Source organism: Lissotriton vulgaris, chromosome 11 (assembly GCF_964263255.1).
Source record: "Lissotriton vulgaris chromosome 11, aLisVul1.2, whole genome shotgun sequence".
Lineage (NCBI taxonomy): Eukaryota > Metazoa > Chordata > Amphibia > Caudata > Salamandridae > Lissotriton > Lissotriton vulgaris.
Window position 1 is genome coordinate 554061405 of NC_141699.1, and position 72089 is coordinate 554133493.

At 48.6% G+C, this 72089-nt stretch overlaps 1 protein-coding gene across 1 annotated transcript; it reads right to left on the reverse strand.

Annotated features, from left to right (window-relative positions):
* Nucleotides 1–29691: 29691 nt before the first annotated feature.
* Nucleotides 29692–46175, reverse strand: C11H8orf58 (chromosome 11 C8orf58 homolog). The gene is made up of 7 exons (XM_086943623.1): nucleotides 45984–46175; nucleotides 38029–38756; nucleotides 33029–33193; nucleotides 32242–32407; nucleotides 31509–31621; nucleotides 30668–30783; nucleotides 29692–30498 (listed from the first exon to the last, which is right to left on the reverse strand). Exons 1-7 carry the CDS (start codon nucleotides 46030–46032, stop codon nucleotides 30396–30398), a joined length of 1440 nt encoding a protein of 479 aa, XP_086799749.1. The 5' UTR covers nucleotides 46033–46175; the 3' UTR covers nucleotides 29692–30395.
* Between the last annotated feature and the right edge of the window lie 25914 nt (nucleotides 46176–72089).

The window sequence follows — 72089 nt, forward strand, 5'->3', positions numbered from 1 at the left end:
AAGCTCCCCATTCTAAGAAGGGGTGAAAAACAAGAAAGCCTCAACAAGTAAAATGGTCTTGTACAGACCCGTGAAGTACTCGGGTGCGGCTGCAGTTAAACAGACGCCAAAACACATTAGCTCCTCTCCCCCCCACGTGAGTCCGGCAGGGGGCCTGGTGTTTCTCTGGCCCTTTGGCCTTTCACACCTCGGCTCCCCATTCTCTTGTCTGCCTTCGCCCCCTGCACTCTGGCGCTCATGTAAAGCGCTCTGATATCTCTGCGTTTTGTGTCCCCGCATGTCAGCAATCATACCCCTTAATGCGAGTGCAAATGCACTAAGAAAGTGCGAACATCAGCAAAATATGAAATACAAGGCAAACAATACAGAATAGATTGGTCAGAGCGCACTGCACACAATCACCACCACTGCTTCAACGAAGGTACACAACTCTCATGAGTTGGGGGAGATCCGTTTTAAAAATGTAAAACTCAATGGAATTGGACATTTGCTACAATGTGTTTAACCTAGCGCTTGAGACCGTACTTTGCTATCGCAGCGCTGTGTCTGGCAGATGCTCTTTCTGTATGTGTTCCAGTCCTTAAACAGAAGGGGGAACGGAGACCATGCAGGGGATCGATCATGTGCATTTGTGCACGCTTCCCCCCCGAAGGTTTCCCCTGGCTGAAACACAAAAGTCTATTGATGGCCAACTTAATGGTGGTCCTCATTTATCGACCTCAGAAGGATGTTAGAATGGGTGGACCTGCCGGGATTTACCTGAGCCATAGGGTCAAATACAGTGGATGCAATAGTCTGCTAGTAACTACACCCGTATCTTCATTCTACAAGGGGAGTTTGCTTTTCCCCCTCTTTTTTTATTAACAAGGAATGCCACGCATGCAGCGCTCCCTCACTACCGAATAATAATGACCTGCACTGGCAAGATGAGGGGAACGCAGGTGTATATCGCCTGCAACATTCCAGCTTTCGTATCTGAAAATAATAACCCTGAGTCCCAGAGGCTAATTAATACCACCAAGACGATGAACGAGTGGGGACACTTTGGGGCTTCAGTAAGGACATGCGTGCAGTCGCTGCATCTGTTGGCCTCGCGACATTCATTTACACCAAAGCACATTTTAACTGTGCAAACTTGATGGCGCTAAGCTCCCCATTCTAAGAAGGGGTGAAAAACAAGAAAGCCTCAACAAGTAAAATGGTCTTGTACAGACCCGTGAAGTACTCGGGTGCGGCTGCAGTTAAACAGACGCCAAAACACATTAGCGCCTCTTCCCCCTTTGGCCTTTCACACCTCGGCTCCCCATTCTCTTGTCTGCCTTCGCCCCCTGCACTCTGGCGCTCATGTAAAGCGCTCTGATACCTCTGCGTTTTGTGTCCCCGCATGCCAGCAATCATACCCCTTAATGCGAGTGCAAATGCACAAAGAAATAAAAATAACAATGACGCCTCTAGCCCTCTACACATGCCAAGTCCCTGCAACAAACACTCGCTGGTGTGGCACTGGTGACTGCTGCATCGGCGCGTGGGTTGTTATGCTCAGCACGGGGTGAGAGGGGCGGCAGGGCCCTGCTGAACCCATCAAATAACACAGACATTTAAAATGAGGAGGTGAGCCTGCAGAGGCGGCTGAGGCGCTGTAATTTACACCGAGGCACGTTTTAACAAAAGGCCAACCCTGTCCTCCCTCCACTATTCTGCCCCTGCTTGTAAGGTACAGGGGGCATCAAAGCTGACGATTCTGTAGCAATTTTAAAGTGCGACAAAACACACACTTTCACTTACCAGCTGGGCCTTAGAGCACTTGCAGTACTGGCGGTCGTCTTCTTGTCGTCGTGCGGGACTGGAATGTGCTGCGGTGTGCTTCGGTGTGTGGGGCCAGACAAAGTGCGGACAGCATTTTCAATGGAACCTGGCCCCACCCACCAACCTTGCCAACCAATGTGTTTCCCCGAATTTAATGGGGGTGACACACATGCCAAACTGCTTTGTACTCGGCCTAAATTGGAGCGTTTCTTCGAATGCTTTGGCTCCATCAAGTGGCCAAGTGGTGCCATAACAATGAAAATCGGTGACACTCGGGTTAAACCTTATCAGCTGATTTTCACACCGGTTGTGTATTTTCGGGCAGATTCGGTTTTAACCGAATTCCGGACTGGCTAATTATAATCCTCGCGGTTAATGCTAACTTTGGTTTGGCTTTATCAAAACATGTCGTGTAAGGTGTCAAACACTTTGGAATACTACCCCCCCCCCCCGCCAATTCTGGCGGCGGGGTAGCATTCCACCCTTCTAGTGGGAAAAGACATGTAAGTTACTCCTTTACCCGGTTAAAGTTAAACAGAGCCTCAGCATCACAAAATGGATGCTGCTGAAACAGACACGAGTCTGACCTCCTGTTGCAGGACGAAACTCTGACAGGGGAGGCCGGGACAATAGGTTTTCTGTCCAGGGAGGTGCCAGCACCTTCCCAGACAGGGGTTTTGTGTATTGGGGCAGGGAGAACTGCATTTAGTGAATGCATCTAGTCACTGCCTGGGGCACACGAGGTGCTCTATGTATAGCCCGGTTCAAACCAGTTGCTGGGGCACTCCAGCCCCAGCTCTGGTGTGAAACTGGACCAAGGGAAAGGGGTGTAACCACCCCCTTCTCAGGTCCACCCATAGGAGGGACCTAGTCAGGTAATCCAGCCCCCATCCTTAGTATAAGTATAGGAGCTGTGTCCCCAGGACTTTAGATGAACCTGGACGAATCTTTGAAAGACATATCTTGGACCTTCAACATTCCATTCTGACTGGAAGACATCTCCCTTGTGGTCAAGGAGTGACCACCCTGTGCAAACAGGCACCAACAGCATCTTTGACGGACTGCAGTTTCAAGGCTCCCGTCGGAACCCGAAGACTCTGCGACTCAAGAACTGGACTTCCGCACTTCTCTGCCCCCAACCCACATCCACAGCAAAGCTGAGACCCGTGGCAGACATGAGAGGCGTGGGACCGGACATCTTGGACATCCTGCATCTTGCAACCTGCACTCCTTTCCTGAAGCCTCAGTAAGTTGTGCATTGTGGTACGAGAAGCCCCAGCCCCGAGCACAATTTGCACCGAAGCTCAGGCCCCCACACTCCGCGAGTGTCCGGTGGGCCCCGTCTTTGCATTTGAGCTTGACGCGTCTTTCCGGTTCCTTGCCCGTTGGCTAGTGAGCCCCCTGATGACGCCATCTTGAATTTACTTTGCTTTCCTGGTTGCTCCAGCTTCCCTGAAAAGGAGAAGTGCCACAGACCTTGCTGGTCTGCAACAGAGCCAATCTCTACATCCTGCGTGGGTTGCGGTTGCCAAGGCTTGTTGGGTCCAATCCGGATACCAACACCGCAGTCATCTAGAGCTATTGTGAGACAGCTCAAATCCAGTGCCAGGTCATCGTAGATGCCTCCTGGACCTCGTGGCTGAAGAGACAAACTCACCTTCTTCACCTTCAAGCACCCGACATCGCCTGGTTCCTTCCTGGTACCTTCCTGGTCACTGGCTAGTGACCCAGACTCTGTCCTCTCTGCTTTCAGGTTCCTCACATCACCGATCCACCCGGACACTTTTCCTCTGGTCGCCTGCAGCACTTCTTTGCAGCTCTCCATAGAAAATGACGACAAAACCTGACATGAAAAGACACCTATGCACCCGGCTTCCCTGGGTGAGGTAGCACGAGTACTCCGGTGCTCCCGTGGGTCTTGACTCTCGAAGTGTCCTAGTTTAAAAGGGTTCCATCCTAGTCCATCCGGAAGTGTCTTTAAATTGTACCTTGGTATCTTTTACGATCTCCATAGAAAGTTAATGGGAACCCGCGCCTGTGTTTAGACACTGCACGCGGCTCCCGTGGGTCTCCTACTTCCCAACCCTTGGTTGTTTAGTGTAGCCCCAGAGATTCTACAGGCCCTAGGCCTGCTTTCTAACTCTCACGTGGTACTTATACCACTTTCTTAGTATATGGTTTGTGAGGCCCCTAGGGCATAACGTATACTGTGCAACTTATCGTATATTAACTGTGTGACTTGTATTGTATTTTTACCTCTGACCTCATAAAGAGTGCAGAGGGGTTGTGTTTAGATCAAATACATATATATTTGATATATACCTTGTGAGGTGTCCTTTCATTTGGTATTTAAGGGATTATACATGGTAAAACAACTTGCTTAACTCGCCTACTGAAGTCTTAGCCTGAAGACTGCTGGTTCATGCTACCACTAGGATAGCTTTCTACAAGGTTGACTTTACAATCACCATCAATAAGGGTCGATTAGACTGGTGCAAGGAGCCCACTAGAACTAGTGGACATCATATGCCAGGCTAACTTCTCACATTTACCTCTTCTATGCAGGAAGCGCGGAAGAAATTCACCACCGCAAAACAGAAACGGAGGGAACTGAATATTCCATACACTATGCTATACCCGGCCAGACTCAAAATCACCGTCGATGGCAAGACGCGGATATTTGCTGAACCATTGGAAGTACAGAAGTTTCTACAGCAAAAAGGCCAGCCGGGCACAATGAGGAGATCGCCGAGAGGAGAACATGGGGAACAGACCACAATCTCTGATGTTGAATGACCTGTATTTAATGGAAACATATTGGACACTGTTGAGAACTGACTAAATGCACTGGAGTGCTCTCCTCTGGAAGGCGGTAGAAAATTGGGACTTGAATATAGGAAGACCCTCGATATGAACCTCCAGATAAGTTGATGGTTAATTTGAATACCTTATAGAATTGTTGTGATTTCATGTATAGAGGGTGCATTGTACACTACAATTTGGGCCTGAGTTCGCCGCTGTCTAAACGGCTCTCCTAGACACTGACTAGTAATGATATTAAGTGTTGTAGTGTCGGGCTGCAAGTAATGGAGAGCAGCTCTGACCCCTGCGCATGTACCGCACCAACTGTTGTATTTCTTCTTTCTTCCTCTTGTGGGATATGTTGGTTGTAGTTAATTGGTGTGTCTCCACTAGATTGGGGGCAGTGGAGTGGGAGGGGTAAGCAGAAAACTCTGGCTAGCAGCGAAATAGCGAACGGACTCACGGCAGACACTATTAGATATCATAGACACACATATAGGACAGATGACGGCGACACAACAAATGGCTGACACCCCAAAACAACGTAGACCACTGGCGCTCCTCTCCTGGAACGTTAGAGTCCTGCATAACCCACAGAAAATACGTAAGGTACTGGCATACCTCGATAGACACAAAATAGACGTGGGTTGCCTACAAGAAACACACTTCACTGAAACTATAGAAAAACAAATCGGAGCGAAGTGGGCCTCCTTCAGACTGATATCGTCCTATTCCTCATACGCTCGGGGCGTCCTGATATGGGTGAAGCGTACAGTACCATTCACGCTTATAAAGTCTGTGTGCGACGATCAGGGGCACTATGCGATATTGCAGGGTAATTGTGGGGGCACGGTATTAACCATAGTAAATGTTTACAGGCCCAAACACCGACAACTCCTCCTTTTATGCTAAAATTTGGACACACTTGAGCAATTTACAACCTGGCACTATCCTTTGGGTAGGCGATTTTAATACTTGTCTAGACCCCACACTGAACATATCGACAGGACTAGACAGATATGGGAAAAACTTGGCTACAGTCATACGAGAAGGGATGGCAGGCTGGGACTTAGTGGACATATGGCGACAGAGACACCCAGACAGGAGGGAAGGGACGTGCTTCTCATCAACACACCTTACTTGGTCCAGACTCGACTACTGGTTGGTAACGCAAGATGTATGCACATGGGCCACTGAGCTAGTACACTCATAGTACACTTACCCAAGACATTTTCTGACTATGCACCGGTTCAAATCCAATTAGAAATTTTGACTTACACTCCGAGACAGTTCACATGGACACTAAGACAGACGGCATTACAAGACCAGGTATTCCAGGAAGAACTCCGCCAGGCAATACTAGTCTTCTTTGAACAAAACACTGGATCCGTTCAGAGTACAAGGACCCTCTGGGAGGCATTTAAAGTCACATTACGGGGACATTGTATAAGTACACATGCAGGCATACTGAGAGATATATATACAGAGACAGCTAGAGAAAATTGAGGCTGACATTATTAGATTGGAGACCAAAGCAACACGATACAGGCTGAAATTAGGAAACATTGATAAATATAACGAATTTGCAGATTATGAGATTAAATACATTTCACGCAAATACACTTCTTGAAATTATAGGGAGGGGGGCAGACCTGGTAGAGCATTATCATATAAAATCAGACCCACTCATAACACGGCGTATATCATGCTGATTCAGGATGAACAGCACAATCCAGTATACGACACCCCAACCATACTGGAATGCTTCGCCAAATATTACACTCAGTTGTATACGGCCCAGGTATCGGCCTCCACTTCAGACATAAGAGAATATTTAGATGACATAGATCTGGCATGGTTGTCAGGCACCCACCGGAAGTACTTCTGTCTCCCTGTCTCCAAAGATGAAATAATAGATGCATTTAACTCTCTCCCCAATAAAAAGGCTCCTGGACTTGATGGGCTCCCGGGAGAGTTCTATAAAGAATATGGAGATATACTAGTCCCACACTTCGCAGAAATGCTTGAAGAAGCATACGAAGAAGGCGCATTAACAACCACACTAAGCGAGGCTCTCCTGATAGTACTCCCGAAGCCGGGTAAAGACCCACTAGAGTGTGAATCATACAGGCCCTTGTCCCTGATAAATATTGACGCTAAGATTTTAGCAAAAATAATTGTGAATAGAATACAACCACTTCTTTGCAATCTAGTGCTACCAAATCAAGCGGGCTTCATGCCAATACGGTCTGCTACCCACAACCTTCGTACCATCTTCTCGCTCTACCACCACTTAGACCCGGATGTGCCAGCAGCCGGAGCTCTATTGGACGCCGCTAAGGCGTTCGATTCCGTGGAGTGGGACTTTATGTTTGTCACTTTATGCAAGATGGGATTCCCTGAGCTCTTTCTAAAGTGGATTTCCTTGCTGTATACAGCACCTAAAGCACGAGTCAGGATAAATGGCTCCAAATCTAACCCCATAGTGATCACAAGGGGTACTAGACAGGGCTGCCCACTGTCACCAATGCTTTTTGCTATAATCCTCGAGCCGTTGGCCTGCAAAATCCATCAGAAACACTCCGCAACGTCTTTACAATTTGACCTCAGGCCAATTTATATATGTGAATATGAGAATTACGCTGGCCTCCGTATAAACTGGGATAAATCTGTTGTGATATCACTCACTGCAGACACAATGGCGCCCGATCTTGAATTCCCCTCGAAATGTTGTACAGACCCGGTTTAGAGCCTGGATTCACAGACATCTGGATTCACAGAGATCCGGAGATAGTCATCAGGGAGAACTATGGGAAGGCAATACAAGACTAGAGGACCAGGTAGACAGGTGAATAAAAATGCCCTTCTCAATGGCAGACAGGATAGCCCTTCAGAAAATGATAATACTACCTAGGTTCCTGTATTTGTTCTGGAACATACCAATATGGCAAAATAAGACCTTCTTAGATAAACTATGCTCTCTCCTTCACAGACTGACATGGGCTGGCAAACAGGCTAGAACCAGTTGGAAAGTACTTGCACAACATAACATTTGGGAGGTTTTGGGGCACCGGACTTTCAGTTATATTTTCTTTGTGCACAGGCACAACATGCACACTACTGGACGAAACCACACGCATACATACCTCACATTGCAGTGGAAAAAGATAACATTTTCCCCACGCCACTGTCTGCATTGTTAGCTGACCCAATTCGTTATACGTCAGGAGACAAGATATACATGGCTAAATGTACCTCAAGAGCATGGCACGAGCTGGCACACAAATTACCAATATAAGCGCGAGCGCTGCCAACAGCAAAGCACCCCAACCTTACGGTAACTCAAGAAAAGAATATGCAAGCATTGCTCACGGAGATGGGACTGACATTATGGGTCAACTGTTTCCTCAAAATGCATTCATTAAATGGACGCACCCCTCCCTATGTGCACATCAACTCCCCTTGAAGAACTTTGCGTATTTAGGGTTATGCACGGCAGTAAGGGCACTGTACAGCACATACTCTGCTGAACCCGAGCAACTGAATACATTACAAATATTATGAACGGCTACCAACCGAAAGAATTTTGTAACACGACTATACACGTCGGCTCAGGACGAGCAGGCTGTGAAGCCTGAAGCAGCGCTAGGTAGATGGGAAAGGACACTGGGTGTATCAATTGGGGAAGATGACTGGCAATACAGCTGTACACAACTCACACTTCTTACGTCCAACTGAAACTTGCGCATTATACATTTCAAGTTTATCCACCAACTATATTATACAGCAGCTAAACTACACAGATTGGGCCTTAGGGAGACAGATGCCTGCCAGAGTTGCAAAGCGCCAGGTGCGGACTTCTTACATAGCTCATGGTCATGTCCACAACTGCAGGCATACTGGGGCGAAGTCACTGCCACACTAACTGATATGTTATCGGAACAAATCCCTAACACCCCCTTGGTATGCATATTAGGAGCCAATAAGCTCAAATACGCTAGGTGCAGGAAATTCTTAGCGGTAGCTTTACTACATTCAAAAAGGCGCGTAGCGATAATGTGGGGAAGCAAACGACCGCTCAGGTTCAAAGACTGGATCAAAGACATGACATATTGCAAAGAAACGCTTGAGACTTACGCAGAAGACATCCCACAAGCCTTGAGACCCAGAGATTTGTGGGAGCCACTTGTACAATACTTGCAAGGAACTACAGAACCAGAGACATGAGCTGACAAATACCTATGACAGTGACAATGCAGCACTCGGATGAGTAACTCATACAGAGACTAGACGAAAGGTGCAGAGTGTAGTGATACCACAGGAGGGGGTTGAGCAGCCACTTAGATCTACTTCGCTGTCCACTGAAACTGACAAGGACAAAGTGTTAACTATTATGTGTGTAACTTATATTGTAATCACAAGATGTCAAATGTACCAATGAATCTGATATCCGTAATGTCTTGTTTGCTGTGTACCTGCTGGTCGGAAGGAAAACAAGCATTGGAAATGCAATAGGTCTCACATTAGAAAAGTTGGAGCTATTGGTTTTGTAAATGACAATTTTTTTTAATGTGTTGGTCTTGAAAATATCAAAATTAATAGCTTTGTCATTTACAATGCCAATAGTTTTAACTTTTTGCAAACGTGACACCTATAGCATTTGTAATGTAATATGTGTTGTATTTACATGACTATAAAAAGAAACAGGCTTGTAAATACAAACGTTTAGTTTTGTGAAAATGCACTGCCATGCGACATGTGAACACATTTCATGCTGGCTAATTATTCTAATTTGTTTAAATATTTACAACGCTTAATTCACCCTAGTAGCCTAACAAAGTCAGTACATGACGTGCCATTCTAGATGATTTCATAGGAGGACAGGGAAGAACTGTAAGACTGCATGTGTGCCGCTCTGCGCAAGAGACACCCAGCCCGATCACAAGGCCGAAGGAACTGCTGCAGAAAGAAGCGCCGCCCTGGCAGAAAACGTACCCGCACTCTGCAGTCGCAAACACATAGAAGTGACGGGAAAGTCACAAGTCTGTGACTGCAGACCAGGGAGGGTGGCACGCAGTGGCGTAGCCCGTGGGTCACGGGCCCTATTGCAAGAAAAGAAAAGACTTTGTCGCCTCTGTTTGAACTTTGAAATACAGCAATCACATGAGTGCAGTGTGCCCCGGTGCCACTGCACCGGCCGCACAAATGGAAGCTACGCGACTGGTGGCACGGGCAGATCAGGAAACAGAACTGCATCAAATCTGTCAGTAACGTGACCTTGGTATTAATGAAAACTAAATTACTTCCTCGTATGCTGCCCCAGATCAGAGGAAAGACGGGAACGCTACTCTGAAGATTTCATGTGCACAATGGCTGACGTCGGAAATATTAATAAAAATGACCGCGCGGCTTAAAGCTTCTTCACAGCAAGGAATCACCACATTCATCCTTATTAGCATCGCTACAGATAAACAGGCTTCTTAAGCTGCGGAGTGCATGACACCTTCTGCGCTACAGCCTCGCCCTCTTAAACACACAGCACAGCAGGTGATAAAGGTCCAATATATTTAACAGCGAAAGTTGTTTTCATTATCCAAAGAAAGCAATGATGAGTGCTGAATTAAGGTATTATTTGAAGGGAAGGCCATTTGTGTTTAATGTACAATTATATACAACAAGAAAAGTCAAATAAAGGGAGACACGGCCTGGCAGACGTGAAACTGCAGGGAGAGAGAGGGGGAGGTGCTGGCGGCTGGGGAGGGGGGAGGAGAAATGAGAGCCTGGCGGCCGTGAAACTGCAGCGAGTTAGAGGGGAGGCGCTGGCGGCTGGGTAGAGGGAGGAGAAATGCAAGCCTGGCTGTGTGCGGGGAGAGAGAGGGGAGGTGCTGGCGGCACCAAGCTGGGAAACAGATGGCGAAAACTGGCGATGTGCATGACACCTTCTGCGCTACAGCCTCGCCCTCTTAAACACACAGCACGTGATAGAGGTCCAATATATTTAACAGCGAAAGTTGTTTTCATTATCCAAAGAAAGCAATGATGAGTGCCGAATTAAGGTATTATTTGAAGGGAAGGCCATTTGTGTTTAATGTACAATCAAATGACCTGGCTTACCACAAGATATACGAACTTTGGACCGCAATCACTTCAAGGAAAGCAGTGAAAGTATGCTTCAAACGCCTCTAATGGATACGCGAGATTTGAATAAACCAAGTGTGGTCCCACATTATCTAAAGTCTTCAGAGCTTTGAAGATGCCTTCTGCGTCAAGATGTTGTTTTACGTAAAAATGCATGCAAGCACGTTTGCAGGGGCTGCTCGATTATACAGAGCAAATATAGACACAGGCGCTGGAGTGCTGCAGTTTATGAAGAAGTGCACTAATATTTGAAACAAAGCAGAATTCGTGAGGTACTGCACAACACAAAGAAGCATGCAGAAACAAGTTGTGAAGTGCTGCTGAAAGAAACAAAGTAGGGTGCAAGCAGAGGTTTGTGGATGGTCTCTATGATATTCCGTAGTAGCCAATAACATGCGGTGCTGCGATATGATACAAAGTGTATAGGTAAAGGCGTTGGGTGCTAATCTATAAAGAGCAACGGGCAAGCACAAAGTGCTTGTACCGTTTCAGGGAGCTAGGCTCTTATTCTCCGTGGAGTCAAACTATACCTCTGTGAAACTGGGCGCAGAAATATGCAGCCTCTGAGATGCTACCACTACAGTAAGCCGGCTGAAACGTTTCCATGGAGCAGGGAACCTACTCGGATAATTAAGCATGTGGATTCTGTATGATCCACAGCAGGAAGCTGCTGCTCTGTAACATTAAAAATGCCCGCTGCTACCAGTCAACTAGCGCAGACCTGCGGTAACATGCAGAGCATGATGTCGTCATACACATGGAGAATAAATATGTTGTATGATGCACAGCAGGAGTGAATGCTTCTCACTGAGCGTAGTTCTACTGTACGGTACAGAGCAGAATGGTTGTTGTCACGAACAGAGCATGGATCTGTTGCCAAATAAACGGGGCATGCTGCTCCGATGTGATATAGCAGTACACTGCTCCGTGAGTTGAAGCAGGGCAACTGCTGCAGATAAAGAGAAAACGGTGGTGCTGTAAAATACAACAAGACAATTAAAATAAAGGGAGACACGGCCTGTCGGCCGTGAAACTGCAGGGAGAGAGAGGGGAGGTGCTGTCGGCTGGGGAGGGGGAGGAGAAATGCGAGCCTGGCGGCCATGAAACTGCAGGGAGAGAGAGGGGAGGTGCTGGAGGCTGGGGAGGGGGAGGAGAAATGTGAGCCTGGCTGTGTGCGGGGAGAGAGAGGGGAGGTGCTGGCGGCACCAAGCTGGGGAACAGATGGCGAAGACTGGCGATTTGATGCTGTGCACGCGCATTTTAACTCATTGCGCTTGCGCATTGAGCTAAAAGCGCACATGCACTGCATCAAATCGCCAGTAAATCGCCAGCAAGTTGAACCTTGTTTAAGCATCCATAGTCTCGCTCCGCTCAATGCGCATGCGCATTGACAGGCGAGACCTAAAAAACTATAACGTCCCGGTTACCTTTGGTTTTCTTTACTGAAGATAGATAGATGGCTTTAAGTGGGTTGAAATAATTGGGGGGGGGGGCTCTCAAAGGGGCGTGGCCAATGTAATTAAGGTGTAGCTAAAAACACATAAGCTAAAAATCTGTACTTAGCATAGTTCACCACCCGACTGACATTTTGCTGCCTCTGTCATTGCATCTGCATATACAATACAACAAGAAACATTAGACCTGCAACAAGTCAAGAGTATTGGCTTTGCCAATGGCTGTGAGCTGCATAAGCAACAACTATGACTTTGTTGTATTTAATATGAAAATCCTTCAGTTCTGAAATGAGACTCTGAAAGAATTTTAACGAGTCCCTCCGAAGTTACAGAGAAGGGTGGTACTGCTTTAGAAGTAAGATTATTTTTTCACCCTGAGGGTGAGGGCAAAAATGGAGAGCCGGATAGGGACCCGTCTCAGCATCTACTTTTCAGAAATGCAGGTGCTGAGCAACAGCCCACTCAAAGTGATGGATGGATCAATGGATCGATGAATGAATGGATGGATGGATGGATGGACCTGTAAACGCCTATCTAGATAGACACACAAGGCTATGGTTAAAAAATATTACATATAACTAGATCTCCACCCTAAGTCCCCCGTCCTCCTCCCCACTCCCCCCTGCTGGAAACTTGCACCCGACCTCCTCCTGGCGGCCTGAAAGAAGCAGATAACTTACTTCAATTAGTTTAAAGGAGCAGATGGAAAGAAAGGAAAGCATGTTTCACTGCTGCATTCCAGCATGAATTGACCCTCGTCTCTTAAACTAGGACATGTATTTAAAATTTTAAAAGCGCTGGAACAGTCCAATGGTGGGGGGGATGGGGGATTCCGGGTCCTCTGGTCACCCTATGTGGGATGGTCAGTCCTGGAGGAGGGAGGGGGATAAATCACACCTGGAGCGGCTAATTAAAAGCATTTACATTTCTTTTGAAGACTGATCTTCCCCCCAAACCCTGAGCTCTCTCCATAGACTCAGATGGCACCTGGGAGCAGTGGGCGGTTTCTGGCGAAACTCCCAGCGGCTTCCTGGAGCTCTGCCAATTGACATTGGGAGCACAAATCCATAAAGTATAAGGCGGTGAATGGGCAACCAGGCCCGCCTATTATCACCCTAATCGTCTACCGGCTGCAGACTCGGGCAACTCCCGTACCTGTGCGGTTTTTTTCTCCAATCTTTTGTTGCCGCATTTTTCCTTGATCGCCCTTCCTGCGGGAAAGCAGACCCGCCACATGTTCCTAAAACGTGTCCCTGCTCTCACGAAGGCCCCCGCCAGCCAATAGAAGCTCGCTTCCGGCGACTTTTTGCTTGCTTTTTTCAAATATTAATGCAATTTGCACCACCGAAATGTAAAGGAGCATTGAAAAAACAGCCCAGACTGGTTGAAAGCGAGACACTCACAACCTGGAGCCATTTGGACTTGGAAATCTCACTGGGGATTTTATTAATAGCTCACCTATATTGATTTCTCTGAATTTACAGACAGACTTAAAGCATGCAGAAGTATCAGAACGGAGAGGAATGGCTGAGGCCAAGGGTTACGCAGGACTGCAGCGGAACTAATCACCACAAACCAGCAAAACTGCACGAACTGATAGTAACACAATCTTTAAGTGACAACTCAGCATCTTGCAGGGTGGCCGAAGAACTGGTCCTATCGATAATCTTTTTAGTGAAACCAGGCAAGCAGGGTCTGTGTAAAGACCCTTTCAAGTTCAAGTTCAGGAATTTGTATAGCGCACTACTCACCCAGAGGGTCTCAAGGCGCTTGAGGGAGGGTGGGTGCATTACTTATCGAATAGCCAGGTTTTTAGTTGCTTTCTGAAGGAGAGGTGGTTCTGTGTAAGTCGGAGGTGAGTGGGGAGAGAATTCCAGGTTTTGGCCGCTAAGTAGGAGAAGGATCTTGCACCCATGGTGGATCTGTGGATGTGCGGAATTGCGGCGAGGGCTTGATTGGATGATCGTATTTGGCGGGTGGGTGTGTAGAAGGACAGTCGTGTGTTGAGGCATTCGGGTACTAGGTCTTAGAGGGCCTTGTGTGCGTGGGTGAGGAGACGGAACGTTATTCTCTTGTTGACGGGGAGCCTTCAGGTGACCGGAAATGTGAGCATGACGGGGAATGTCCAGTATGAGTCTGGCTGAGGCGTTTTGGATGCGTTGGAGTTTTTTCTGTAGTTTGGCTGTGGTCCCGGCGTAAAGGGTATTTCCATAATCCAGACGGCTGGTGACCAGTGCGTGACTGACTTTCTTGTTTCGGTAGGGATCCAGCAGAAGATTTTTTTGAGCATGCGTAGGATGTTGAAGCATGAAGATGAGACGGCGTTGACTTGTCTGGTCATCGAGAGGGAGGAGTCTAGGATGAAGCCCAGGTTACGTGCGTGATCTGTGGGTATGAGTGCTGTACCCAGGGCCGGTGGCCACCATGAGTCGTCCCAGGCAGAGGGGGATGATCCCAAGATGAGGACTTCCGTTTTGTCTGAGTTAAGTTTTAAACGGCTGTTCTTCATCCATTCGGCTACTTCTTTCATTCCTTCGTGTAGATTGGTTTTGGTGGTGTTTGGGTCTTTGGTGAGGGAGAGGATCAGCTGGGTGTCGTCTGCGTAGGAGATGATGTTGAGGTTGTGTTGGCGCGCAATGGATGCGAGGGGACTCATGTATACGTTGAAGAGGGTGGGGCTGAGTGAAGATCCCTGTGGTACACCACAGATGACTTCGGTGGCCTCGGATTTGAATGGGGGGAGGCGGACTCTCTGGGTTCTTCCGGCGAGGAACGAGATGATCCAATCCAAAGCTTTTCCTTGTATTCCGACGTTGTTGAGGCTTTGTATGAGTGTGCTCTGACATACCGTGTCGAAGGCGGCAGAGAGGTGTTTCTCCGTTGTCCAGTAGCGTTCGGATGTCGTCTGTAGCTGCGATGAGGGCGGTTTCGGTGCTGTGTTTGGCTCGGAAGCCGGACTGTGAAGGGTCGAGGGAATTGTTGGATTCGAGGAAGGCGGCGAGCTGACTATTGACGGCTTTCTCAATGACTTTGGCAAGGAATGGGAGGAGTGAGATGGGGCGGTAGTTCTTAAGTTCAGAGGGGTCTGCTGTGGGTTTCTTCATAAGGGCGCTGAGTTCGGCATGTTTCCAGCTTTCCGGAAAGGTAGCGGAGTTGAAGGAACAGTTGATGACATCGCGGAGATGGGGTGCGATGATGGAGTCTGCTTTGTTGAAGATGTGGTGGGGACATGGGTCGGTTGGTGATCCTGAGTGAATGGAGTTCATCAGGCGGATGGTGTCTTCAGTGGTGATTGGGTTCCAGGCGAAAAGGTTGTGAGAGTGTTGTTTTGGTTTGGGGGTGGGTGGAGTGGGTTGTTCATCGGACTGGTTTTCAAAGCTGTTATGAATGTCGGCCATTTTGTTGTGGAAGAAAGAGGATAAAGAGTCGCAGAGGTCTTGGGAGGGAGTGATGTCGTTGGTGCCGGCGGTGGGGTTGGTAAATTCTTTGACGATGTTGAATAGTTCCTTGCTGTTGTGGACGTTGTTGTCGAGTGGATCCTTGAATGCTGATTTTTTGGTGGATCGGATCAATTGGTGGTGTTTGCGGGTGGCGTCCTTGAAAGTGGTCAAGTTGTCAGAGGTAGGGTTTTTTCTCCAGGTTTTCTGGAGGGTACGACATAGCTTCTTGGATTTTTTAAGGTCATCGTTGAACCAGGGGGCCTTTTTGCTACCTTGTTTGATCTGATGGTTTTTCAAGGGTGCTAATACGTCGGCGCTGTGGGTGATCCATTGTGTGAGTTTGGTGGCAGCTTATTTATTTATTTATTTTATAACACTTGTAAGGCGCACAGCTACCCACAAAGGGTTTCCTGGCGCCGGACTAGCAAAACACAGGACACAACTGAAACTAGAGAACAATCAAGGCACTTATTTGTCGAACAACCAGGTTTTTACGCTTTTTCTGAATTTCATATAGTTTTCTTCCTTGCGTATGTGAATGGGCAATGCGTTCCAAAGAGTTGGACCCAAATAGGCAAAGGATCTCCCGCCCATTCTAGCCCGTTTGAACCTCGGCACCGCGAAATTCGCTGCTGTACATGAACGAAGGCTGCGATTGGGGAGGTAGGGCTTAGCAAGGTCTTGTAGATACTTGGGGGCAGTGCCAGCTTTGATTTTAAACAAGTAGTTCAAGGTTTTGAAACGAATCCGGTTTTCAACCTTGAGCCAATGCAGGTCCCCAAGATGTTTGGTGATCCTGGCGGATCTAGGGATTCTGCAGAACAGTCTGGCAGCAGCGTTTTGCACCAGTTGCAGACGTCTTATTACTGCTTTGTTTGAGCCCAGGTACAAGATGTTACCGTAATCAAGCCGAGATGTCACTAAGGCATTGACTACGGTCTTCTGGGTAGTAGATGGTAACATCCAGACAATTTTGCGTAGCCATCTAAGAATGGTAAAGCATATGCCTGCCACTTTATTGGCTTGCTGTGTCATAGATAGACTGTCATCTATGATGACCCCAAGGTTTCTGACCTGAGAAGCTGGTGGAGGAAGTTTACCTAGTGACGACGGCCAATGGGGATCACTCCAGAGATCTTTATTATTCCCTAAGAGGAGGATCTCTGTTTTCTCCCCATTTAATTTAAGTTGGTTAGCCGACATCCAACTAAATATTTCATGAAGGCCTATTTTTAGTGCAGATGGAGCAGACGAGTCAGATTTAGAAAGTGAAAACAGGATTTGAGAATCATCTGCATAGGTCATTAATGTGAGACCAAGATTTTCTGCAAGGTTGGCCAGTGGTCGTAAGTACAAATTAAAGCATAAAGGACTCAGGATCGATCCTTGTGGTACACCATGAGGAGAGTAGAATACCTCAGAGCGTGCCTCAGAAGAGGTGATCTGGAAGGTGCGGAGGGATAAGTATGATCTAATCCACTCCAGTGCCCTGCCTTCGACACCATTCTCCCCCAGCCTGCCAAGCAGTCTGGAGTGAGAAATAGTGTCGAAGGCCGCACTTAGATCCAACAAAACCAATGCTACCGTTTGGCCATCATCCATGAGCTCCCTAATCTTTTCTGTGACCCCGAGCAGGGCCGTCTCGGTGGAGTAACCACTCCTAAACCCAGACTGGGACGGATGAAGGAGGTAATTACTTTCCACATAAGTTGAAAGAGCCTTGTGAATGTGCCTCTCAAAAATTTTAGAAAAAGCTGGCAGTAATGAAATTGGACGATAGTTGGCCAATATCGCAGGGTCTGCGGCCGGCTTTTTGAGCAGAGGACTGACCATAGCATGTTTCCATAAGGCAGGAACTGTGGCCTGTTCTATGGAGGCGTTCAGTAGCTCTGCTATGGAAGTCATGGCGGAGTCCTCTAATTGACCAATAATGCTGATAGGAATAGGGTCACGTGGGGAACCTGATTTGATAGATTTTAATAGTTCCTTCAGTTTATCCAAATTAATGGGAGGCCAGGCTTCAAGGTGACAATTTCCTCTGGGGACTTGGGGGGTGTTGTCTTGCTTGTGTGTGATCGTGCTGTCTCTGTTGATATTAGAGACAATGTTCTCAATCTTTTCAGTGAAAAAAGATGCCAAGTCCTGGCACTGCTGGGTATTGAGAGGGATAGCCTCCGCTCTTGAATTCTCACCAGCCAACTCTTTTACAGTGTTAAAGAGAGTCTGGGATTTATTTACGGCCGTATTGATAGGAGTGGTAACATAGCATGCTTTAGCTTTCATGCATGCCGAATGATAGCTATTTCTGGCCTTACGATAAACTTCTTTTTGATGTAATTCATAGTTTTTACGCCACTGCCTCTCCAGGGTCTTACATGTATATTTTTCTTTCTTAAGAGCTTCAGTGTACCAGGGGGCGATGTACTTTTCCTTTGCAACGTGATAGGGGCAGGCAGGCATTCGCTGCATCATTTAGCCATATTTGTGTAGCCTCGGCTATACTTTCCATATCTCCATCTAAACATGGGTGATCTTTCCTCAATGCATTGTTGAGATCCTCCATGTTTAGAGTTTTCCAATTTCTCCTAAAGGTTTCTGAAGGAGTCGTGACAGGGCGTTTGGTAGGTTTAAGTGAGATAGTGAAAAGTGTGAGGAAATGGTCTGACCAGAAAATAGGGGTGGTGTTCAGCCATAAAAGTTCTCTCATGTTTGATATGGTCTAACAAATGTCCAGCTTTGTGGGTCGGACCCTTATTACGTAAAGTCATATCTAAGACCATAAAGTCATTGATTAAGTTTTTACAGATCTTGTTGTTGTCGTCTTCTAAATGAAGATTCAAATCTCCAAGTACAGTAACATTTTGGGCATTCAGATGTTGAGGTAGAATAAAGTTTACCAAATTGTCTGACCAAGAGGGGTTATTTACTGGCGGTCGATAAATCAGTAAGCCAGAAAAGGTAAATTTAGGACTGAGGGTAATTTTAAATGATGCCGCTTCGCAGTTAGGAATGTCTGCAGGTTCAAAATTGCACACAAGATCTCTACTGTAAATAATGGCAATACCCCCTCCAGTTTGGCCTACACGGTCCCTCCTTACAATAGCATGGCTCGGGGGGAGGGCAGTTGCAACATCTGGACCTGATCCGTCATGAAGCCAAGTCTCAGTTAAGAATATCGCACTGGGCTTTTTTTCCATTAAAAGATGGAAAATATCTAATTTCTGTTGTGGTAGTGAACGACAATTTACCAGGTAAAAAGAAAAGTTATTAGGACTCTCTCCCTGCCGGTGAGGTTTGAGAAAAGTACCATGGGGAGTGTCAGAATAGGGCTGATAGTTAGTCAGAGAAAGGGTACATTCAGGGCATGTTTGTACTCCCGCTAATAGCGGGTTCAGTGTTATGCAATTATCATGGCAATTGGGGCGTAACGCCCTAAGTTGCGCACATGTTATCATACCTGATAATGAAGGGGCAGAGATATGTGCCCTATGTCCCGGCCTGGCCCGGACAGGCACAGACGGGCTGACTCTGGCTGGACTCCGGCGTAGACGAGGCGCGTCCGCTAACGCGGAGAGGGAGTGTTTCCATTTATCACGGAGACTAGCGCGCTCTCACCGCTCTGTCCCGCCCTAAGATGGCCGCCACTAAATCCCTGCTGCTCGGTGCCTTGCCCTAAATCGGCAGGTATCGAGCGCGTGTGTGCTGGAGTAATTGCGGGTAAGCGACGAGTGTGCTGACTGCAATTTAGTGAATTTTAAAAACACAAGTACAAGAAATTAACACACATGCAATTTTAAAAATTTCAGTTTGAGTAAAATCGGTTTTGATATGTCCTCTAGCAAAATGTTAAGCAGTAAGGTAACACACTGCCTGAGTGCTCGCTAACTCGCAAGACACTGTCTGGTTTGGGTCCGATGGTATGGCAGGAGGGTTTTGATTTAGCGATGTGAGGAGTTGGTCGGTGGTGATTTTGTTCCAGTTTCTTCGAGGAATAGGTTGTGGGTCGTGGTCTTTTTGAAGCTAAAGTGAACGCAGTTGTGGTCTGTCCAATGGAGAGCTGTGGTGTGATCAAAGGAAATGTGTTTGCTGGAGGTGAAGATAGGGTCGAGCGTGTGTCCGGCGAGGTGGGTGGGGGTGTCAACAAGTTGTTTGAGTCCGAGATTGGCCAGGTTGTCCAGAAGGGTGGTGGTGTTGCTGTCGTTATTCTTTTCCAGGTGGAAGTTGAGGTCTCCCAGTATAATGTAGTTCTCGGAGGAGAGGGCATGTGGGCTGATTAAGTCGGTGATGTCTTCGTTGAATTGTGTGCGGGTTCCTGGTGGTCTGTAGATGAGGGTGCCTCTAAGTGTGGTCCTGGGGTCGGTGTGGATCTGGAAATGAAGGTGTTCGGCGGTCGCGAGGTTATCGTCGGAGCTGGTCGTGATTCGGATGGTGTTCTTATGGACGATAGCGATGCCCCCTCCTGTTTGGTTGGTGCGGTCTTTTCGGATGATTTTGTAAGCGCCCGGGATGGCTATGGCGATGTCGGGCGCTGAAGAAGCGTTCATCCAGGTTTCTGTAAGGAAGGCGATGTCCGGCAATGTAGAGTCGAGTAGATCCCAGAGTTCAGTGGCGTGTCTGTGGACCGAGCGGGTGTTCAACAGGATGCACTTCAGGTGGTTAGAGTCGGAGCTGAGTTTGGGGGAAGTGGATTTGGTGTGGGTCCTGATGCAGGTGAACTTGCAGGAGTGGCAAGCGAATGGACCATGGGTGTGTCCTTAAGTGCACGATGTCCATGCTGGAGTATCTCAGCCAGTCCAAGGGTTCCCGTTGCATTCTGGGACATGTAGTCCTGAATACATAATAGGATAGAAATGACCACAAATCTCAGAATGCCTAGAATGCACAAGCATGAACCTGGGGAACTTCTATGGTCTGCTTTCTCCTGACCTATCTCTGAATGTGGCCAGGCTCGAGGTGAGAGAATATGCAGACTGGAAGGCTGACCATACAGGCGTGGGACACAACTCTTGACTCGTAAAAATAAACTTCGTGTTAAATGTACAGAGACTGCTTATTTCAATCGGATTACTTGCTGAAGATTCAGGCGGTTGAAAGTAAATAAATACAGTGAATGTAGTTTATTTGTTGTTACTTTGTAATCAGACTGAGAACTATATATTTTCAATTCAGTTTACACAAAACGTTTAGTTTTTCTCCGAAGTTTTGATTTTTCCACGCACACATAGTAATAGATTTTCTCGGATTTTTATATAAATGTATTAAGATTTTATGACCTCAAACGGTATTCTCCTTTTCCACGCTGGTTATTGCTCCCAGAATTACACATCAGACCCCAAAACTTGCGCACAATATTCCAAATGTGGTCTATAGAAATATACACAACAATCTGGGCTGGACTTCTGGACCTCCTGAATACTGAAATCCTATTAAAATTGTTCAGGTTAATCCACATTGAAAAGCTATGAGGCAAATTTACATACAATTAGTTTCAGTAGAGATTTTTCTTTGTAGATTTCAGTCAGCTTATTGAACTGATCTGTCAACATCTGGCGTATAGGGTAGGAGGAACTACCATTGGATGGGTTAGCCTTCCTAGAAACGAGGAGAGAAGGGGTCGAGAGAACTAATCCCTCAATACTTCTCTAGGGCTCCTTTGAGAACCAATGTACCTACAATGCTGGTATTCCTAGGTTGCTTTTTTTCATTGATCAGCGTATTCCTTCAGGATTCAATCATTGCAAAATTATTGAATTTAATCCTTTCAAAAAATAATTCTTGGGCAATTTTAAACTTTTCCCAAATATTCCAGGACTGGATACAGAATAGCAGTACACTACAATGCACACCTGGCACCCACGAAGGCCAGTCACACAACGTTGGCCTATAACCTGGATTGACAAAAGACTAACTAAACATACATATAGAACAGCAATAAACGTATATTTCAATCAATTGCGGCACATTAGTATATAATTAGTTCCAATGGACATTCGTATGTTTGACTCTGACTGCACTTGTCTGGGAACAGTTGCCAGCCAGACTGAGATGAACTAGTACTAGGGCTTCTTCGAACAGAAGAGGGGAATACGTTTAGGAAGGGATTTTTGCGAGTACAAACCCATATCTGCATCTCATTGACACTAGTGAAGAGCGATTTACCCTACACCGTGCAACTTTATCATCCCAACCTGGCACCCAAGGTAGCTGCCACCCAACTTAGCCCTTTGCCTGGAGTGGCATTTAGACACAGTTCTCCCACTGGGGTTTAGTCTACCCGGAACCCTCCTAGTGCCTTTAACCATGGACAATAGGTTAAAGCACAGATTGTCTCAGTGGATGCTACATTACCCCTGGCCGGGGGGGGGGGGTTGGAAGGGACTTCCATCTTCAGGCTGCCACGCCCCCAGGGCTGGTCCAAGCACATAAGCGAAAAGTGATTTGTTGGGGTGAAAGGAAAGACCTGCCCCACAAACCCATGTTGCATTCCCCGTGAAGAAATCTTTGAGCATTGTTCCAGTGTAGTTCGAACTAAAGACGGTAACCTACAAGGCAGCTGGGCCTCCACTCATCTGTTAGAATGGTTCTAATGAAAATAAGTGTCCAAGCTGCTCATTTAAATCACTTGTGGGTCACAACGTACTAGAGGGACAAACCGTGGACAAAGTGAGATTTAGGTTTCTTGAGAAGGCCCGCAAAGATACCAGAATAACTTAAGACACATTAACTGTGCACAGTGTTCGTTAGTCTCTGAGTGTTGGACTAAGGGCTGAAGGCTAACCCGGAACCCCACTGGGCCCGGCGAATGGCACACTATTGGATGAGATCATTGATGATGCCATGAAACATGTCATGAGTGAGGTCATATGTGAGATCATAAGGAGTGCATGACCGGAGTACGAGTGCTTAGCTATAGATGGTGAAATTCAGTGTTTTTTAGGTTTTGTAACCATACCTATGTTTTTTCATAACCTCATTACCCCGTGGGTCCTCCCCGTCCCAGTCCTTACTACGCGAGGCAGTCCTGCCTCCACCCAGCCAATCACAATGCCAGTATGTTTAAACTACATAAGCCCCGTCCACCGACCGTCATGCCTGTTTTTTTTCTGCTCCGACGGCAGTCGGAACGCTGGTGCTCCCGGTTCCTGGTCTGGATTTTCTTCAGGACGGTGCCGTGAGGGTTTGTATTTGCAGTTTTAGGTTTCTGCGTTGTTTTTCTTGTTATTTTATCGGCGCGGCTGCTCCGGTATTCCGGTCAACCGCGCTCCTGTTCTGGGGTCAGGGACGCTCCCTCTTCATGTGCTAGGCTGGGGCAGGGAGTTTTTTGCTTTCCTGGCCCCAGGTCGTTTCGGCGCTGGGGCTCTCGTGCAGGATCCGGCCCGCGACCTTGGTCTTTTGATCTGTGGCTGTGGGTGGAGACTACAGGGCTGACCTTTTTTTTTTATTTCATTCACCTGTCTCACCTTTGCGTGATTGGATGATTGGGGGCAGTATTTATTGGAGGTTGCTGGGCACTTCCTTTAATTGTGTGGTGAGTTCCTGTTTGACACTGGATTTCTCACCATGAGTGAAGGGGTTTCTTCACCTGTGCCTGCTAAGGCGATTTCAAAGCAGAATAAGGTTCAGGATCTGCAGGAGGTTGACATCTTGCAGATTTCTAGGGTGGATTTCAGAACCGATTAATTCTGCGGTCCAGTGTGCACTGCTGGAGCCTGCAGCTAAGCAGGCTAAGGATGATGAGGAGGACATGGACAATTCCCCTACGGGAAAGTACGTCCAGGGCAAGGTTTTTTCTGACATGCTGGTTCATATTCGAGAGGTGCTTGGGTTTGACCCTAAATCCCTGGCCGAGGAGGGATTTTACTCTCACTATAGTTCCTGTGGTGGATGACCTCCCCTTCCATGATGTCCTGAAAGATATCCTCACAAAGGAGTGGCTCGAGGTGGATAAGCAGGGTATTGCACGATTCCTGGGGAAGCAGTATCGCCTGGCGGACTTTGATTTTCAGTTTCCTGTGATTCCAAAGGTTAATTCTCTTTTGTCCTCTATGGCTTCCGCCTCTTCTTCCTCTTTGTCCTCGGAGGAGGCTTCCCTGTCTGATCTGGAGGAGTGTAAGGTGGAGTCTGCTCTCAAGCGTTCTTACTCCGCTTCTCACTTTGGGGTGCGTGCTAGCACTTATACGGCCTATGCTTCGCAGGCCCTGCTTAAGGATTTCGAGAAACTGTGACTGTCTTCAGGATCAGGGGGACCCAAAGCCTTTTCAGCCTGCTCCTAAGAAAAGGTCTTTCTTACAGAAGCAGGGGTTTCAAGTTTTTTTTTTTTTATTCTCAGCCCTCCCGTGGTCGGGGGGCTGCGTTCCATTATAAATCCCAGCCTCAGCAACAACATCAGCAACAGCCTTCCTCTGGTGCAGGACAGAAGTGACTAAGCCTCTGTGGGGACTCGTCTCTGTTTCTGGACCTTTGGTCAGCTCTGGTTTCCGACCAGTGGATCTAGTCTGTCCTCAGGTGGGGTTACCAAATTCCCTTCCGGGGGCCTCCCCCTCTGGATTGTTTTCTGGCTACCCCATTTATAGAGGCGCCATGCGGCGATCTGCAATGTTGTCCGGCATCGCCATGTTGTTTTTCTGGTTCCAAAACCCGATGGTTCCTTCCGCCCCATATTGAATCTCCGTTCCTGAACAAATTGGTGCGGTTGGATTATTTTCGGATGGTCACTTTACAGTCAGTCATTCCCCTCATCCAGGAGGGCGATTTTTTGGCTTCCCTGGACTTCGAGGACGCTTATTTTCACGTTCCGGTCCATCCTGCAAGTCAGCAGTTCCTGAGGTTTGCTGTCCAGGGGAGGCATTTCCAGTTTCAGGTTCTGCCGTTCAGCCTCTCCAGTGCTCCCAGGACTTTTACCAAGGTATTTGCTCCCGCTGTGGGGTTTTGCAAAATCAGGGTTTCTCCGGGTTTCCCTATATTGATGATGGTTTGGTCTCTGCTTCCTCTTTTCCTCAGGCTCTTCTGGCGGTGGAGGTTACTTTGTCCCTGTTCGACACCTCTCTGGGGCGGTGTTTCTCCCTCCTGCTCGGATCCTTTCCCTGCAGACTGTTGCGGGATTTGTTGAGTCGTCCCTCTGCACCGGCTCGTGTTTGGTTGAGAGTCCAAGGTTTGATGGCTGCGACCACTGCTGTGGTTCCTTGGGCTCGCCCCCATCTCAAGCCCTTGGTGACTCATCTGTTGGCTCGGTGGGACCCTTCCCGGATGGATTACGAGGCTCCGGTTCCTCTCTCTCTCATGTTCTGGTTCGGGACTTGGACTGGTGGCAGCCACTTGGCAGTCTCATCACACATTTGTGCGACAATATAGGCTTGATGTTTTACATACCTCTGCTGACAGCTTTTCTGCTGGCGTCTTGAACGCTGTTGTTCATTTATCTTTTATTGATTAAAGTGTTGTACTCTGCATGGATCCCTAGTGTCCTGCGTTTTTTTATTGATTCTCTGCTTGTGAGTTCCTTACGTAGTAAGGTCGGGGAGGACCCATGAGGGGGTAATGTCTTGTTACTTACCGTTAATCTTCATTACCCCGATTGGGGTTCTCCCCGTCCCAGTCCTCAACCCTCCATCCCTTCATCCCTTCCGCTGTGTTTGTGCCGGAGTCTTGTTGATGACAGGCATGGCGGTAGGTGGGCGGGGCTTATGTAGTTTAAACATACTGAAGTTGTGATTGGCTGGGTGGAGGCAGGACTGCCTCACATAGTCAGGATTGGGACAGGGAGGACCCCAATCAGGGTAATGAAGATTACCGGTAAGTAACAAAATAATCTCCTTGGCATAAAACCTCCATGCCTCCTAAAAGTACAGTGGACATATCATCTTACATTAACGAAAGGTGGTTGCTTACACGATAATTAGATGAACCGCCATCATCGTTAGGATAATGCTCATCGTTTGAGTCCTGAACGGGTCCTACCGGTATCATTGCAAAAGAAGTCATTCGATAGAATGCACCCTGTTCACACTGTCACAAACTGCCACATTGTAAGATACTTACATCAATTCTTTACTTGTTACCTGGGTTTACTTTGCCAAGATTTACCATGTCATTTAAGATAGAAGGTTGGGAATTGGACTGCTTTTAAGAGTTTGGCTTGGCATTAAATAGCAGGGGATGTAAAGGCACGGACAATGCGATGGTAAAATACATGCAAAGAGTCTTGTGACAGTATAAAAGTTCATGATGCAGTTGTTGCAGATAGGGTGTCACGTTAATTGACAGGAATGTAGGCAGCAATTAATCTTGTGTATGCCCTGGCTAGGTTTGTCAGTGTGAAGCATCAGACCACAGCATGCAAGATTGCACCCAAACTGTCTAAGCCAGATGTAACGCCCTATGGAGAACCATGTGTTTTTAGGCTATCCCACCGTGGTAGATGTTGGAACTGATGCTCTCTTGAACAAAGGGGACAGCACAGTGGTAGATTGACTCCAAAGCTATATTATGAGAAGGTCCATCAGGACACTGGCATTTCTCAACTAGAAATGAGTATTGGTCTCCCTCACTCAAATGGAGGACAAGCTGTGACCGGTCTGGTTACAAGCCATAGGACATTTGTCAAATTCGGTGCTTCCTTTGAAAGCAGTGGGTTTACCACGAGGAATGTTATGCGGGCCTATGGGGGGGGTGAGACACCTCTGTGGTAACCAAGCAGGACATAATTCCTCATATTTCAGAAATGCACAACATTGCAGTCTGGCAGTGCTGAAGAGCTCCCAACTACTGATGCAGTCCTGGACCCCCTGAAAGAACAGCTATTTCAGGGCTCCTTTTGAATCACCCGGGCTGCAGAACTGCATGAAAGAACACCAGCCTGCTACACTGGATTTCCTTCCGGGTAGCTCCTGGTTAGGATTTCCTTACCCTCATACTTGTCCAGGGCCCCATAGTGTGTGCAAAAGTTGTCTCCCACTGAAATCGCTCCAAGTTTTAATTCCACATTTTTCCTGGGCAGTCTCAGTTTACCCTCTTCTCTTCTGAGGTCTGTCACCACCAGTGTATGAGGGTGCCAACCCTTCTGAAAACTTATGAGGGCATGCGCAGGATAGTCATGTTACTGCCCAGTCTGAGAAACCGCCAGGCCAAAACCTTTTACTACCAATTCTGTGAAAGCACAATGTTGGCCATCCTTCGACCTTGAAAGACGTTTTATACCCCTCATCCATAATTCCGTTCCAGTTTTTCATTCATTTCTGGTTTCCAGAATTGCTCCATCTCAGTTCTTCTTCAGCTGGAGATGTATTAAACTAGAGCTAGTTTAGGGAACCTGTGCACAAAATAAGGACACATGAAACACGTCAACTTGTTGCTACTTTCAGAGTATGCGCAGGTTCAAACGTAATAACTGGCAAACTGTTGTACTGGGATGAAAGTAGTACCCATCACTATTTTGTGGGGCTGTGAATACACTCGGCTTACATGAATTGAGATGGAAAATCCTATAATCTCACACAAATTCAAGGAGATCCACTGAGCTACAAAGGACCAGACAGGCTTTGGTATAGTGAATACACCAGCACAAGAGTTAGGCAAATCTCAGAGGCTTTAATTGTGCAACAGAGTTCTCTGTGACAGAGTGCAGGAGATAATATATGAGTTTAATGCAGCTGTGGCAGGGGGTTGGGGTCATAATGGGGTGGCAAGTTGCAGTGATTTGGGAACTCATGTTGCATAATTTGAATTCTCTCCCACACTTTTATGGTTTTGGTTAAACAGGTTGGCTAATATGATTGTGAATTTCAATGTGGACACCTTGGCCGCAATTACTGACGAACAGGTAGGCAGCGAAGGAGGAGCAGGTGCTGAAGCGGTTGTGGCCAGGTGTTCTACGGTGTATGAAGCTGAATTTTACTTTCGGTGCTAAGCATTTGCCAGGAAGAGAGATTAGTACTGCCAGTGCATTGCCTCCTTCACACAGTGGCAGAGGGTCCATGGGCTGGCACCAGAGGTGGATGAAGAAGAGGCCAGTAAGAGGCGGAGTTTGTGCAGCTGATACATGGGTCGCTAGCTAGCTGTTTAGGTCGGCATGGGAGAAGTCTACCAAAAAATGGGTCACTGTAGGTGAGCATAGCCTGCATACGAGGGAACACAAAGGACACCAGAAGATACCCTTCTTGTGAACAGAGGCGTAGCTACAGGGCGGGGGGTGGGGGGGGGGGGTACACCCAGCCCGTCCATGCAGGTAACAGTGGTGGGCTCTTGGGCCGCATGGGGTGGGGGAAGGGTAATTGCGAGAGACGATGCAGAGGGGAAATATTTATTTAATTTTCCCGCTGCATAGTCCCTTGAAATACCACCTGCAAAGTGGCCCCACGGCTGTTAACTGCACAGACTGCAGCTGGTTACACCCCCCCCCCCCCCTTTAAAAAAGTGTCCTTTCTGATAAATCGTTTGGCGCAGGGGTTTTCACTTGGATAGAGTCAGGTGTCTTTCGGATTTCACTAGGATATTTAACATAGACAAAAACGTGCACACACTTGCATCTCTCGGTTTAGAGTCCCCAAAAAATGTTCGCTCACTCAGTACTCCTACCAATCCACACTCTTTTCCCACTGCTTTTTTTTAAGCCACCCTCATGCACTCTGCTTGTCGCATATTGTATTTTAACATTTTTTTGCCAGCCTGATTGTAGGAAAATCTGAATCTCCCCCCACCCCTCATCCTACGGACCAAGCTACACCCCTGCTTGCAAATCCAGATGAATTGATTAGTTGTAACTGTTTGTCCAACAAAGCATTTGCAAAAAAAACCCCAAACAAATAAAACGTCTTTGAACAGTTGTTGGAACTTGGAAGTGAGTGACAGGGTGCAGGTGCCCGGAAGGAGAACTCTCCACTAGAGGACAAGGAGCTAGTGTCAGCCCCACAGCCGTTTGAACCTGCGCCTGGGCAGGTGGCGCCACCCTCTATTGGCTTTGGCACACTCGGAGGAACGGAGAGAGACCATGAATGCTGTGGGGACACACCAGAGCCACTCCCAAACGAACAGTTGAGTTCAGCAGCTCTGAACTGGGCCCGCCTGCAGAAGGTGACTGACTCGTCCAGCTTCTTTGCCTGACTGAAGGAGCTTCTTTGCCTGACTGAAGGTAAGAGGCCGTGGGGAGTCCTGCTGAACTCCTGGAGTGGGAATGAGGCCTCCACTGACTGCCTCTTGTGAGTACTACACACAATCTTTCACTGACTGTTCATGCACAAGTGTGAAAAACGTGGAGTGGCAAAGTTACTTTGAAACTTAATATTAGTGCAGTGACTGAAACAATTGTTGGTCTTTCTAATTTTACTGAATTGGTTTGTGACATGTACTGACTATTTTCATATTCATGCCATTTGCTTACTCAAAATTTCATATATGGAGAGCCTACACTCTTATGCCAAGTATCTGGGTTTACATGGTGGTTTCAGATAAGCGGTCATGAAGCACTGTGTTTCTTTGCCCCACAGGGGCTGCTGTAGTGAAAAATATATGCAGATTTTGGGATATGTCATGTTTAGATGTAGATTAACATTAGTATTCTGGTTAGGTGTGGTCTGGTCTGTAAGGCATAGGAGCAGGGATTACAATTTTGATGTAAGCGCAACTCATAAATTACACTGTCATAATGTCGCGAGAATAGACTTCTAGTATATTCGGAATGCTTCTCCGCCCTAAAGCCAATATACCACCCCCATCTCATATTCTTCTTTGGTAGGCTCCTCTCTGGGAGGGGTGAAAGCCCTTTGTCTGCCATTCTGTGGCCACTGACCAGAAATAAGTGCCACTTACAAGCGCCGGTCTGTACGCCCACTGCTCAAAGCATGTAGGAATAAAGGACATGTGTCTCCAGGGAATGGCTGGAGTCGCAGCAAGGACCCACAGCTCCGTCACTGGCACAGTAAAGAGTTCTGAAGTGCCAGTATGGTTGGACAGACTCCTAACCCAACACAAGCCCGCTCACTGCCTGGGCACGCTAGATCTTACCAACCACCAGTATATTTCAGTAAACATAAGAAACAGAATAGATCAGCCCAATCACATGTCATATAGAATATTTATAAACCGTTAAACATTTTAACAAAAGTATAATTTACAAAACAGTTAGTTCACATATAATCTGGAGGTAAGAGGTGCTTCGGTCATAAAATAAACTTAATTTCACAGTAGAATTCACTCTGAGAGTGAGGACGTCTGGACGGCTAGTGCCTTTTCAAAAAAATCCATAAGTGGTTCAGTCCTGGTTTGCCCAGAGCCTCTGGGCACTTGGCACCCCCAATCATACAAGGCGGGGGCACCTTGCATGGTCAGCCTCCAAGGCTGGGGTCCTACAACATCCGGCTCTGGGAACATGGCTGTGGCACGGTCAGAAACCTATTCAGGCGGGCTGCTTTTCACGGGTGTCCATCCAAGACACAGAGGCAACGACACAACAGGTCCTTCAAACCCTCTGACCCTCCCCACCCCCCCTCTTCCCACCACCACCAGGAGAGGAGGGTGCTCCTATCGAACAAGGACGCACTGCCGATCTTCACCCCAGACTTATACAATCCTTGCGTATTTGCCTCTCTGGCTGCTCCCTTCTGGAAGTGGTGCTTAAGTGTCGGAGGGCCCCTTGGTGGGCAGACACCGATAAGTGCCGCACAGATCGCAACGGGCTCTACACAGATCTGTCGTCACAAGGCAGGAAGCAGAATCACTGCGTCACAGGTCGGTTCCATCTCTGCTAGAGTCTGGGGGAGCCTTACTGCACAGGGTGTCTTTGCCTCTTCTGCTTTTTCACAACGATGTTGGGCAAGAAGACTTTCCGAGATACAGGACGGGGGTTCTCCAACACTGCGTCCTCTCTGCAGGAAAAGTCAAACGTAAATACAGCTAAATACGCAGCCTTAAGTGGCCCCCTATGAGCCCCACCGGGACAGGTACATACACCCCCTCCCATGCGTGTACCTTCTTAGATCTATTAAAAGGCAGGACGCTTATTCTCCCTCTGGCCAGCTGCCCCTTCTTACATACCTGGGGTGCGGACGTCTGTTGAAAGAGGCCTTTCTCATCGTGTTTGGGGGTTCCACCGCCCTTCTCGCGATCTTTGAGATGAGCTCCTTTACCCGCTCCCACTGTGAGGGCTCACTCTGCAGAGAAACATCCAGAAAAGAAGAAGGTCAAACAAAGGAAACAAAGAAAGGACTATTTAGCGTTGAGCGTTGTGATGTCCCACTCCCCTCATTCGCCCTCCAAACTGAAATTGATACTGGTGTTTAAGAGGTTTGAAGTGTCCTTCCGGCTCTGTGCACTACTTGTCTCCAGTTATCTTTGCTCTCACACACAGATCACTCACTTGCACCAGGCTTTTTAAATTAAGTTAAAAGTCTTTCCTCTGCCACTCATGCTCCATGGGAGTTCGATGCATTTACCACCCATCAAGTCTCCTCTGTCCCAGACCACATCAAGGTCCGGGGTGTCTCCTGAGACAATCTCCCCCATTGCCTCCAGTCTCCAAATGAGACTACGGGAGCCCGGCAGGATGCAGGGGTCTCGATGGAACAAAAGGGTAGGAGTGGTCTTAACTTGACACACTGGACGCCAAGAAGCCTGGCTTACAGCCAATCACGGGACAACTAACCAGATAACTCTAGAACAGGTCCTAATCTTCTACATAAGGTCTCAAGAATTGGCAGCAGAAGACATCACAAAAGGGCTTCTAGTACAAGACTGTCCTCTACATGGAGCCTCCGATTCTGATCACATTATCACTGTCAGACTTTGGCAGTCACCCAATGCAGGGATCAGGCTCAAAGAGCAAGACTGTCTTCTTCCCCCCTTAATAGGCCATCTTCGTGCTCCGTAAGCAGCTCACCTTTTGCCTCAGGTATGGCACATTTGAAGGGATCCATCCGTCAGGGGTGTCCTTCAGGTCAGGAGTGCTCACGAAGGTCCCCAAGATGGCTGCTGAAGGGCGCGCTCGAGTACCTGAAAGAAAATGCGCATTGTAGTACTTTTTTGGAACCAAGGAAAACATTCCCCGAATTTGCCTTCCATTGCCTAGGACCCTGAACCTACCCGCTCTTAATCAAAGCTGCTCCACAAGCCGACCAAGCGATCATCATTCAGTCCAATCACAATTGATTCCTGTGTTCTAGTCACTCATTATGGCTAGCTTAAACCCCCTTGGTATACTCGGTCAGTCCATGGTGAGGTAAATGTATCTGTATTGCATATTTCTATTCTGCCATTTGTATGGCCTTGTAGCTTTTTTTGATCTGGGCACCTTTCTCACTGGCCGGTCATGTCACCTCTGGGACTACCACCTTTCTAGACATTTTGAGTATGTGCAACTACTTTCACAGATGTAGCTCATATGCCATTTTAGATAGAACGCAAAATATTAATAGCATGTGTGGAAATGCAATGCCAAACTTTTCCTAAACAGTTGAGTGAGGTGGAGTGGACAGTGAATTGGGAAAATTGGCATCCATACCAGTCCCTCACTCAGTGGATTGGAGTACCCAGTCACACAATGCATGAGAGCCCCACCCCATTGATATTGGAAGACTGCTGTGGCACCTTCTCCTGTTAGCCCCCACATTTACCTTGTATTGGAGCGAAGTCCCACAAGTTGCCCACGTCAGAGGTTGACATTGAACGCTCTCTGAAGGACACTCTTGGTCCACCCGAGGTGGTGGTGGCATCCGTCTGACGGGCTAGGTGCAGGTCTGGCTGAGAGGCTTCCAGAGGAGACGCTGCCCCACATATCTCCTGCAGGAGGAAGAAGAAAGCCATTGAGTACTTCAAGAAACATCTGGGGTGGCTGACAGTTCACTTTGAGCGAATGTGTGCCCATTTGGGAGCCCTGGCACCAATGCCAGACAAGGGTGGATGTCTACTAGGGTGACCGGCGTTGGTATATGGCAAGTATGAATCTAGATTATTCATTTCAAAATAAAAATAAACTACCACAGCACAATTACAAAGAAAACATTAGGCACATATTTCCAACAGGGGTGTTTATGGGGGAATCTAGGTGCAGAGTAATGTGTGCGGTGGGAGCAGAAGAGACGTTTCACAGAGGGAGCCCAATTGGAACAAAAGATAAGATGAAAGACAATTGTGCTATTGGTTTCTTGGTAAAGGGCTTGTAGAGAGGGGAAGGTGACAGAATGTGTAAGAGTTGCTGGTCTCTCCTGAGAGAGGTGTTCTAGGTCCGGGACAGGACAGCCTTCTTTCGTGGGGCGGCAACAGATCAAGCAGTTAGCATTATTTTCTACACGGACCACTTGTGAGGGAAAGAAATGGGGTATAGATGATTGGGGACATTTGGGAGGAGTCCCATCCCTTTAGTTAGCGGATGTCTACTAATGGTGGTGAAAGGTCTCTCACCTGTTCACTTGCAGCGCCCCGGAGTCGTGCCTCAAACGCCCGCTTCTGCCGACGTAGGCTCCTGTTGTTCCGCTGCAGTTCCGCCATTTTCTCCAGGACCTGGCACACGTGCTCCAAGTAACGCAGCCCTTGCCCGGGCACGAGCATGGGGTCATAGTTCTCCATCTGTAGTATTAAGAAGCTTATGAGAAAGATGTGGTCCCAACATGTGAAGCAGCATACAGATCAGGAGGGTTTCATACTGTCCTTATGCCCTGCCATCTTCTTAGCAGCACCCACCACATGTGTTAACTGCCCCCCCCCCCCACCACACCACCGCTTCCTTGTAACTCGACACATGACACCCCTGCTACCCAGAGCTTGCATCCTCCATACCCTGTGGCCACTCATCCCTGCCTATTAACTTAAACTGGAATTGCCACAGGACAAGATCACCCTGCGAGAAACCACTAGCAGCAACCAAACCCCACACTAGCTAAAAAGACTGGCACCCTGTGCCTTAAGAGAGCGGTCACATAAAACTGGTGTGCTCAATAGTTCATTTCTATAGGCCCGACCTCATCACAAAAAATAATCATAACCAGACATCCAATTATGTTAAACATATAGGGGGCGACTGCAACGCAGACCACACAGGCAGATGTGTCCTCTCCCTGCCCACGAGCCCACACTCTCCTTCGCAGACCCCACAGGACTTCAAGCGGATGGCCTTATTGCTACGCCCAGAACGCAAGATAAATCGGAAAAAAAAAAAAAACTTGAATAGCACACACTTACAACCCCGCACTCCCCAAGGAGTAGAGGGCTACCCACACACAAAGCACAGCAGCACCTCATCACAGGTAGAAAGCACTATACAAAATGTTACTACAATAAAATGCAATATCACGTGCCCTGTGCACCACTCGGACAACCAGACCACCACCTCCTGCCCCGTTGGCACCCACGTTCTCTCGCATTCTAATGTCTGCCCCTAAAGCACCCCAACAACCCACCACACAACCACTACCTGACACCAGCACCCTCACATGGAGCACCCTGGTTGTTTAACCAGTAAGAGCAGGCACCATAGCCACAAGCCTGGGGCCAATATGGGCATACAGGTGTCATAGGTATCCATGCCCAGGTTGTGATGGACTCTGCACAGGATCCCCCACTTCACACCCACACAGTGGGGCACCAAAATCTTGGATGTTAAGCATACCTGAAGCCAGAGCTGCTCTCAGATTGGTTTGCACCCTCAATGCCGATGTATAATGACCCCACCATTGATAGAGGTTTACATGATGGCACCGCCCTACAAATCATTGAAGTCCGCTAAAATATGAGCTAAGAATGGGACCCCAGGGCACTGTGTAAAAACATTGGGCTGTGGTGGACCATAGGGTGCTTGATACTAGACTCATAACCACCACGAGCAGGCTATAGGTTGGAGTCCATGGGCAATGGATGCAACGTGTGGTCTTCGCACACTAGGCGCGGCCTCGGCACTGTGGTGCCAATGGATGCCAAATCTGAGCCCGGGCATAGGTATGGGCTTTGAAATAGACCGCTCCCGGGTAAGGTTGGGACTAGGGCCTGAGGCCACTGATCCCCAAGGGCCTCCACTACCTTGAATCCATAAATATTATGTCCAAGTTGTGGAGAGGGCCGCACCCCCCCCCCTAAGGACCATGTGTGGCTCAGACTGGGGAGAAGATTGACAAACGTCCTAGACTGCACTGATGAGACAGTGGACACTAAACAGACTGGCTTACGGCCACGTGGCACAAGGTGCTGTCTCTGGGCTCGGAAGCACCATGGGAGCTTCTGGGCACCAGAGGTAGAGTCACAGGAGGCCCCTGGGTTTAGGAGCCACTGCGCAGTAGAACGATTCTGGCTGAAGGTCACCGAACACTAGACGTGTACTCTGGACTGGGAAGCCTTGACATTAGGGGTGGACTCTGGACTGGGAAGCCTGGACGGTTGGTGTGAGCTGCGGCCAGTAGGTGTTGGTTCTCATACCAACAGTAAACCAATCACCGGACAGGGTTGGAGTTCTGCAGCAGGTCTGGAATTCTGCCCTTCCAGTTCCACCCATCTCCGTGGCCCATCCCTGAGAAACTGGAGGATTTCCAGGTATGAGGTGAGAGGGCACCAAGCATGCATGGAATAGCGAGTAGGCAGTGAGTCACTGCATTCCAGGGCTGGTCATCACCTGTAAGAATGTGGCGACAGCCGGCGGTACACCGCGAGCTATGCTCCAGCACCGTGAGCCTCCCCAGCCCCTGCGAGCTAGAGAGCTTCGCTTATTCGGTACAGTACAACTAAAGCAGTGTACGCTTCTTCCTGCAGGAAGCTCAGGTCCAGGTATCTTACCCATGCCTTCAATGTAAACTTCCTTCCAGCAGTATGCTCCGTGGCTCCCTCCCAAAGTCCCCTCCATACTAGTTTCTCCTAACCTGCCCCCTTGATGTGAACTTTCTACCGGCATTAACATCAGAGCAAGCATCCCCCAGATATTCCTCCCCAGAGCTAGCTTACTCTCTAAAACTCGTTATCATTTCCCGGGGGCCAAAAGTTTGGCCAGTGAAGTGACCGGAAGCCGCATTGATACTAGCAGGGTGGTGGGGGAGGAGGTAGGGGGGAGAGAAATAAGGTGGTTGTAGGGGTAAGCACACCGTATTCATCTAGTGGCTGAACTGCACAAGGTGCTGGATTTAATTTGGTAATTGTTTAATTTCACGTTCCCCCCTTTTCACCATGATCGCATAGAGGACATTGAAATACATGACTTCCAAGATGTGTGCTGTACAAAACCTTCTCGTTTGAGGTTATAAACTATAATGTTGTACGTGTCCAATAGGAACCCTTGTCACTTAGTTCACTATTGATCTTCTTGTGTGGGGTGGGGAGGGGAAATTAATGTTTCAACATTTATATATGTATACTAACTACAAAATGAAAAAAAAATACTTCGCAATGCACGGATATAATATGGTGCACTAAGGTGAATCGGTTCTGCATGTTCATGAAATTAAGACTATCATATTTTTACACGTTGGTTGCAAAAGGTCTTTTAAAATGAATGTATTCCTACGGTTGAGAGGTGAAGGACACCCTAGTTACTTCCTTGCTCTAAAATTAATTAACTTTGAGTAAATGCTTGCCTGTTTATTTAACACCTTCTTAATGGGAGTGCTGAGTCGAGTAAACAGCAGCCCAGCGCTGCTGTTGACCAGGGGCCATGTTAAGGTCAGAAGGGCTGCAAGCACACCTGGGCCGTACCGGAATATCACGGCTCTAAACTGTACTCTAGGTATGCATTTGCTTCCTGCAGAATCCCCAGTTTAAGCTTCCTGCAGACATTCCCTCGGTACTAGGTGCTTCTATGTAGTACCATGCATGCAAACTTCCTTCCTTCCGCATTCTCAGTGAGACCTTCCTTTACCAGTCCCCTCAGTGCTAGCGTCTTCTAACCAGTGCCCTTCGTGCAAACTACCTTCCTGCAGTATCCTGAGCGGTGCCTTCCTCCAGAAGTCCCCTTAGTGCTAGCTTCTTCTAACCAGTGCCCTTCGTGCAAACTACCTTCCTGCAGTATCCTCGGTGGTGCCTTCCTCCAGAAGTCCCCTCGGTGCTAGCTTCTTCTAACCAGTGCCCTTCGTGCAAACTACCTTCCTGCAGTATCCTCTGTGGTGCCTTCCTCTAGAAGTCCCCTTGGTGCAAGCTTCTTCTAACTAGTGCCCTTCGTGCAAACTACCTTCCTGCAGTATCCTCAGTGGTGCCTTACTCCAGAAGTCCCCTCAGTGCTAGCTTCTTCTAACCAGTGCCCTTCGTGAAACTACCTTCCTGCAGTATCCTCGGTGGTGCCTTCCTCCAGAAGTCCCCTCAGTGCTAGCTTCTTCTAACCAGTGCCCTTCGTGCAAACTACCTTCCTGCAGTATCCTCAGCGGTGCCTTCCTCCAGAAGTCCCCTCAGTGCTAGCTTCTTCTAACCAGTGCCCTTCATGCAAACTACCTTCCTGTAGTATCCTCAGCGATGCCTTCCTCCAGAAGTCCCCTCGGTGCTAGCTTCTTCTAACCAGTGCCCTTCATGCAAACTACCTTCCTGTAGTATCCTCAGCGGTGCCTTCCTCCAGAAGTTCTTTCAGTGCTAGCTTCTTCTAACCAGTGCCCTTCGTGAAACTACGTTCCTGCAGTATCCTCGGTGGTGCCTTCCTCCAGAAGTCCCCTCGGTGCTAGCTTCTTCTAACCAATGCCCTTCGTGCAAACTACCTTCCTGCAGTATCCTCAGCGGTGCCTTCCTCCAGAAGTCCCCTCAGTGCTAGCTTCTTCTAACCAGTGCCCTTCATGCAAACTACCTTCCTGTAGTATCCTCAGCGATGCCTTCCTCCAGAAGTCCCTTCAGTGCTAGCTTCTTCTAACCAATGCCCTTCGTGCAAACTACCTTCCTGCAGTATCCTCAGCGGTGCCTTCCTCCAGAAGTCCCTCCAGTGCCCTTCGTGAAACTACCTTCCTGCAGTATCCTCAGCGGTGCCTTCCTCCAGTAGTCCCTTCAGTGCTAGCTTCTTCTAACCAGTGCCCTTCGTGAAACTACCTTCCTGCAGTATCCTCAGTGTGAGCATCTCCCAGCAGTGCCCTCTGCATGTGCTTACTGACAGTAGTGTAGTCAGGGTGGTCTTCCCCAGCATTTCCCTGTTTGCGAGCATCTTCCAACAGCATTCGATGTGCCGGATCGCGCCAGGATAGCAGCACAACCTATTCTCAGTTGTAGGCTTTCAGTCGACCACCTAGTGAATTCTTGGAGCTGTAAACTTTTTTCTCTTCAATTATTCCTATTGGCCTAAAGCATATGTTAACTAATTTGTAGAAAGCAACATCCAGTTCTGGGAACATTGTGCCTTGCTGACAGAGCGATCTGGCATCCCTAAACTACACACTTGGAGTGGTTACTGAGGCAGGGCCCAAACACCGAGCATGCAATTCCACCCCAAACCCACTCTATTACCCTGCAGTTCTCACCTCCACCTCCTGCTGGCAGTCTTCCTGCAGACTCTGCAGTCTCAGCTCAGCCAGCTTCACCCGCCTGGGCCCAGGTGCCCTGCAGCGCACTTGGCAGTCCTTCAGCGTGTCCATGCTGGCCCCAATGTCCTGATGAGCACTTGCCTGGAAGGTACCCATTTCCAGTGAGGGCAGGCTTCCGCTGTGACGTCTGGTCAGAGTCGCGGATGGCACTCGGCGGCCAGGGCGCTCCACGGAGGTTCTGGTCTGCTTTGAGCGCTGCATGGCCTGCTCCAGCTTGGTGTTAACCTTCTGCGGGACCACATCACCCCAGTCCTGATCACTCTGTGCACACTCCCTGGTCGCAACTTGGTCCTTCCCCAGGCTTGGCCAGTTCAATTTCTGCTGCAACTCAGGTGCGTCCAGCAAGAAACTGTTGTCTGACTCAGATGTTGAGGGGGAGGCCTCTCCGCTGCCCATCTCCACTCCAGAATCTTCAGACTCCGACTTGGCCAGTCGATGGCCCTTGGCGTAGAAGTCAAAAGCCTGGAAGAAGCCATCAGCTCCAAGTTGTTGCCCAATGGACTCCCCTAGGGACTCTGCCTCAGGGGGCTCCCACCTGTCCAGGTCACCATCCATCCTGGAGGTGGAGACAGAAATCACCCGCTCTTCGTTGTCGCAGAGACGGCGGTAGGTGCTGGTCGAGGTCAACACCAGGCAACCACCAGACGAACAACTCCCTGGTCCATCTGTAGGCGAGGGGAGAAGAAGAAAAACAAGACAGGCTTCTGGTGAGAAACAGAGTCAAAATAAAAGCCACAGATTCTGGGTACAGATTGGTGCTGGTCTTGGAGCGGGAGGTGGCCGGCTGCTGCTCTCTGTCCTGTTAAGCAGCTACTGCTGGAAGCCAGCCTCTGACAGGTAGATGTGGCCTGCCCTCCTTCCGTTAGGCACAGCTGACTCCGCCCCCTCTAAGGAGGTCAGAGTCAGATTTCTGTGTTAAGAAATAAGGGGCGTTGTGAAGTACCTGTTGTGCAAGCCGCGGAACCAGCTACCTCACGAAGGGCAGGTACAGCGACTCCTCTGTGGACTGGGAGTGGCCGCCTTCCCCAGCCCTGCGCTGGTTCTCACAGGTGACTGACTGATTGCTCCCTGGTGCCCTGGAGACCAGCCGTGCCATTACTGTAATGTAAGGTTATCAGATGACTCCATGCCAACGTGGGCACCCTGTTTGAGTCCTCGACTTCCATTTTACACATTTCTTGCGCATTTTAATGCAATGGTTTCAGTCGGAAGCCTACAACTCCCAGAATGCACTAAGCTGTTAATAAGGTGCCCAGGACTAGAAAGCGGTGATGGTGAGGACAAGGGGTCTTCTTGAACGTTTACTGTAATAAAACTCTTTAAAAAAACGAAGCATTTCGCATGGCTTTAATAAAAAGCTGGCTCCGTCCGTCTGCCCGCGGAGTGAAACCCCATCCTGCGGTGCCCATAACCACAGACCGCAAGTACCGGATGGGGCGGTCAGCCGCCGCGCCCACTCGCACACGTGAGAGGCGGTCGAAGCCAGTTGCCTGCCCTACATGACCCTTCTGGCCGGATACCACCTGGAAACTCCCTCCCCAAAACCCACTAAAAAGTCTCGGAAAGAGCCTCACCTCAGTACAAATACAATAAAATACATGACAGTGCCACGTGAGATCCCTGTGCCAGGCCCGGATTTTCTGGCGGACACCGCGCCGCATTCTAAAAGCCAGTAAGCAGATGAGTGGGCTTAAAACAATCCCAATATTAAGCGCCCTTTTGTCTAAAATACCCAGGTATTTATTACGGCGTTGATCATGGAGTGGGCCATTTGGCAACTGAGCTACCAGGAATGACGTGACGGCGTATGCTACCAGTGTATTGTCGTGCAGAGGCCCCCAGCCTAACTAACCTCTCCGAAAACCCCGAACCTTTCAGGAGTAATGGGACCCTGACTGGATTTTACCCACTTTCAATAGCGCCATGCTGGTGTGTGTGGTGTTCCGATCTCGCCATGTCAGGAGGGGAAACACGTTTCAAAATCTGAGTGTTCCCTTATGAACTCAATGCGTCAGTTTTAATGAAAACAAGTTGGTATTTTGCCCTCAGATTTCTGGAAAAAGAGAAAGTCAGAACTTGGAAGAGCGCGACCCCAGAGCTGACACGTGACACCATGACATGCTTGACACCTTCACCCGCCCACGTCTTTTTATCTTACCCAAGAACAATGTGAATTCTGGGACTCGTAGTGCCGAACCATCAGTAGCTCCTGGCCTTTTGGCAAACATTCATGTTGCACCCTGGGACTTGAAGTTTCAATCCGCTCAAAAATAGGGGGTACTCGCCTGATCTGCAAATTTAGCGATGGGCACACAAACCCCCCTACCCACAGTATGGGAGAGGCACCTGAAGTAGTACAGCTCGCACAGTCCATAAATCTTACAATCAACATGGGCATTCCAGGGAATTGGCTTTTTTTACGCGTGTTATTGGAGAGATTTGGTGTAGCAATCTTAATTTCATGGTTATATGGTTTATTTAGGGGAGTGTGTGTGTAATTGGCCCGCGTCAGGAAATACGTGTATTGCATCCGTCCATTTCAGGGAGACGTGGTTAATTACAACAGTTTCAGTGGCATAACGGGCAAGTGCATGCATTCACGGAGCCTGCGAAGGACATGGGTTTAAGATTTTGTTGGATGGTGTATTTCAAAAGAGCACGTGCACATTGTATCTAATGGAGGTAGAATGAAGCTCAATATTATTCATGTGGGGTACTATACCTAATTGGCTTTATTTGATTTTTAGTTGGTTTTTCCATCTGTAGTCATACGTGTAATCTCAAAATATGGAAACTGGAAGCCTTGAATGTAATATCGGGGAGGGGATTCAGGCTTGAGGAAAGCTTGGGGGGGGGGCGGCTGTAATCCGTCCTGCCAGGGTTGGCGCCCTCTAACTGCACCGAAACTACTACGCTTCGAATATGCAGATACAGAAAGCATTACAAAGGGGCTGGGGCGGGAACCGTTACCTGCCCCCTCCAGGGAAGGTGTAAATCGGCACCTGTGGACAATGCGGCATGGGTGAGGGGGTACAATCTACATACCATTCACAGCTCAGCAGGAAACCTGGGGGTTAATGCGGCGCACAGGTCGTTAATGAGCACCAATCCACCCAGCTCTCCATGACTCTGTGCTCCAGAGACACCAGCTGCTAACCCCCCCCTATTCTGCATCCACTGGGCCTCACCCACTGGCTGCAGAGCCCCCAACCCTGCAGGTAAAGCGCGCACACCCTGTCGGGGACACCTATCAATAGCGCCTCAGGCGTATACAGGCGCTACAGGGCACACTGCACCCAGATCATGCATGTGTAGTACAGAAACTACTCTAGGATTGGGGGTCCTTGTGACCAGGGCCGGACTGGCCTATCAGGCGACGAGGCAGTTCATTTTGGCTGTTTGTGGGCCAGTTTTATGGTCTAATGGGCCGGTTGTTAATGTTGATTTCCTGATATTTCCACAAACACTGCCTGCAGCAAGCTCATACGTGCAGCCTTTCCATAACTTGCAAAACACTTCACCACCGTGTCTTTACAAATTCAAACCAGTTCCTAGCTGCAAACATAGGGCACTTTTTTTTAGCAACCTCGTTCAGTAATTGGGCCGCTTTTATGGACTCTACTTTCAACTCCACTGCCCACATCATTCTGAGACCTGCCTTGTACAAATAAAACTCTGAACAAGCCCCCCCCCCCCCGATGAGGCCGGAAGCAGCAGGTGAGACAGGCCGCAGGTATTCCTGGAATCCGCCGTTAATGGCCGGAGCCAGAGGAGCCCGGCGTCCGCATTCCACAGTGGAGCAAGAGAAACCAGTGCAGGGAACAAACCGCGGTCATTCCTGCAAAGGAAATCACACTATCAGATGAAACCAGGGAGTCACTGCAAAGGAAACCAGTGCTGGCAAATAACCATCCACCCCACTACTGGTGAAAGCCATGAAACCAGGATATTACTGCCCGGAAACCAGTCCAGGCAAAGAAACCGTCCACCCCACTACTGGTGCAAGCCATGAAAACAGGATATCACTGCCAGGGAAACCAGTGCAGGCAAAGAACCCATCCACCCCACTACTGGTGCAAGCCATGAAACCAGGATATCACTGCCAGGGAAACCAGTGCAGGCAAATCATCCACCCCACTACTAGTGCAAGCCATGAAACCAGGATATCACTGCCAGGGAAACCAGTGCAGGCAAATAACCCATCCACCCCACTACTGGTGCAAGCCATGAAACTAGGATATCACTGCCAGGAAAACCAGTGCAGGCAATGAACCCATCCACCCCACTACAGGTGCAAGCCATGTAACCAGGATATCACTGCCAGGGAAACCAGTGCAGGCAAAGAACCCATCCACCCCACTACTGGTGCAAGCCATGAAACCAGGGAATCACTGCCAGGGAAACCAGTGCAGGCAAATCATCCACCCCACTACTGGTGCATCCATGAAACCAGGGAATCACTACCAGGGAAACCAGTGCAGGCAAAGAACCCATTCACCCCACTACTGGTGCAAGCCATGAAACCAGGGAATCACTGCCAGGGAAACCAGTGCAGGCAAAGAACCCATCCACCCCACTACTGGTGCAAGGAATGAAACCAGGGAATCACTGCAAGGGAAACCAGTGCAGACAAAAAACCCATCCACCCCACCACTGGTGCAAGCCATAAAACCAGGGAATCACTGCCAGGGAAACCATTGCAGGAAAAGAACCCATCCACCCCACTACTGGTGCAAGCCATGAAACTAGGATATCACTGCCAGGGAAACCAGTGCAGACAAAGAACACATCCCTCCACTACTGGTGCAAGGAATGAAACCAGGGAATCGCTGCCAGGGAAACCAGTGCAGGCAAATCATCCACCTCACTACTGGTGCAAGCCATGACACCAGGATATCACTGCCAGGGAAACCAGTGCAGGCAAATCATCCACCCCACTACTGGTGCAAGCCATGAAACCAGGGAATCACTGCAAAGAAAACCAGTGCAGGGAGCACACCAGGGTCATTTCCTACAAAGGAAATCACACTATCAGATGAAACCAGGGAATCACTGCAAAGGAAACCAGTGCTGGCAAATAACCATCCACCCCAATACTGGTGCAAGCCATGAAACCAGGGAATCACTGCAAAGGAAACCAGTGATGGCAAATCATCCACCCCACTACTGGTGCAAACCATGAAGCCAGGATATCACTGCCAGGAAAACCAGTGCAGGCAATGAACCCATCCACCCCACTACAGGTGCAAGCCATGTAACCAGGATATCACTGCCAGGGAAACCAGTGCAGGCAGCGAAACCCGGGTCGTTTAATTAAGGGAAAGAAATCACACTATCAAATGAAACCAGGATATCACTGCAAGCAATGAAACCAGAGCCATCAGTGGACGATCCACCGACGTAGACAATGAAACCACGATTATTCATGCAATAAAAAACAGTTCACATCACCACAAGGCCAGCCAGTGGCAGATAAACAAGCGAGGCCAATGGAAGAGTCATCCCTGCAAGGGAAACAAACCAGTGCAGGCAATTATACCCTCACTGCAAGATAGACCAGACTACCAGAGCAACAAAATAAAACCAGTTCATGCAGTAAAACCACAGCCTTCAGAGCAAGGCAAGCCAGCAAAAAAATAAAACCAGTTCATGCAGTAAAACCACAGCCTTCAGAGCAAGACAAGCCAGCGTGGGCAGTGAAGCCAGGGGCATTACTGCAAGTGCATCCACTGAACCCAGGCTCGTCTCCAGAAGGCAGGGCAGAGCAGGCCATGAAACCTAGGCACAGGGGTATCATTGCTAGGGCAACAGACTAGTGCAAGCACTGACACCAGTGCATCACTGCAAGGCAAACCAGTGCGGCCAACCAGTGCGGCCAATGACACCAGTGCATCACTGCAAGGCAAACCAGTGTAAGAATTGACACCAGTGAATCACTGCAAGGCAAACCAGTGCAAGAATTGACACCAGTGCATCACTGCAAGGCACACCAGTGTAGCCAATGATACCAGTGCATCACTGCAAGGCAAACCAGTGCAGCCAATGATACCAGTGCATCACTGCAAGGCAAACCAGTGCAGCCAATGACACCAGTGCCAGGCTGCCAGTAAAGTGACCGCAGCTGCAGGCCCGGCTGGAAATTCCAATTCCCCAGTCGTAAATTGGTTTGCGCCAGACAGAGGCGAAGCTATCGATAGAGCAGCAGGTACAGTGGCACCGGGGTCCACTGCACAGCAAAGATAACCGTTTTAACACTCAAACAAAGTGACGTGGGACAATCCCAGAGTGCATTAGGGCTGGTGGCAATCCGGGTGCAGCACTGCTGTAAGCATGGGTAAAGGTGACTTACACACGCTGAACCCACCCAACCACCGGCTCTGTGGAGGGCGTGTTAACAAGTGGAACAGTGCACAGCGGTTCTCTCGCGTTCACTTCTTGGGGGGTGAGGGGCGGGGTCTCACTCTGGTGCCCCCCCCCCCCCCCCATCCCTCTCTCTCACTCAACGTCAAGCATTGCAGAGGGCCTGAGGGGAGAGCTAGAGGCCGAAGAGGCGCCACGAGGGCCGGGAACAGGCCCGGCTGCATAGTCTGTTAAATTACACGTCATTAACGACACCCGGCTGCGAGTCTTAAGTCGAACCTAGGGCCGGCGCCCCCGCCGCAGGCAGCGCCCCCCACTGGGTATACCATGGGTTTGGGGGTGAGGCCGAGTGCCAAAACACGGCTCGCATCGGGGATGTCGAGGGATGAATCTACAGGCCAGACCCCCTGGGGTGTCGAAGGCGGGCCCTGCGGCAGTGACCACAATCTTCGGAGACAGGGGTGCAATTCACCTCCCCCAATGTGCCGGCGGTGTCCAGACCCATGAGAGCGGCGACACCTGAGAAATGTCAGACTCCCGGTGGAGGGGAGTGACGCGAGGCAACCCCGGAAATGTTCAGTCACTCGAGGAAGTGAAGCAGACCCCTAGGAGAGCGGGGAAGTTAAAAGAGAAAGTTGTGGCATAGGGGAATTGCAGAAGGCAGGGACTGCGTTGCACCCTGGCATTCCTGCTCGTAGCTCGGTGTGAAGTTAATCTCGTACTGTCCTGCTTCTAGGTCACCACACACGCCTGGCCTCCATCTAAATGTAAACTGCAGGGCCAACGCAACTGCTTCTTCTATTCAATCCTAATGAACATAAGCACATCCTTCCATTACCCACACCGGCACTGACAGTTGCTGTACGCTGCGTGTAGCCCCCCCCAAGACTTGACAGGCCGCTCCACCGAGCCCCCACTGGGCACACCACCACCCAAGCCGAGGCCTTAGAAACAGACTACATGAGGACTTAAAGAGTGCACCCAACAGTGCAGCAAAGCCATCATGTCGGGGGTCTCCAGTCCTTTCTGTAAAAAAAGAGCTACTGATGTTTAACGAAAAGCAGACTGAGCTGGTGACAACATTACCTCAGTGGCCGCCATATGCAACATTAGCAGCCATGAGCAGCCCAGCCCCTCCGGAACGGCTGCCAGCAGTGATGTTAAAAGTTCTCAAAGTGCAATGTCTCTATGTGAGTGATCTATAAAAGTCATAGCAGCAAGGTCACTAGCATCAAGGAAATATAATGAGTCTTCCCAACGCTGCATGATTTAGCACTCAAGTATCAAACGTAATATATTGGAGAAATGCAGCCCTTTCTCCAAACATCAGCTTAAGCAGTTCTGAAAATATACGTCCGTCTCGAACACATGCTTGGCAATTATATATATATATATATACATACATACATACATACACACACACACACACTAAGCAAAAGCTGTTTAATACATTGGTGTAACTAGGCTGCAGGTGGGAGACCCCGGTCCTAGCTTGTCTGTTTGGGAGTCGAAGGGTGGGGGCAGCAACATACCTTTGCTCCACAGTCTCTGGAGGTTGAACTTCCTGTGCCTCTTCATCATCGTCACGCTTCACGGCTCGATATCTGGGGAAACCAGACTCCGCAGACCGGTGTGCAGCTGCCTGCCAGAGGTCAGTCCGACCGCAGTGACCCCTGGTGGGTGGGCTGCGAGCCCTGGCTGCAAAGGTGGCGGGCTTTAGCTGGGTGCAGTCAGCCTGTATGGACGGGGCAGAGGGCCTGGGCTGGGATAGTGAGCCCAGCTAGGACTGGCGGAAGGGCGTTGGGTTGACCCTAGCTGGCTAGGGCGGATGTGACGCCAGATGTGGCCTCTGGCTTCAAAACTAGCGAGCCCTCGAGTGGAGCAGGGGTCCCGGCTCTGCAGTTGACGTCCAGGGGGCCCAGGGGTCGTGGTGAGGCCTGCTGTAGATGCGGGGGGGGCAGCCCTCGGTTGGGGAGCAGCACGCCCTGCTTCTGGGCTCGGAGACCCTCGTCCGAAGCGCAGGGAGCTCGGAACAATCCGCTCTGGAGTCTGGGAAAGTCTTCCACGCCGACCGCGTGCCCCAGCTGGGTTTAAGTATTGGGCGGGTCCCAAGTGGTCCATCAGCCGGGGGGCGGGGGTGTGGACGTGTGAGGAGGGCAGTCAAGAAGCTCCGCCGCAGATCTGATAATAGACCTGGAGGGCGGGAGCAGCCCCCAGAGTGAAGCATTGTCCGCATGCCTGGGTCCTCCCCTCGCCCCCGCCTCTTCCTCCTGGACGGAGACTTCTGAGACTCTGAAGATTAGCCGGGGAGGGGGGCGGGAGCCCCTCGCATAACCCACGTGCAGAAGTATGAGAATAATGTGCGAGCAGAGGAGGGCTGGCCGTGGGGATTCTATTCACTGACAGGGCCGTTTGTGCCACCTACGTATGAGGCTAGTGCCTGGCGCTTGACTATCCCAACTCAACCGGCCTTGCATGAAGTGACAGATTTTCCCACGGTTCTACCCAAGGCTCGCATCCGCCCAATTAAAAACTATCTTAAAATGTGCTATTCCATCCCGTCCCCACCCTTTCAAGAATATAGAATTCCAGCAAATGAATCTCCTAAAATAAATATTTTATTTACCACCCCTTCTTATGGCGGATTTTGGTGCCGGTATAAGTAAATTGACTTGAGCCAAACATGTCGAAGAGAAAGAGTGTCCTTATCACAGCAGGGGTCTTTACGCATTAGGCCCAAAAACTGGCATCTCCATCGCTGACAGGTCATCTCACCCAGGGAACACTTCTGTCATATAAACAGCCACTAGAAAACCTTTTCTCTGACATGCACTTCATTGAATAATTCACATGTATACAGTGGACCCTGCATATTCACGGCGTCTTATCATAAACAGTGTTACTACGTCTCAATGTCTGTCGCTCGCCTGTTCCTGCGGCCAACCCTTTACTCTCGAAACCAAACAAACACTGCCTGGACAGATCTGGAAAATTCTGTTTGCCATGAAAATAAAAATGTAATTCTATTATTTAGTGGCATTAGCTCAAAGTTATTTATTGTACCAATAACTACAGAATGAAAGGCCAAGTCAGCCCCGCCAGAAGTCAGCCCGGTGATCTATCGAATATGTTCAGTAACACACATACACCGTATTTTTTTTTTACTGGTGGCTTGCAGCTACATACACCGCTCCCTGAAGCAGGTGCAGTAATTCATTGAGCTTTCTTTGTGGGATTAAAGTCCGAGATTTAAATAGGGATTTCTTCGGCAGGTGAAGTAATCAGCTAAACGGTTTATTGAGATTCGGATTTGCGGCCTTCAGGAGGTGACACATACTTCTCAGCAGCATGTGTTTGAACCCACTCAGTTATTTATATCGCTACCCAGCCAGTGCACCGCATGCTGCACATAGAAAGATGCAGCATGGACGTAATCCTGGTGAACAATCCTGTAATTCGTAACCTCCATATTACCCCCAGATCGTTGCAACAGGTGCGGTTATCGCACTGAGCCATTTTACCCGGTTGCGCATGTGGTTCACATTCCACTAAAGTACCCAACGCACACCCCAAATGAGCTACGTGCGTTGCTGAGGCTGTGCACGTGCGGCTCACCCCGTGGTGTGTGCTTGACTGAGGGGAGCACAGCCCCCACCCCACGGGGGCTGCTGGGACCCTGAGCTCGCCTCTAATCCCTCAACTCGATCTGCAGGGGACAACTAATTGCCTGAAAAGAAGCGTTTCCGGCTTCAAGAGACTTATCAGCATCTGAAGCGCGAGGGAGGGGCGCTGCGGGTTGCAAAAAGGCCTGTCCCGGCCCGGCAGCACCCCGGGGTGGGGGCTGAGTATTGCAGGTGCAAGGTTGAGAGGCAGTGACCTCAACACAGAGGGGGCTTAAGGGCACAACATAGATACTGCACTTGTTCGAACGTTGAGGCCACTGTAGGTATGGCAGCGACTTCAGTCACGGTGTGCACGTGCAATCTTAAAAAGTCACTCGAGGACGTAGCTTACGGAGGGACGAATTGAAACGTGTCTGTATGACAACCCTCCTGCACACGTATGACACCGCTACCTGCACCAAGCCTATGGGTATCGGCATTTTTACTCGCGCCGTTTCCACATATCATTCCCCCCCCTCATAAAGTTGACTTCCGGAGAAAAAACAGGAGTACAAAAAATAATTGGCTTGAAAGCGTTGTAAATTAATCTAAGAAGTACGTACACAGAACAGTCAACGCTAAACAATTCCAGGAGAGTCAATTTCCAAGCACATAAATTAGCTAATCAAATGAAAAATGTGTGAAACAAGCATTGCACAGACAACCACTGGTAAAATTAAAATAACTTTCGCAAAGCCAATAGGTCTCACCTAGGCAAGAGCTATTGGCTTTGCTAATATGTTTTAGCAATATTGTACAGCAGCTTGGGTGCATTTCACCATGGCTAAAAGTTAGTGGCATAAAGCAGAGTGGAGTGTCGTAAAGAGGAGTAGAGCGGAGTGTTATGGAGTGGCATAGAATGGTGTAGGGTAGAGTTGAGTGGTGTGGAGTGCCCTGGAGTGGCAGAGAGCGGAGTGGTGCAGAGTAAAGTGAGGTCCAGACACCCCCCTCCCGCCTCCACTTCTCAACCTAACAACATTTTCCCCTCACATCCTACTCACCCCCTACACTGGACCTCTATCCCCTCTCGCAATATCTCCAACCGCCCTCAACTCCGCACCCTCAAAGAGTTACCCCTCACACACCCCAGACACCCCCCTCCCACCTCCATTTCTCAACATAACAACATACCCCCCTCACACCCTACTCACCCCCTACACTGGACCTCTATCCCCTCTCGCAATACCTCCAACCGCCCTCAACTCCGCACCCTCAAAGAGTTAACCCTCACACACCCCAGACACCCCCCTCCCACCTCCATTTCTCAACATAACAACATACCCCCCTCACACCCTACTCACCCCCTACACTGGACCTCTATCCCCTCTCGCAATACCTCCAACCGCCCTCAACTCCGCACCCTCAAAGAGTTACCCCTCACACACCCCAGACACCCCCCTCCCACCTCCATTTCTCAACATAACAACATACCCCCCTCACACCCTATTCACCCCCTACATTGGACCTCTACCCCTGCTCGCAATACCTCCAACCGCCCTCGACGCACTACCAAGACTCTTTCGGACCTCGACATACACACCCTACTCCGCACATATGCCCCGACTCACCAAAACTACGGCTGGCCTTCCACCTCCATCTTAGCCACCACACACCTGTCCATTCCTACGATTCTATCCAACCCTCTCAGACACCCCACGCATAACAACAGAAGCTCCGTCCCCAACAACCTCACAAAAGTCCCCCTCACTCGAGATCCCTCCTCCTCCCTCTGCTCCCCCAGACTCAAATGCACACTTCTCAACTGTAGATCGTACCAAAGACACTCCTCGGAGGTCGCTGATCTCATCATTTCCTTGAACCTTGACCTAGCCATCCTAACGGAAACATGGTTAACTGAATCTTCTACTCCTATCATGGATATCCTAGTCCCCCCAACTACTGCATCATTAGACTTGACAGGCCCAGGAAGACAGGCAGTGGAATCGCATGCATTTACAAGAGCAACCTTTCAATTAATAAAGTCATCCCCCTTCTCTTACCTCTTGTGAATACATCTGCCTTGATGTTATCAGTGAAAACAAACCTGTATGTACACTACACATCATCTACCACCCACCGGGGGACAACCTCACCTTCTCCCAACAACTCATGGACACAATCTCAATCAACTCAGGACGGCAAAACACACAAATTTACCTTGGAGATTACAATCTTCACTGGAATGACTGTAATGACGCAGTGGTCAATAGCCTCAAAAATTACCTCAACGCTTCTGACCTCACCCAAATCTGCAACAGCCCGACCCATGACAAAGGCTCGATCCTCGACCTTATCATCTCCAAAGAAGGAACTACTCAATTTGATTCAATCCAACCCTGTGACTGGTCAGATCACCACATTGTCACATTCTTCATCAATGAGAAAGTTAAACGTATCCCGTCCCAATCCTCCAAGCCCAAAGTATGGAAAAGAGACTTGAAGAAACTCAATCCGAACTCTCTACCCCCTAACAGCTGCAATCTCCTTCTTCCCCCTACTGGCGTTACTGACGTTCAGTGCTTAACCGACCACTATCTCAACGCTATGACCACAATAATCAATGAGGCTGCACCACTGCAACTGAAAAGAGTCTCCTCCAAGATCTCCAATCCGTGGTACAACGGGAGCCTCAATGAAGACAGACGGGCCATGCGATTGGCAGAGCGCACCTGGAGATCTGTCTCCTCGGCACTGCACCTAAAAACTCTAAAGAAAAAGAGAAACGAATACTTCAGGAAAATAAAACGCTCAAAGTCAGATTTCTTCAGACTCCAGCTCGACCAAGCAAAAAACCGCCCACGAAAACTGTTCGAGCTAATCCGGTCACAATCCAAGGAACAATCCCAAAGCAGTTGACACTTTGGGCAATGCACCCTCCTGTGAAGATTTTTCTGCTTTCTATAGCCAAAAAACTGACAACATAAGGAGTGATCTACTCACTGACGCAAGCCTTTACTCCAAACCCCACTACATAACACCCGATGAACCAAAAAACAATGCGACATGGTCATCCTTTGATACCTACTCTGAAGAAGAAATTGACAGACTACTCAGCTCCCTGAAACCATCCAATCACTTCAATGACCCTCTTCCTGCTAACGCTGTAAAAGACTTCACCCCTTTGCTCCTCCCACTCTGGACTAAAATTATCAATAGCTCACTTCAACAAGGATCCATCCCTGACTCCCTCAAAGTTGGACAAGTTACACCTTTACTAAAGAAACCAACAGCCGACCCCACTGATCTAAACAACTACCGTCCTATTACCAACATTCCCACTCTCGCCAAACTGTTGGAAAAATGCGTTCAACTTCAATTGACAAAGCACATAGAACAGTTTGATCTCCGTAACCCCCATCAATCAGGCTTCAGAGCAGGGTACAGTACCGAAACTGCTATGACTCACATAATTGACGCCGCCCTCCAAATTTTAGATCAAAATGATACCTGCCTCCACATCCTTCTTGATCTCTCTTCAGCATTCGACACTGTGAAACATGAGAACTTACTCGAACTCCTAAACACTAAAATGGGTCTTTCTGGGACTGTTCTTCAGTGGTTCACCTCCTTTCTTCACAACAGGTGTCAGAAATTCAAGAGCAACAACCTGATGTCTGCTCCTGTACCAGTATCGTTAGGAGTCCCTCAAGGTTCCTGCCTATCCCCTACTTTGTTCAACCTAGTTATGGAACCTCTCACCGCATTGCTACAAGCATCCAACATACACTTTCACATGTACGCCGATGACACTCAACTATATCTCAAACTACAACCACCCAAAGACATTATGCGCCTGAACTCAACGATCAGAAGCACACAATCCTGGCTGTCCGATAACCACCTCAAACTCAATGCTATGAAAACTGAGTTCCTTCTGATCTCACCTCCCGCGAAAATCTCTACCACCCAAACCTGGCTTAAACACCTAACTGCACTCAATGTCCAACCGACCATAGTGGATTCAGCTAAATCTTTAGGCGTAACACTTGACGCCAATCTCAACATGCAGCAGCATATCAGCAAGGCAACTAAGGGAGGGAACTTCCAAATAAATACCTTGAGGAAACTTAAACGCTTCCTCCCAGCCGTAGACTTCCAAACTGCAGTACAAGCACTAATCATCCCTCGCTTAGACTACGGCAGCATCGCCCTCTGCGGTCTCCCCCTAACCACAACTGCACCCCTAAGAGCTTCACTAAACGCGGCAGCGAGACTCATCACTGGATCAAAAAAACACTCACACATCTCCCCTGACTTTAAATCCCTGAACTGGCTGCCTTTTGAAGCCAGAATACATCTGAAAATTGCCTGCATGACGCACAAGGCTTTACACCTGACTCTCCCGGCTACCTCACTCAGAAGCTGACAATTTCCGGCGGCTCCAGAACCACCAGAAGTACAAACAATCTTCTGCTGAAACCTCGAAGATTCCGGAAGGAAAGAACCTACAAACGCTCCTTCTCAGGAATGGCGCCTTGGATCTGGAACTCACTCCCTCCTGAAACCAGGCTCATCCCCTCCACTTTTACTTTTAAGAAAGAAGTTAAAGCTAACCTCATGGCTAAACACACTTGAACTACTACTTTTTGATCTTTTAAGACTGTGCGTCGATCTGTACTACTTGTTTGATCCCTTGCACTTGTATTTTACTTGTATTACCCACCCTACCCCTAACCCCTTGCCTATGTAAAGCGCTCTGTTATCTGCAAAGATCTTGTTCGTGCTATATAAAACTTTCAAAATAAAAGATAAAAATAAAATGATGTAGAGTGCAGTGGCGTAGAGCGTTGTAGAGTAGAGTGACAGATCAGGAGTAGATTGTTGTGGAGTGGCAAAGAGTGGAGTAGTGTAGGAGAGTGTAATGTATAGAGTGCAGTAGAGTGTTGTAGAGTGGAGTGGCATAGACTGTCAGAGTGGAGTGGCATAGAGTGGAGCACTGGAGTGGAGTGGTATAGTGGTATAGAGTGGCGTAGAGCAGGGGCGTAACACAGCCCCCCGCATCCCCCGTGGTGTGGGTTGGCCCCAAGCTGCAGGGAGCCCCTAAGCTTAGCACTTCGGCCGGAGAGTAGAACGGAGTACTGTTGTAGAGTAGCACAGAGTGGAGTAGAGTGTTCTAGAGTGAAATAGAATGGAGTAGAGTTAAATGGAGTGGAGCGTCATAGAGCAGAGTATTGTGGAGTGTCGTAGAGTGGACTATAGGGAAGTGGAGTAAAGTGCAGTGGTACAGAGTAGATTGGCGTAGGGTGCATTGGGTTTGAGTAAGGTGGTGTAGAGTCCATTGACATAGAGTGCAGTGATGTAGAGTAGAGTGGTGCAGAGTAGATTGTGGTGTCATAGAGTGTAACATCATAGAGTGGAGTGGTGCAGAGTAGAGTACAGTGGCATAGAGTGCAGTGGCATAGAGGAGATTGTTTCAGAATAGAGGGAAGGGGCGTGGAGCGGTGCAGGGTAGAGTGCAGAGGTGTAAAGTAGAGTGGCGTAGAGTGCCGTGGCATAGAGAGGGTGTTGTAGAGTGCAGTGGCTTGGAGTGCAGTAGTACAGAATAGATTAGAGCGGCATAGAGTCAAGTGATGCAGAGTACAGTTCCAGCCAACGTGCTAACTCAATAATAAGATCTTCCAGGTCTCTACCTCTTCACAACCGTGGTCTAAAAAAGATCTCACGATCAGAAAAGAACCCTTAACAAGAAGAGAAGATCACTCAGGCAAGGGTCAAACTCCTCTTCGCTTGCAGAAATGAACACCTTACGCAGTCGGTATAAAAAACAAATTTGGCAAGCAAATCAAAAGTATGAGGAAACACTCCAGACTGAAGTTTTCTTAGCCTGTCGAAATAAAAACCCAAGGGATTTTTGGACCATTATTAACCATCTCAGTAGTGGGTCATGCACCATCAATATAATTAATTGGGAATAATGTTACATCAGAAAATTAGATTGCACATATCAGCTTTTTGTATAATGTTCCAACAAAATCTCCCAACCAACTACTCCGTTATAGCAAACAAAAACCTGCGCAAGGAAGGCCTGAGGCAACAGAAGTGCGAAACCTTCAACATGCAATATCCTCCAAGGCCACAAGAATACCAAACCTGATTCAGAACAGCAGAGCAAATAGAGCCCCCAGTTCAAAAGGCTCCCGTTCATCAGTATTCGAACAAACAGGATTCAGAATTTTGGTCTATGTTTCTGGAAAAAACTTTTTAAAACTTGTATGACTACTAAATCCTTTCTTTCATCTTGACAAGGTTCGATTCTGCACCCCATCTATAAGGAGGGACCAGTGGCGTCTCCGAACAGTTATCGCCTTATAGTACTATTGGATGTTGAATCCAAATATTTTGCCTCGCTTCTATTGAAAGTATGGGCAAGTTCACAGAATCTGTTTTTTTAATCATACCGGCTTTAGATCTTTCCCAGCTACCATTGATAGACTTATGGCCATAAGGATGCTTGCTGCAAAACAGATAAGAAAGAAATTAGCTACTTTACTGTTGTTTTGTAGATTATAATAAGGTTTAAGACCTTATCAATTGCCAACTGCTCTGATCTAAGCTAAAATTCTGGCAAATTCCAGAAGCAGTACTCCTTGGTATCCAGCTACTTTACACCAACACGTGGGCTAGAGTAAAATTGTGAAATTGAGCAAGCGTAACGACTTACATTGCGCGGCATTAGGACCCGGGGTCACCAAGAGCCTACCTGAGGGCCAATCCCGACTCTGTGGCCAGAGGGGAGGTAAACTGGAAAGGCATTGGTCCTTCTGGGAAGGCCGCGAACTGCGGGAGTGTGACGTCACTTCCGCTCCCTGCCATCTGCGAATTTCAGGGCCTATTTAGGGCACTGCGGCCCAGGCCTTGGCCTCCTAGGCCCATCACTGAGCTGACCATGTGATACAACCTCAACTGTGACAAAGAGTCACACATCAATAAGACAACCTAAACAGCGACTAAAAAATTCGAAATGAATGTGGAGTAATGAGGCTACTGCCTCGGTATCCAAAAACTCACCACTGTCAGAAGGAATCTGACAGACGAAAACAAGACAGCGTCGCCTTGGCCTCTTTAAATGCACATCAGCGGTAGGGGCAAGAAGTCAGACCCTCCCACCCGTCCCTAAGAACGAATTTGGTTTGGCGGTAGGGTGAACAACAAGAGCGCTGTACAACAGCAAGGGGTTCCTACAACACACTTCAAAGGGCAGCACTGATGGGGGAAACAGTGATCTGAACCCCGGTGAGAATGTTTACACCGGCTGGGGCCAGGGGCACACAGTTAGATAATCTAGGGCATGGGGCTGCTACCTCTGGTTACACCCTACGAGCCCTGTAGACAGCCTGGTGTTGGAGGGGTGGGCCCCTTAGGGTTGTGGACAAGGATCAGGTGGCTGGGGACCACCCCTCAAGGATGCAGGTGGGTTACACCTGTATTGTTTGCTCTGGGGCGCAGACTGGCGGGCTACTTAGTGCTGGGATGAAGAATACAACGTGATGTGTTTAGCTGCCTAATCATCTTGTAAATATGAATATGAATACATTTCGGTTAAGATGCGGGTGTTTGAAAAACATGAAAAAATGTCTATTTATGATTATAATGGTATCTAGATCAACATTTCAATATTCGAAAGAATTTAATCCCATGTTTAGGATAACAAATTTATGTTTAATAAACATGGCCTGATTTCCTCCCATTGCACGAGTGTCCCTGTGTTGTCATTGACTCGCGGGGTTCTGGGAGAGGGGGGGCGGGGTCAGGCACGAAATGGGGACCTCTGGGTTCCAAATACAGTAGTCTCTGATAGTATAAAAATCAAACAAGGCATCAAACAATGATGTGTATTATCCCGGCTCTTTTTAACTTCTTTACGTGTTACGTGGTACCCACATTGAACTCATTCATTAGCCATGCACCAAATATGGCAAATCACCCCATTACATTACATTACTTCGCTTCTCTATGCAGACGATGTAGTCCTTTTAAGCCAAACGGCGATGTGGCTACAAAGATTGATCAACGTTTTACACAATCATTACACTTCAAATGGAATGACAATACACTTTGAAAAAACAAACACTGTGATATTTGGCAGAAAAAGGAAAAATAAACTGGTGTTTGGTATCTGAACAACGGTTGCTTGATTACATCAAACAAATATAAACACTTGGGGTGCTGGCTGGATGATAAAGTATCTGTCCATGCTTTCTTGGGTTAACCCTTGTGAATCCTTGTGCAATATTCCTCTGGATTCCTCTTTTAAATTGTAATTCAGCATAGTCTATTCTAGTTTAATACTTTTTAAAATATTTATTGTATGGATTTTTAACGTCTTTTTAACCAACATTTGTGTAATATATGTATGTATACTTTTATGACTTAATTGTCGAATAAAGTTTGTGAATACGGAAAAAGGAGGCCATTTAACACATCTTAACTCATTAATACCAAAATCTGCCTCATTACAATTTGCCTTTTGAACCATACTAACGAGTATAAACCAGCCCACTCTCGAACCATTGTGGAAAATAGTACATGTTAAACCTATACAGGCCCTGGCATACAACACAGAAGCATTTCTAGGGAAACTAGGTGTCTTTTTGAACAATGCTCAGAGTGCGGTCTTCAGGTCACTGTTAAAGCTTTCACATAATACCTCACCAGCCTAGACCAGGCTGGAATGGAAGATGAGTGATCAACACCTTGTTCACAAATCTAGCCTATTGAAGTATTTGCACTTAGCACAAGCTGCTTAAAAAGGTTCTCTGAAGAATTTCATCTGGTCAGATTCGTCAGAAGTTATTTCCGCAAACAGCTTGGCATCCCGAAATATTTGGTCGAATGCCATCACTGAAGCCATGGAGCTAAAAGGCGCAGCAGCTCTGTGGAATCTAAATCTGCCCCATCAGCTGTTCAAAGCAGCTCTAAACAAATAGGTTCATATGGGGTCTTTTGCAACTGACCGTCGATCCTTCATAAGAATAAAGCATTCTGAATTTGTCTTTGAGAGCTCCGCTCAAAGAGGGGCCCAAAAATACATTATTGAACGATTTTCGGTGTATTATAAAGTTACGTTTTGTCAACTACTGATGGGCTGCTTTTCATCACTAGACCTCCAACCCACCATCAACACGTACCGTTGATGTGGCTTGTCCCAGAAGACACTATCATACTTTGCATTTGCCCTGTTCTAATTGATGGATGCAGAATGTTCCTTCCTGACTTCCTGATTAAACAAGGGACGCAGACAATACAGGCGGCCATCACATTTCTTTTGAACAAAGCTCATCCGCAAGTTATTGCTAGTCTTCTAAAACTTCTGGATGAAGCGTAAAAAGCACCAAGGAACCTAGGGCCCGATGTAGGTGGCCTTTACCGGTCGGTAACGGCAGATTTCGGCCGTTACCGACCGGTAAATGGGTCAATGAGATGTAGGGGGACCTTGTTTACCGATTCGGTATATTTACCGAATCGGTAAAGTTACCGAATCTGTAAAATACCGAATCGGTATTCATACATATGTAGGTGGGACTCTTCTGAGTCCCAGAGGCCTTACAGAATCGGTATTTTACCATGAAATAAAACCTCATGGTAAAATACCGATTCCGGTGTGCATGCACATGTGTGCATGCACACCTATGCCATGTGACAGGCAGACCTGCCCTTAGGGCATGTATGCCTGCCACATGGCACCCACGCCTGTTTAGGGGGTGCCAGGGGGTGTCAAAGTGACACCCCCTGCACCCTTGTGAAATTCGGTATTTACCGATTCGGTAAATACCGAATCGGTAAAGCCTATTGATTCCTATGGGCTTTGAAGCCCATAGGAATCAATAGGCTTTACCGATTCGGTATTTACCGAATCGGTAAATACCGAATTTTACCGATTCGGTAAAAGGGAACATCTGGATTCCCTACATACCAACCCCTCACATTTACCGAATCTTAATTACCGAATCGGTACAATTCGGTAATTTTCGGTAATTAAGATTCGGTAAATGTTACTTACCTACATCTGGCCCTTAGACACAGTCTTAACTTCCACAGAACTCTAGTCCCAGCAAGAAAGGCCATGTCAGAGCATGTTTACTGTATGATTTTTATCTTTATGTTCTCTGAGTGGGCCACTGCCTAAATGTGATGGGTTACAGTGTTCCAGGGAGGGATGTTTATTATTAGCTGTTAGGGTTATTCCTTTTGTCCTTGTGCAGACATTGCCTGTAAAACTTTGGCAAATATGGAAACAAAACGGGCAGGCCGCTAGGCAAAGGCAGTCACTCCCATATGGTTTAATTTGAGCTTTCAATTGTTTTTTATTATTATTTTTATTTCAAAGTATTTTATTAGTTTTTATAATTCAGAGCTGCTGCACAGAGGAGGAGACGCCAGGAGAGGATATTCCGTGCTCGCATTACCATCTTCCAGCGCACTGAGGACATCCATACACACTACAGGCTGGATGAAGAGAGCATCCTTGATTTAATTGTGGAACTCAAACCCTTTCTTTTTTTTTTTTTTTTTTTTTTTTTTTTTTAAAACCTTTATTTATCAAATGCACAATACACAGCGTCTGCCTACAACCCCGCAGGGCCGGCCGCTATGACATACAATAGAAGGATAGAAAGGAAATTATTAGAACAGAACGCTGTTAAAGCCATCTCTAAGCAAAGAGTGCCGTGTGGAGCCGCGAGCAATAGTAAGAGGATAGAAAAAGGTTTAATTTTATAGTTTTGTCGAGGTCAAAATTATAACACTACGAAGAGAGTAGAGGCAAAGAAAAGACCAGGATAGCTATCATCGTTCAAGAACACTGACCCCCGACCCCAAGGAAGCGAGGAAACGCAGAGGAAAAGAAGAAAGAGAGAAAAAGAAAAAGAGGGCCATAGAACAAAGAAGAACACAAAACACATCCCATCCCCCCACCCTGCATACCAACGGAAGGCCACGGCCCACCCCCCCCCAATAGGCATGCCTGTCGCCCCAAGAGTACCCCCAAGTGGGAAAGAGAATAGAGAGAGTGAGAAAGGACATCCCACTCCCCAACTCCCGGAAGAGGAGGGAGGAGCCAAATTCAATATGGTCCCGGTCCCCACCGGCCCCGTAAGCATCCCCCCGCCAAAAGTATCACATGCAAAACAGTTGTAACAAGCAGAACTGCAGGCGGGGAAATCAAATCCAAATCTGAGAATAAATCATACAATAGGCAGTCCCATGCTCAAACAGTGACAATCTCAGCTCGACCAGTCCATAAACCGATAACAAGGAAAAGCAATGAGGCCCCGGCCCGATCCTAGGTACGTCCCCGAATAGAGTCCCTGGAGACGACTCGCCCCCTCTGAAAACAAGAAACAACATGGCAGCATAGATTAGAAAGCGAAAGGCGGGCACAACATTATCTTTCACGGACATATCCGCCGTACAGTCTCTTCCCACTCCGTAAGATAGTGAAACCATAACAGTCTTAATTACAATGAAAACGGGGTGGGACATTACGGTGTGCACAATCCAAAGCGTAGTCGAAGATGTTCCAATCTGAGTCCCCATTAGCTCATCAGTCCAGATCTACAACCAAAGTTCTTCAGCCCTGGCCAGAGCGCAACAGTCCCCCTGAGCACGTCAGCCGAGGAAAGCCTAATCCGCACAGAGCCGGGATATAAAATGGCCACAGTCGATGAAGAAACAGGAGACGGGGACAAAATGGAGGTCCCCAGGCGGCAGCCGCACCATAGGCAGACAGGAGAAGCACCCCCATATACACAAACGGACATACCTTCCATCGCCGGGAAAAAGGCACTTGGGAAGCAGCAGGCTCAGGGGGATACAGTTGCCGGGTGAATGGAGGTTGGGGAAACAGTAACTTCTCCACAGGCAAGGTCCCAGACTCCAGTGTCATGTGCAACAATGTGTCCCCGGTACCAATGCCGGACTGCCAATCACGGGAGCCGCGGTGTAGGCTGGCGTTCCGCACCTCCGTGTCAGCACTCGGTCCCACGACTTCCCCCTCCGTGATTGTCAGAGCCGAGTCAGTGCATCCCTGCGAGACGGCCGGTCGGACCCACTCCGTCCGCCATGTAGCGTTGCCTCCCATCATGGTAGCTAGTGCACGCAATTCCGCCCTGAGCTCGATTAGTGCCATGAGGACATCCCGGCAGGTCGGCTCTGTCTGCAAGTTATGCTGCTCCGCAGCGCGAGGCCATGAACGCCTCACCACGTCCCATTTAATATCTGGCAGGGGGTCGCTGGCATGATGCAGGAGGGTAGTCTCCGCGACAAGAAGGGCAGTCGCCATTTTCGGTGTCTGGTGGGGCGCAGTACTGGAGGAGGACAAAGACTGTCTCAGTGAGTCCGGGATCGGGCGGAGGAGCCTCTCGATTCCGGAGCGTTGCGCTAGGTGAATCACTGCCGCCGCGGTGCAAGTCTGGGCAGTCTTGGGGGGATCCACTTACTTCGGACGGCGCAGGGCAGCCCCAGCCGGGGAAACGATAACGACAAAGGAGAGCTGGACCCTCTCACACTAATCACGCAGGGCTGTGGCGCAGGTGATGCAAAGTAAATCCGTCCGACCCATCAAACAGCGTTGATTCCAAAGAGTGGATCCCCACTTCCCGGACACAGCAAACGCATGCCGGTCTGAAGGTCCACGGCGGCCAGGAGCAGCACTGGTCTCAGCGCACGGGCATGGGGACGCCGCCCGATGCGACGATATCTTCGGGAATCCAGCAGATAGGGACCTCGGCGGGGAACCGGGAATGTCTGTACAATAGTGGCTATGGTCCGCTGCGGTGTAAGTCCGGATTAAAGATCAGGATATATGTGCAAAAAATATCGGCTTGCGGAGCCGAGAATCGAGCGTCCGTTCAGGTCGCCATCTTGGCTCCTCCCAAACCCTTTCTTGAACACCCCACATGCAGGACACACTCAATCCCCACCCACATCCAGGTCCTGTGCTCACTCCTCCTCTGCCGATAGGCGGCCGGCCCGGATCCATTTCCGGGTCATGGGTGACGCGCGTCCGGTGCGGGAGAGGGCGGAGACTCGGGCCTATTTAGGCTCTGGGAGTCGGGGTCCCTGTTCTCTTTCCTCTCCTGCACCGGACGGGCGGACCCCACACTGCCCCTATTTAGTTTTAACTCCCACCCACCCGTCCATTTGATCAGTAGTTTGAGGGGGCGTTATGCGGTAAAGAGGCCTTAGAACATTGACATGGACTTACAGAGTGAACGGGAGTCCTCCTTGCGTACTCCCTAGGCCAGCACTGAGGGTAAGCTCTCCGCACTGAGAATGGGCCCACCGGCTGGGGAGGCAAGGGCGCCAGGTTACGAGCTTCCTGGGATCCTGGGCAGCCTGGTGGGCGGGGGTGAGCCCCGGATATGGCGAACAAGGACCAGAGGGCAGGGGCCCATCACCGAAGGACGCAGGTGGGTTGCGCCTTGCATGGGGTGCTCAGATTGGGAGGTGCGAGCCAGAGGGCCCCTTAGTGCTGGGAGAAAAGTAACTAGTATAACTGAGAACTTTGAATGTCAATATTAAAATTGTGTTATTGATTTTATCAATCTTTAATATGTATTGTTTAGTCATGTTTATGAATGTTTATAATTAAACATGGTCGTTTTACACCCACCCTTTCTCTGATGTGTGAATTTGATGGTGGGTTGTACCGAATGTCTTGGCGGGCGGGGAGCATGCTGGGAGGTCCGGGCTCTTTGTTGCCAAATACCCTGGCAGCACCCACAACTCTTTCATCTTCCGCCACAGTGGGATACACCGTAGACTCACAAGTGGGGAGTTTGGCGAGGGCTATCTACTAGGTAAATACATTTGAACAGAGGCCACACTTGTTAAGGATAGCATGTGCAGGACAATGTTTAACCATATACCTCCCACCCCACAGGTGACAGTGCGTATGCGTTCCGTGACTTCATGCTGATGCCCTACCTGAATCCGGCCAATGCAGCAGAGCGGCGGTACAACAGCGCCCACATAGCAACAAGAGCAACCATTGAGAGGACATTTGGGATACTCAAAAGCCGATTCAGATGCCTTCACAAGAGTGGAGGGGCACTACAATGCAGCCCACAGACCTGTTGCAAGATAGTGGTAGCATGTGCCATGCTGCACAACATCGCCACCAGGAAAGGCACACCGGTGGAGCTCAGTGAATCTGACACATCAGATTTGGAGGGGCCTGCTCCAGGACGCATGCCAGCCGGTGTACTTGGTGCAGCTGCTGGACGCCAGAGGCGGGATGAGATCACACGCAACTATTTCTAGGTAAGACAAAATGACACAATGCTATATATCAGTTGTCAGACTGTGTTTTTTATTCCTTAACATCAGGATTATTAACGTCACAAAGGCTGAGTGACACACAATGTCCTTCAAAATGTCCTGCACATGTTCCTACACAGTGCAAATATCCCATCAGGGGCAAGTGTCCATGTGCAGTGGGTAGCTGCACCCATCCTGTGGTCCCATGTACATCTCCTCACTAACGGCGGTGGCGGGAGGAACACCCTGTTTCGTGATACACAGTGCCTCCCTCACTTGGGCCACTAGGCCTGCTGTTACGGCCACTAGGGCACCTCTCCATGGTGGGTGGGGGGGTGGTGCTGCTCCATACTGATAGGGCGTCCTCATCAGTGGGAGTCAGGACTCCTGGTCCAGTAGTGTGTACTGCGCGCAGCTCATCCACATCCGTGGTGATCTGGTGTAGGGCCCTTGCCACGTCGTGGCTATTGTGCGCCACATCGCGCTGCATGCAGATGCTGCGCCTAGCTAATAAACTGGTGGCAGAGGACAGGTGGTTCACCGCCCTGGTGTACAAGTCCAGGCGCTGCATCTCCCTATGCCGAGCTGCACGGTCGGCCCTGAGTTCGGCACACAGTGCCTCCATGGCACATGTCATGTTCCTGAAGCCTGCCCTGACTTCCCTTTGGTGTGACTTGATGTTTTTTGCTTGCAGGCACTGTACCTGCAACATGTTGAGCTCCAGACCAGCAAACACGGACCCATCCCCAGGATCTGCACCATTGCTGGAGCATGGGACCTGCGCCTGGTTGGGACAGCTGCAATTGGTTCTGCACATGGGCGCTGTTGTGGTTCTGGCTGTGTGGTATCTGTTTGCCCATCACCATCAGTGTCCTGGCCCTCATCCTCCAAAGGGAGTAGTAGACGAACAACATTCCGCCTGCGGCGCTTGGGTGGGTTCACTAGGCTAGGCTCGTCCTCCGTTTCATCCTACTGCGCAGCCGCTGGTATTGTAGGGGAATTGCCCTGTCTCTCACTTCCTGTTGCCAGTGTTGCAGTTGATGCTCTGGACGTAAAAGCACACATTTATTTTCTGTTCTGACTTGCACTTGTAAATTATTAAATATCACTTTTTGGGATTACATGGATCTTGTTGTTTCCTTTCATGATGTGCACAAGCATTTGGGGATTGGCTTGGTGTAAATGCACCACTGTTATGGGCATGTGACTAAATCTCCCATAATGAGAGAGTGTGCTTGTGTACCTGCACTGGCCTTCTAGTTTTGTCCTTCCCCTGGGTCTCTGCTGGGTGTGTGGGGCTAGTTGGGGGGGGGGGGGGTCAGGGGTGTGATGGCATGCCTCTTAACTTGTTCTGGTCCCGGGGGTTCGGAGCTGTCCAGGTCGGCCACGCCCATGACGCTTTCAGGAAGTAGGGTACCCTGCACCAGTTCCTCCAAAGGTGTTGAGTCAGTGGCAGTGGAGGTCCCTCCACCAGTCTTCCTGGCTTCACCCAACCTGGCAGCCACCTTCTCCTTGGAGCGCTGGCGCATGTCGTACCAGCTCTTCCTTAATTCTTCCACACTCCTGTGTGTTACCCCAACAGCATTCACCTTTTGTTGGATGTCTGCCCAAATGCGCCTCTTCATTGTCTCAGGCACCCTGAGAGATTTTTTCCCAAACAGCATTTCATGGCTTGTGACCATCTCTTGGATGAGCACTTCCAGCTCAGCTTCAGAGAATTTCTGTTTTCTTTTCCTCTGGTTGTCAGCCTGCTGCTGCTGGGGAGTGTCCTGGCTGGGCATGTCTCCTGTGTCCTCCATTTTTTCATACACTGCAGAGCTCCCTCTCCAACACTCCTTCTCTCTGTGATTCAGAAACTCAGGTGCAGCATGGGTACTCACACTTCCTGGTTGTGATGTCATCAAGCTGCACCTGAGTTTCTGATTCTCAGATTAGCGAAATTAGCAAATTTGCGATTTTTCCCGTTAAGGAATCGCAATTTCTGACATCACAAAAAAATTGTGATTTTTGGGGAATCGCTATTTTTGTGCGATTAGTTTCATACATACCGTTTTGCAATTCTGATTTAACGATTCGCAAAAAATCGCTAATTCTGAATCGCAAAACTGCAGCATGATACATATGGATGGCCCTATATTGCGTTGCGATATACAAGGCTTAGGTTATAGTTAACAATATTTGGCATGTACATACGCAGCGAGGTCCAACTTAAACTCAGCATTCAATGCAAATCCACTGTCAGATGTTAAAGCTACTAGATAGATGCAATTTAAAATAGCATGTCATGAGCCTTATCTGTTCAAATTCTACATGAATTGACTGTAATGCACAATGAAATATTATTTAATTGTCCAAATTTATCTTAAATTTTTATGCTTGCACAATTTATTTATGCTTTTGGCACTTTAATCGACTTGATTGTCTAAACAAAGTCGTTCAGAGTAGGGCGGTGAAGATAGTAGTGGTTAGAGTGCAATGCCGTAGAGTTGCGTAGAGTTGAGTGGTGCAGTGGCATAGAATGCAGTCTTGCAGAGTAGAGTGGTGTGTGGTGGAGCGCAGAGTAGAATGGTGCAGAGTGCAGCGATGCAAAGGCAAAGAATGCAATGGTGCAAGTAGAGTGGTGTAGAGTGCACAGGAATAAAGTAGAGTTGTAAAGAGCAGAGTAGGGAAGCGTGGAGTGAAGGGCGCAGTGCCATAGAGTGCTGTGGTGCACAGTAGATTAAAGTGGTGTAGAGTGGATTGACATCGAATGGAGTGCAGTAGAGTACTGTGGTGTAAGTGCACTGGCGTAGAGTGCGGTAGAGTGGTGCACTGCAGTAAAGTGGTGCAGAGTAGATTGGCGTAGAGTATAGTGGGAATGAGTGTATTGGTTTTGAGTAAAGTGGTGTAGAGTGCAGTGGCATAGAGTACAGTGGTCTAGAGTGGAGTGGCACAGGGTAGAGTGCAGTGATGCAGTGTGCAGTGGAGCGGAGAGGCATAGTGTAGAGTGGTGCAGAGTAGAGTGCAGTAGAGTGGAATAAAGTGGTGTAAAGTAGATTGTTTCATAGTAGAGTGAAGTGGCCAAGAGTGCAGTGGCATAGAGTAGAGTTTCATAGAACGCAGTGGTGCAGAGTAGATTAGAGTGGCTCAGAGTAGATTGACGTAGAGTGCAGTGACGAAGAGTACAACAGTACATAGTAGAGTAATGTGGGGTAGAGAGCCTTGAGAGTAGAGTGGTGCAGAGTGCAGTGCTGTGGAGTGGTGCAGAGTAGAGTGGAGTAGGGTAAAGTAGAGTATGCATGGTTTGGTATCGCCCTGCCATTACAGATACCACATCTTCAATTGAAATGACAATTACCGTTTCACAGAAAAAGCATATAGCACACAAACAATGATGTGTGGAAATGCCATCCCCTAGTGTATTTATTTGTTTTGGTCGTATTAAAATAGTTGTTCCCCCACACTTCAGAATTACCATAAAATGTGCTTCAGCTTCATTTGAGCTTTCCATATTCTGAAATATCCGCAGTTTATTTACAGACATTTATGTTTTGTGCTAGAAAAAACATAACATCGTACAGCACACCCCAAGCAGCCAGCTTGAAAAAATAGCATCCTACAGCCTTTCTTTCTCACATGGGTATCCAGCAGGATTGTCAAATAAATCCTCTCAATTTGAAGTCAGAGAAAGAAAAGTAAACACCAAGCTCCCTAGACAACAGAGCCTGACATTTGACATCTGTCTTTAAAGGAACAGCAAATCTGACAAGATAAGAACAAGATTTAAAGGCCTGTTAACAGAAATTTGTACTGGTGGAAGAATACAGTACCCAGGGTTTGGGTAAGGGAAGGGACACACTAATTCTTGACTGCCTAAAACAAAGCCTGTAAATAGAAAGCAAGCAAATGTGAGTTACAAACCACAAAGCCCATGGTCATCAATGGGCAGAATGTATTCCTAGGGCAGCTTTCCGAATATACCCAAGATGTCGTTAGCAAACCAAACGCCTACGCTGTCTGGTAGGCTTCAACCTAAAAAGGTCAGCACCAACCGATTGGCGCTAGAAAAAGGATCATACTGACTAATCATGAAATCATGGCAAGACCGGATTTGTCAAACTGCTAACTGGGACTCTTTGAAAACTAGGCCCACTTTCTTCTGCTCTGTTACAGCTACGAGGAAATCTACCTGCAAGATTAGTAACTGATCAAAGTTTACACAAGTTCAGAATCTGACTGGAAGAAAGCCCAAGGCACATCTCAAAGTGCTCAAGCCAGTCTTATGTTTTAGTCAATCGCTAATTGCATTTTCAATGCAGATGCAGGTTACGATCGGTTCTGCTCTTGGGTTACTAAGGCACTTGATTCCCTGATTCCCATCTCGGCTAGGAAAATCAGCTCCAGGGAGTCAAGCCCTTGGTATGACAGTGCTTTACGCGCACTCAAGGGCAGTTGTAGGCGAGCAGAGAGGGAGTGGCGGAAGATGTACGACAGCGGGAAGAAGGTTGTTTACCTCGCTGCCGTTAAAATTTACCATCGCGCTATATGCCGGGCCCGGGCAGCTTTTTACGCTGCGGAGTTCGGCAATAGCCCAAATCCATCAAAAACCATCTTCAAAGTGGTGAAGGACCTTGTGGCAAAGCGGGCCTCGGGTATAACAATGAGCTCCACGGCGCATTGTGAGGCTCTTGCCCTGTTCTTCTTAGAAAAAGTTCAGAACATCTACTTAACATTCCCTGTCACTAGGCCACCGGCAGGTACTCTATGTAACATCTATGGAGATTCTCTGCTTCATGTGTTGCCCCCGTTGACATCTGAGGGATTTGACATCTTGGCTCAGCAGGTGAAATCCGGGTCGCCCGCTGATCCGCTTAAGCCAGCCCTTTTTGGGCTGGCTTCGGGTACAGTTCCAGCCAGTTGGAAGCGGGCCGTGGTTTCTCCTATTTTGAAGAAACCTTCCCTGGACCCGGAAAAGCCGGAAAATTATCGGCCTATTTCCCTGCTCCCCTGGCCGACTAAAGTCGTGGAGGCCCATGTGAACAAGGTTCTTTCCGACCACCTCACTCGAGCTAACATCTTAGACCCCACCCAGAACGGGTTCCGTGCTGGTCACAGCACGGAGACCGCCCTTCTCACCATGGCTGAACACCTTCGCACAGTGATGGATGCAGGACAGACGGCGGCGCTTGTATTATTAGATCTAAGCGCCGCCTTAGATACTGTCTCTCATCCCATCCTGTTGCATCGCCTGGAGGAGATTGGGGTGGGTCGGTACGCCCTCCAGTGGTTCCGGTCCTTCCTCGATGGTCGCTTCTTCAGCGTTGCGGTGCCACCGTTCCAGTCCAAGTTCCATCCTCTGAAACAGGGAGTGCCGCAGGGATCCTCGCTGAGTCCCACGTTGTTCAATCTAAACATGAGACCGCTGGCTGAGGTTGTCAGGCAGTGGGGCATGACCATGGTGTCATATGCCGATGACACCCAGCTAGCGGTTACGATCAGCGGGGATGCGGACCAGGATGCCCCCAGGTTTCAGAGTGGACTTAGGGCGGTGGCAAGCTGGATGAAGGCCAACTGTCTCCAGCTCAACGCGAAGAAGACCGAGATCATGATTGTCGGTAGAAGGGCGGATCTCTGGGGGGACAGGTGGTGGCCTTCGGAGCTTGGGTCGGCCCCTCTTCCGGTGACGGAATTAAAAAACCTGGGAGTGTGGATGGATCCCACTCTCAGTTTTGTGGGGCACACGAAGAAAACGGCTGCCTGTTGTTTTGGAATCCTCCGGGCTCTGCGACCAGTCCTGAAGTTCTTTGACCCCCGCACCCGGCAGTTGGTAATACAGGCGACTGTTATATCGCGCCTGGATTATGCCAGCTCTCTCCTGGTGGGGGCTAACCTGGCTGAAGTCACCCGCCTCCAACGCGTGCAGAACGCTGCCGCTAGAGCAATCGTTGGTCTTCCTAGATCCTGCCCCGTTTCCAGTACTTTGAAAGCATTGCACTGGCTGCCAGTCAGGGCCAGAATTCAATTCAAGGTACTGTGCCTGGCCTTTAAGATTCTAAAGGGTACGGCCCCTCAAATTCTTACGGACCTCCTGTCCTGGTACGTCCCCACTCGGCCTCTGAGATCTTTGGGCCAAGCTCTTACTATCACCCCTCGATATAAGTTGTCCAGTGTTGGTGGTCGTTCCTTCCGGGTCAAAGCAGCCGAACTGTGGAACTCCCTCCCGGTGGAGATTCGGCTGTTGGAGGATCTTTTCTCCTTCCGTAAGGCTATTAAAACCTTCTTATTTTAACCTGGTTCCTTCTCTTTAGCTGTTGTGTTTCCTGTGGCTGTTGCGTGTTACCTTGCCATGCGCCAGGACGCCCCTTAGCTGGGGCAGCTGTGCGCAGTACAAATTCACGTAACATAACATAACATAACAAATGTTTAGTTTCACTTTTAACACTGTACGTATGGACTCAAAAATACCAGCGTATAAAATGTTGTTGGGTTAATAAATCAGAAGGTATGAGGAAATACATGGGACTACATTGCATCTGTGGAAGCAAAGCTGGTTGAAACAGTAGAAGATGACTTCATATAACAGTTCATAACATTCCAGTCAATTGTCCCTTCTACATCTCATTGTTGTGTAAAGATTTAGGTCAAATTATTCAATTGCGGGAAACCACACCTACAACTCCTACTATGCACTGTGTGCCAAGTTAAAACATAGGACTCAAACCTGGGTTCCATAATGACATGTGGCCATCTGGTAAGCTTATACGGAACAGCCCTGACAAGTTTCTGAGGTCCATGTGACATGTGTGACTAGCTGCTCTGCACCAGCTTTTTTCGGTGCCTTTTGGGACTTTCAGCATTTTTCATCCCTTTATACAACCAGGACTACACATCCCAGAATGCAAGGGAAAAAATCCTGTAATAGAGCAGTTACTTATGCATAGACCTGGGAAACTTGGTAGCTCTTTACCATAGCTACCGCTTGTGACATCCAGTCACGGCTCGCAATTCTCGCAGGTGGGGAGTCGCATGGGGGTTACCGCAAAGGGGGGTGTGGGGTTTTTGAGTAAATTAAAACTTACCTGACTGGTTCCGCCCCGCCTCTGCTCCTGGGCTGGGTCAGCGTTTTCCTGCTCCTGAACAGGAGCAGGCATGCTCTCTCCCCACCTGTAAGCCAATCACAACGGTGTAATGGCAGCGTTGTGATTGGTATGGAGTCCCAGACAGCACCCATCAGGCACCTGCAGGGAGGCCATTTTCTCTATGTAGGCTGCATGCAGCCTACATAGAGAAAAGGTAGAGTGTGAATGACTGCTTTGGTCGGCCCCAGGGCCGACCAAACAGTCAGTTACTCAGAGTGGTGAAAGCCTCTTTTCCCGACTCACCCGCCCGCCCGTCCAGGCATATCCTCCCGCCCGCCCACCCCCAATCAGGCATACCTCTGCCTTCTGCTTTCTCGCAGCACGAGAAGTCGAAAATAAAATGGTATTTAAAATATCATTTTATTTTCTGCTTCTCGCACTGCAAGAAAGCAGTAGGGCGGCGCTCCTCGGCCCTAATGGAGGAGTCCCTTCTGGTGACATCACCTGCCACTGAATATTCCTTATATGCTTGATGCTATTACTGTGAATCAGTAAAGATTTGGTAAAACGCATAATCCATAAATTATATCAATAAATCATTATTGTTTTCTGATCAGTTTTTGATCGTTAGCCAAAGGATTGGTTAATCATTTTCAAAGGTTTTCTAGAGGCTCGCACTCCGGCTGTTGTGTAAACAAATTAGTTTGTTTTAGCTTGGCTCACAAGTTTTGCTCAAAAACAAAGACTTTTTAGTCGAAATGCGTCAACCAAGGTAAAATATATGTATATATATTCCCTGAAAAAACAAAGGTTACAGGAATGTTAGAGTTAGGCTCAGATTTCAATCGTACGAAACATGAGAAATTCAGCTGCTATAGTTACCTGAGCAAACTATAACTTATGTCCCTGTAATGCACTGCTTATGACCTCACATATTACATCACTCATGACATGGTCAGTAACATCACTGAAGACATCTCGAATGACCTCTCTGATGACACCACTGATTACATCATCCAGTGAGTGTGAGTGTTTTTTAAAAGTTACTGAGTGTTAAACATATATACTAAGCTAAGTGGCTGTGGGAGTGCCTGTATGGGTTATAGAGTAGGTGTATAACTAGGGTATAGAAGAGAGATTGAGTATGTGAGAGACTGTATACATGAGTGAGTGGGTTTGTGAGTTTTGCATGGGTGAGTCAGTAGCTGTATGAGTAAGTCAGTGGCTATGTGAGTATCTGTATGGGTGAGTTAGTAGGTGTGTAAGTGAGTGTAATGGTGAATGAGATGCTGAAAAAGTGACTGGGTGAGTGTTCGGGTTGGTCAGTGGCTATAAATGGTGAACGAGAGGGTACATGAGTGGGTGTATGGGTGACTGAGCAGATACACAAGTTTATGTATAAGTGAGAGGGTACATGAGTGGCTGTATGGGTGCATGAATGGGTGTGCAAGTGAGCATATGGGTGAGTGAGTGGGTATGTTAGTTGCTGTATGGATGAGTAAATGGGTGTGTGTTTGGTTGTATGGGTAAGTGAGTGTAAGAGAGGTTGTATGGGAGAGTATGTGCTTGTCCCAGGGATTGTATAGGTATGTGAGTACATGTGTTACTGTATGTATGAGTAAGTGAGTGGGTGTATGAGTAACTGTATGAGTGATTGAGTAGGTGTGTGTGTGTGACTGTATGGGTGAGTGAATAGGTGTATGAGTAGCTGTATGGGTGACTGATTCACTGTGAGCGGCTGTATGGGTTTATGAGTGGGTGTGTAAGTATCTGTATGTCTGTATGACTGGATGTGTGAGTGTTTGTATTGGTCAGTGAGTAGGTGCATGAGTGACTGTATATGTTACATGAGTTAGTGGTTGCTTTAGTGACTCTATGGGTGAGTTGATGTGTGAGTGGCTGTATGGATCAGTAATTAGGTGTGCAAGTGTTAGTATAGGTCTGTGAAGGGCCACCTTAGTGGTTCTGTGGGAGTGGGTGTATGAGATGTTGTATAGGGGTGTAAGTGGGTGTATGAGTCATTCTGTGGAGGATGTCATCAGTGATGTCTTTTGAGATGTGGGTGTACCTGCATGAGTGTGCCACTGGGTGTGTGAGTGGGCACGTGAGAGTCCAACTGGGACTGTGAGTGAGTGCATGAGTGTCTGAGTGGGTCTGTAAGGGGGTGTATCAGTATGTGAGTCAGTCTTTGATTTGGTGCATCAATATCTGAGTGGGTGCATCAATGTCTGAGTTGGTCTCTCAATGGGTGCGTCAATGTCTGGGTGGATCTATCAGAGGGTGCAATAGTGTCTGAGTGGGCTTGTGAGTGTGTGTCTGAGTATCTGAGAGGGTCTCTCAGTGGGTGCATCAGTGTCTGAGTGGGTCTCTCAATACGTGGTTAACAGTCTGGGGGAATTCATTCTCCTTCCATACTGAGGGTCCCTGAGGGCCAACTAGCCCACTAGGTATCTCCAGTATGCGCAAGGGAGCTGCGTTGCAGACAGGTTTCAGAGGCCATGCCCCTTTTTACACCTCTCTGCAACGCAGCTCTGTGGTGCTTACTGGAGGTACCTAGTGGGCTAGTTTGACCCTAGGGATTCATAGGGACTAAATCTTCCAACTTAAAACGGCCATTAATTCCCCTTCAATCCTGAGGGCCAACTAGCCCACCAGGTGC

Bases quoted from the DNA above. Each gene is read 5' to 3' on its own strand.
- C11H8orf58 (XM_086943623.1), bottom strand. From the start codon at position 46,032: ATGATGAAGAGGCACAGGAAGTTCAACCTCCAGAGACTGTGGAGCAAA. The intron at 32,408-33,028 runs GTGAGAGACCTT...TTCCTCCTGCAG, and splicing joins GGGGCGCTGCAAGTGAACAG to GAGATATGTGGGGCAGCGTC. The intron at 31,622-32,241 runs GTAAATGTGGGG...ATTTTCTTTCAG, and splicing joins GGACTTCGCTCCAATACAAG to GTACTCGAGCGCGCCCTTCA.